This window comes from Phaseolus vulgaris, chromosome 10 (genome assembly GCF_051622355.1).
Source record: "Phaseolus vulgaris cultivar YP4 chromosome 10, ASM5162235v1, whole genome shotgun sequence".
Classification (NCBI taxonomy): Eukaryota; Viridiplantae; Streptophyta; class Magnoliopsida; order Fabales; family Fabaceae; genus Phaseolus; species Phaseolus vulgaris.
This window is the reverse complement of record NC_143507.1, coordinates 8,265,297-8,337,385: the sequence shown is the minus strand read 5'-3', so window position 1 is coordinate 8,337,385 and position 72,089 is coordinate 8,265,297. Positions and strand designations below refer to the sequence as shown.

General features: G+C 33.5%; 6 protein-coding genes and 1 long non-coding RNA gene across 7 annotated transcripts; 3 read left to right on the top strand and 4 right to left on the bottom strand.

Moving 5' to 3' along the window:
• The first annotated feature begins 1,361 nt into the window (after nucleotides 1-1,361).
• Nucleotides 1,362-3,019, top strand: LOC137818232 (hydroquinone glucosyltransferase). Its single transcript, XM_068621523.2, has one exon. It carries the CDS (start codon nucleotides 1,508-1,510, stop codon nucleotides 2,927-2,929), a length of 1,422 nt encoding a protein of 473 aa, XP_068477624.1. The 5' UTR covers nucleotides 1,362-1,507; the 3' UTR covers nucleotides 2,930-3,019.
• Nucleotides 3,020-10,480: 7,461 nt separating this feature from the next.
• Nucleotides 10,481-12,143, bottom strand: LOC137818235 (hydroquinone glucosyltransferase). The gene has a single exon (XM_068621525.2). It carries the CDS (start codon nucleotides 12,040-12,042, stop codon nucleotides 10,645-10,647), a length of 1,398 nt encoding a protein of 465 aa, XP_068477626.1. The 5' UTR covers nucleotides 12,043-12,143; the 3' UTR covers nucleotides 10,481-10,644.
• Nucleotides 12,144-20,760: 8,617 nt separating this feature from the next.
• On the bottom strand, nucleotides 20,761-27,462 carry VPS11 (vacuolar protein sorting 11). Its single transcript, XM_068621563.2, has 5 exons — nucleotides 27,054-27,462; nucleotides 25,920-26,093; nucleotides 25,465-25,791; nucleotides 23,616-25,367; nucleotides 20,761-21,631 (listed from the first exon to the last, which is right to left on the bottom strand). Exons 1-5 carry the CDS (start codon nucleotides 27,294-27,296, stop codon nucleotides 21,242-21,244), a joined length of 2,886 nt encoding a protein of 961 aa, XP_068477664.1. The 5' UTR covers nucleotides 27,297-27,462; the 3' UTR covers nucleotides 20,761-21,241.
• A 16,617-nt stretch (nucleotides 27,463-44,079) lies between these two features.
• LOC137818461 (1-aminocyclopropane-1-carboxylate oxidase homolog 12) lies at nucleotides 44,080-48,199 on the top strand. The gene is made up of 3 exons (XM_068621907.1): nucleotides 44,080-44,810; nucleotides 45,874-46,195; nucleotides 47,822-48,199. The coding sequence occupies exons 1-3, from the start codon at nucleotides 44,281-44,283 to the stop codon at nucleotides 48,071-48,073; spliced, it is 1,104 nt and encodes a 367-aa protein (XP_068478008.1). The 5' UTR covers nucleotides 44,080-44,280; the 3' UTR covers nucleotides 48,074-48,199.
• On the bottom strand, nucleotides 45,188-47,367 carry LOC150024195 (uncharacterized). The gene is made up of 2 exons (XR_016516403.1): nucleotides 47,213-47,367; nucleotides 45,188-47,026 (listed from the first exon to the last, which is right to left on the bottom strand). It is a non-coding gene; the product is annotated as an uncharacterized LOC150024195 (long non-coding RNA).
• Nucleotides 48,200-51,885: 3,686 nt separating the features above from the next.
• On the top strand, nucleotides 51,886-55,262 carry LOC137819467 (uncharacterized). Its single transcript, XM_068623322.2, has 2 exons — nucleotides 51,886-52,143; nucleotides 54,614-55,262. Exons 1-2 carry the CDS (start codon nucleotides 52,047-52,049, stop codon nucleotides 55,195-55,197), a joined length of 681 nt encoding a protein of 226 aa, XP_068479423.1. The 5' UTR covers nucleotides 51,886-52,046; the 3' UTR covers nucleotides 55,198-55,262.
• A 12,937-nt stretch (nucleotides 55,263-68,199) lies between these two features.
• LOC137813315 (uncharacterized) lies at nucleotides 68,200-69,855 on the bottom strand. Its single transcript, XM_068615456.1, has 4 exons — nucleotides 69,392-69,855; nucleotides 68,686-69,277; nucleotides 68,419-68,610; nucleotides 68,200-68,346 (listed from the first exon to the last, which is right to left on the bottom strand). Exons 1-4 carry the CDS (start codon nucleotides 69,853-69,855, stop codon nucleotides 68,200-68,202), a joined length of 1,395 nt encoding a protein of 464 aa, XP_068471557.1.
• Between the last annotated feature and the right edge of the window lie 2,234 nt (nucleotides 69,856-72,089).

The window sequence follows — 72,089 nt, the reverse complement described above, 5'->3', positions numbered from 1 at the left end:
TCATACCATTTAAGAACTTCATTGAAAATAGCAAGTTGGCCTGGGTATCAATTGAAGTATGGTCCACAATAGAAGGTTGCACAAGAGCAGTTTGAGCAATTGCAACAGATTTAGGAGGACGACCATGTAAGGCATAACATCTGTCAATTTTATGGCCAAGTTTGCCACAATGATCACACTTGTGACGCCCTTTGCCCGACTTGTGAGGGCGAGTACGATCATTATGCTGAGAGACTAAAGCAGAAGAGTCATCAACACGAGACGTTATATCAGTGGTGTGTTTACCTAGCACACGCAAAAGGGTAGAACAAGTGGAAGTAAAATTGGGCACGATAGGAGATCCTAAAATTTGATCACCATAATTTTCAGCAACATTAGGATGGGTATGATGATCAACATAACCTTAACTCTTAAGTCATAACTTAATATCTGAGGCCCAAGTGTCATAATTGGTTCCATCCAATTTGTCAATTGAGATATGAACATTGACATAATTAGTATAAATAGATGGATCCGGCATAATGGCAGCGGAAGTAGCAACAGCGGCAGCGGAAGAAGCCAAAGTGGCAGCGGAAGCGGAAGAATCCATAGAGAATAAGGAAAAATCCAGTCACCGGTCAATTAGCGACAGCAACAAAGATGAAGGCTCTGGCAGCGATTCCGGCGGCGGTTCCGGCGAGATTCCAACGATGATCCGGCGACGGCTCTGACGATGGTCTGGCGGCGGCTCCGGCGAAGCGGCAACGGTGGCGGCTCTGGCGAGACGATGGGGCGGTGGCTGGAAAATTCCAGTGAACAGTGGGTTCACCAAAAAAATTGAACCCTAACCATATGCTCTAGATACCATATTAAAAGGAAAAGAAAGAATATGGTAAATCCCTTGTGTATTGAACACATAGGGTTATGTTTATATAGGAAAAAAAACGTATGGGTTAAGCCCATTACATAATAGAGATATCTAGTAATATCTATAATATTTCATAATATCTAATTGTATCTAACAATTACTATTCATCCTGATTGAAAAGGAAGGAAACTTTTTGTCTTTTTGTTTGTATCTAAGTGTTTGCAATTATTAGAGAGAGAGGAAAGACGAAACAAAAAGTGGAGAATGGGTCTCTCCAAGCTTGTGAATATTATCATTCAGCTATTATCCTATCAATTTTTAAATGCAAAGACAAATTTGTATCGCATCAATCACAAACTTTTATAAATTTTTCCTACACTTTTCACTCTATTTATCTTAATCCAAACAATGTAACTTTCTTTATCTTAAACCAAACAAAGCAATAAATGCATTAATGTAATTTATTGAGGTCCAAATCCCCATGAACATTTATTGAGAAGGAAAACGATTCTTCAAAAACCACAACTGTGTAATGCTGCCAACTTATCACTGCGGCTACTTTAAGAACCACATACTGATGGAGCTTAGAGAGTGGCAGACTTCTATATAATAGTTGTTCTATTTCATCCTCAAAAGCTACAAAGTAGACCCAAGATTTCCATGGAGAAAACAACACACATTGCAGTTATTCCTGGTCTAGGCTTCTCCCATTTAGTTCCCATTCTTCAGTTCTCCAAACAACTTGTTCATCTCCATCCACATTTTCATGTCACCTGCATTGTTCCCTCACTTGGCTCTCTCCCACCTGCCTCCAAAGCCATCCTTCAAACTCTTCCTCCAAACATCAACCCCATTTTGCTTCCACCAGTCAACCTCAACGACCAACCACAAGGGACTTCTTTACTACTCCAAATTCATCTCGCAATGGCTCGATCCATGCAATCCATTCATCACACTCTAAAGTCCATCACTTCCAAGACACCCCTCGTGGCCATGGTCATTGATGGTTTTGCCCTTGAAGCACTAGATTTCGCTCGAGAGCTCAACATCTTCTGCTACATTTACTTCCCTTGCTCAGTCACAACACTCTCCACCTGCTTCTACATGCCCAAGTTGGATGAGGAAACATCATGTGAGTACAAAGATCTGCCGCATCCTATCCAACTACCAGGCTGTCTTCCATTTCATGGTCGGGATCTATTTTCCCAAGCACACGATCGAACTGGTCTCTTTTACAAACTGTTTCTACAACGTCTTAAAAGTTTGCCTCTTGTTGATGGAATCTTTGTGAATAGCTTCTTGGAAATGGAAACAGGTCCTATAAGAGCATTGGAAGAGGAGGGTAGGGGGTACCCTCCAGTGCATCCTGTTGGACCAATTGTCCAAACTGGAGCAGCTTGTACAACTGGGTTGGAGTGTCTGACTTGGTTGGACAAGCAGCAAGATGGTTCGGTTTTGTATGTTTCTTTTGGAAGTGGTGGAACGCTCTCACAAGAGCAAATGAATGAGCTGGCATATGGTTTGGAATTGAGTAACCACAAGTTCTTGTGGGTTGTGAGAGCACCGAATGATGTGGTCAATGCTGCTTATCTTGGTGAACAAAAGCATGAAGACCCCTTAGAGTTCTTGCCAAGAGGGTTCTTGAAGAGGACCAGAGAGAGAGGTATGGTTGTTCCTTTATGGGCACCCCAGATTGAAATCCTTGGACATGGTTCAGTTGGTGGGTTTTTGAGTCACTGTGGGTGGAATTCAACCCTAGAGAGTGTGGTGCATGGTGTGCCACTCATCACATGGCCACTGTTTGCGGAGCAAAGGATGAATGCTGTTGTGCTGAGTGAGGGTTTGAAAGTGGGAGTGAGGCCAAGAGAGAGTGAAAAAGGGTTGGTGGAAAGGGAAGAAGTTGTTGAGATGATAAAGTGTGTAATGGAAGGGAAAGAAGGAGGGGAAATGCGCAAGAGAATGAAGGCACTAAAAGAAGCTGCTGCTAACACTCTCAAAGAACATGGATCTTCTACAGAAACCCTTTCTCAGTTAGCATTCAAGTGGAAAAGTTTGGCATGCGAAAACAAGTTTTCTGAATGATTGTAGGATCTTTGCTTTGTCACTGTTTCTGTTTAATTTTGCTTTGTAATGACACCAATAATTATGCTGATTTAGTGTACCTTTGTCTGATATGGTTTGTGGGGTTCGCAGCTTTATTTTTCTAGGAAACCTAACTAAGAACTGCACGCCTTGAATCAATCAAGCTTTTATTGTTAAATGTTATCCATGAAACTGCGGTGATATTTTTGAAATTAAAAAGTGTAAAACGGCAGTTGTGAGTGAAACTCTTGTTTTAGACCAAAACTGCTTGGTTTAAAATGGCGATTGTGGATGGATTCGTCGTTTTATACCAAACGCTTTGGTCTAAAACGGCAGTTTCACTCACAATCGTTGTTTTGAAGCAAATAGTTTTGGCCTAAAACGACAAACTGTTGTTTTATAGTCATTTTATTACCTTAATTCGAAGTGTGTCACTTACACTTTTGTTTTTCCTTTGTCTTTGCATTTTGTCTTTGTGCTCTGTACTTCTTCTTCTTCTTCATCTTCGTGCTCTCTACTCATTGTAAGTTCTTTCATTCACTCATTTCATTCTCCTCCATTGCTTATTAGTTTCTCTTATTGGCTTCTTTCCTCCATTGGTGAAGGTTTTCTTGGTTGTCATTACTATTTCATTGCTCCACCGCTGTTTTCACTGGTTTCCTTCTGCCACCATTGGTTCTTTGTTGTTGCTAGTCATCGTCGTCGCTATCGTTCATCGACACTGCTCTTCACCATCGTTGCCTTTACGCACAAGGTTGGTGGTGTTTTTAATTTTTTTTCATATTTTTTTAGTATTATTAATTTGTATATTTTGTCTTTATTATAATTTGTATTTATTTTTAATTTATATTTATATTATGTTAGTTGTTAGGTTAGAGTATAATTATTAAATTGTTAGATTGTAAATAGATTTATAATATTTAGTATTAATTAATTTAATGATTTTTAATTGTATATTTAATATTTATTATATTTTGTATTTATTATTAATTTATATTATGTTAGTTGTTAAGTTAGAATAGAATTATCATTTTGGTATTGAGTTTACGGGTGTTCGACCCTCGGCAATTGATACGTCTTGGTGTTGAGTCTAAGGGTGTTCGACTCTCGACAATTGATACGTGTTGGTATTGAGTTCGTGGGTGTTCGACCCTCGACAAACGTGAGAATTCACACTCATTAGTGAACACCTGAATGACCATTACATAACATAATGGATCAAAATTGGATTAACTACGTGCGCATAAATGATAAGTATGAAGGAGAAGTAGAAGAATTGATACTATTTGCGCAACGAAACGCTAATAATAGTGGTCATGAGGGAGTAAATTTTAGGTTTTTTTGCGTTAATTGTTTGAACGGAATTAGATAGGATGTTAACAAAATCGGGGAGCACCTTCTATGTGATGGTTTTCTTCAATCTTATACAACTTGGACATGGCATGGTGAATTATTAAATTTACCAAGTGTTTTCGTATCCGAAGAATGTGGGGTCCACAATGGATGATGAAATACATGGTGAAGTAGATGATGATCGAATGGAGGACATGATTCATGATGTTGGAGCTGAGTCTTTTGCAAAAGTGCATAGATATGAAAGTATGTCAAGCGATGTAGAGACTCCATTGTATCCTGGATAAACTAACTTCACACGGTTGTCGGTGGTGTTAAGACTGATGAATTTGAAGGCAATAAATAAATGGATGGATTGATCACGAAATTGCTTCAATTGTTGAAGGATATGCTTCCAGATAGAAATACTCTACCTAATCGTAATTATGCTGCCAAAAGGATTCTTTGTCCAATGGGTATGGAGTATAAAAAGATACATGCATGTCCTAATGATTGTATATTATACAGGAAAGACTTTGATTTGTTGAAAAATTGTCCGAGGTGTGGGTTATCACGTTATAAGTTGAAACAAAAAGATGATGATACTATTGAACAAATAGAAAAGCATGGACCCCCAATGAAGGTTATCCGGTATCTTCCCATCATTCCAAGGATGAAGCGCTTGTTTGCAAACCCAATTGATGCTAAGAATCTTAGATGGCATGTAGATGAGAGGAAATGTGATGGCATGTACCGACATCCAACTGATTTTATTCAATGGAAGAAATTTGATGACGAGTTTCCAAAGTTTGGTAAAGAGTCAAGAAATATCTGACTTTGTTTAACTACAGATGAAATGAATATGTTTGGTAATATGAGTATGAATCACAGTTCATGGCTTGTTTTACTAGTTACTTACAACTTATCTCCTAGATTGTGCATGAAGCGAAAATACATGATGTTGTCCATGATGATATCCGATCCAAGACAGCTAGGAAATGACATATATGTTTATCTAAGTCCCCTAATTGAAGACTGATATGATTTTGGTATCTTGCAGGATTCCTTGGTTGAGCAAAGCTCTCAAGGTAATTTTGTACCTCAAGGTCGTCAAGATATCCTAGTTGAAGCAATTGGACGACCTGAACACCCTGGTTGTGTACGTGCAACTAGAAAAAGGGTTGCAATTAAAAATTATTTCAAAGCTGCACCACGACACTCATCCTCCTCCCCTGCCTTAGAGACCAAAGCAGAACTGACGAGTAAGATACGTCAAGAATTAATGGAGGAGATGAGAAAGGAGACTAAACACATGCGGCTAGAGTTACGACAAGAGTTTCTATCGTAACAACATTGTGTTGAGCCGCTTGAGCTGCATGTTAGTCCCGTTCCCAATAACACAAAGGGGAGTTGTGCAGCTCCTACAATGTCAGGGGGGATGTCATTGGCAGATAAGCCAATGTGAGCTACAAATAGAGGGCGACATCTTTCCTTAGGTGGTGGCCATTGGAAAAGTCTATCAAGAGGTCACCACCCTACATAACGTTCCTCTCTCTCCTAATGTGGTGTAACAATGGAAAAAGTACGAGTAGTTGATGCTCAGGTTCCACTACCTTTAGATGAGGTAACCATTGTGGTCGATGCATTTCAGACAGTAATAGCCTGGCCCAGACACCTTGTTCAAATTATACCAGAATCTCCGGTAATAATTTCATTTCATTATATTAATTTATATTTATATATTACATCTAATTTAATACAAATGTTCTTTATTTTGTAGAAACCTCGTCGAAAATCAAGTCCGAAAAAATAAGCATGAGGTTCACATTGACGACCTTATAGCTTCCTTAACAGCAGTTGCTAAAGAGATTGGCCAAGATCCTATGGACATTTTGTGGGATGATACGTTTTTTGAAAGAGACACTGACATGTCACTGTACATATACATGTCAGATTTGTTAGAATTTGCAGTTGGAGACCAAGAGCTTAGTATAAATATAATTCAATTTTTATGATGCAAGTATCTTTACCTATATTTCAATTTACTTTATGTTAAATTATTATTGATTATGTTTTAACTAATAACTTGTAGGTATTTGTAGGCATTACAAGGGATTGGGAGCAGGTAATAATATTTAAATTATTTTTTATAATTCTTTAACATATATGTATTTTAACACTAATTAATGTGAACCTTATTTTGTAATGCAGTTCTTTATGGATGAGAGCCCACTACCTTTGCCCGCCATAGAATATGTGAGACATGGTTGGGCCACATATTTCCTTAATTTTAATCAATAGTGTAGGAATTAGATAGATAGGTAGATAGGAATATGTTATTAGTGTTTGTAATACATTTGTATCAATATATATAATTTGATTCTCTCGATTTATGTATTTGACTGGCTGGGTTTTAATTGAATAGGCCAATTTAGATGGGAATTAACATTAAACAGAATGAACTAAAAATAAATTCCCATAAAAAAATGACGGTTATGGTAATAACTGTTGATTTAGTGCATCATCTGTGCTGAGGTTGGGGAATGTGTACAACAACAATTATGGTAAAAATTGTCGTTTTAGTGTGACATTAACATGGCGATCAAATAGTCGTTGTCTTTTCCATAAAAGAATAAACTACGTGTTTAAACACAACGGTCTGAGAGACGTCATTTTAATGCTAAAATAATCGTCGTTTTTCACTTTTTCTACACCAGTGTAGGAAGGAGAAAGAGGGAGTATGGGAAAAAACTGGGTAAATGTGAGAAGGGAGAAGAAGTTGTGAGAGAAAAAAATTTTGATTTTTGTTTTTATCCCCTGTTTTAGGTTTAAAGAAAAATGGGTTGTTTTCACTTTTTTTAATAACTTTCAAAAAAATAATACTAAAATATATTTTTAAACATTTGAAATTTTAATAAAAAGAAAATAATGCTACTTTTTAGATTTTTTAATATTTTTTTAAAACTAATTTTAAATATTCAAATTTATTATTATTATTATTATTATTTAATTTAAACTTTTTTGTTATTATTTTCATTTTTAAGCTTTATTATTTTTTTAAAATTTCTAAATTTTTCAATTTTTACTTTTTTATTATTATTAAAAATCCCATCTTTTAATTTTTTTTCTAAATCAATTGAACACATACTTTTAACAAAAATTTTAGAAACAAAAGTTTTATTTATCCGGACAAAATTGGATGTTGACACATAACATTTGTTTTGGAATGTATCCAATGTCACTCGTGCAAAACTAGAATCAATTATCCCATAGTGTAAATGGACCATGTTTCAATTGAAACATGACATTTGGGTTATTATATTCTTAAATGAAAAGAGTTGTGTTCTGGCTATCATCTATAAATTTTGACTCTAGTGGTAAACAATTATTCCAAAAATTGGTATCAAAGCCAAGGTCATGAGTTTGAATCCTAATAAAACAATTGTCGAGGGAGAGATTGTTCAAGTTTCATAAGTTGTTCTATGGTATAGGCCAAGTGAGCCAAATTCTTAACAAGATAATTATTAAGGGAAAGATCGATATAAGTGACATTCTATATTGACGTTATTGGAAGGCTCTTAACTTGTGGTCATGGGTCCAAGCCCCATGGTGGAGGTCAAGGGAAATTTAAATACATATTATTTCCCTAATCATTTTATGTGTCTTTTAAGGACAAAACCGTGAAGGAGTTTGCAGTTCCTAAGCGGACAATACCTCGAATGTGATGATTGACCATAATGATGTTGTCTCGACGAGTTTGAGGCCAAAACATTGGCGTCGTCTTTAGGAATGGAAAAGTGATTCCAAAGATGAACCATTGTTCCCGTTGTCCTCAACTAGGGAGAATGGAAAAGTGGTTTCAAAGACAAACCACCATTCCCCTTAGACCTCGACTGGAGGGTTTATTTCACTACGCTCAATAATCTTATATTACTCAAGAGTCGAAACTAAAGACAATTTAAATACACCTTCCTCTCTTAACTCTCTGATACAATTTTTAGGGACAAAACCATGATGGAGGTCTGAGCTAAACAAACAAACAATACATTAAATACGGTGATTGATCATAATAACTTTATCTCAACAAACTTGAAATTAGAACATTTGAAAACTTTTTTCATGAATTGTTAAAAATAAAGTATATGGTTAATACTTTACATTTTATTATAAAATTTACAAGAAAACAAAAAAAATATGAAGTATTCTAAATTTAAATTAAAGCATTGAAAAATGGGAATACTATTAAAAATATTAATTGTTGGCTCATTACAATCTAAAAGTAGACTAAAAATCATGTGATCATAGTAATTTAAGATAGAGAGTAGAGACAAAGACCATATGTAGTTTGAGTAAAAGAATTATAGATGGCTTAAATCAAGAGGATATCACAACTTCTTTACTTGTATGAAATTTCAATAGGGTATGCTGACAAAGACTTATGCAAAGTCTTCAAGAGATGAGGAAGGATGTAGGAAATATATTCATAAAAAAATAAGGTAGATATAAGGGGAAATAAATTTGAGATTGTCAAATTCTAAGAAGTAAAAAATGTTAGGAGTTTGGAAATAGAGTTAAATGGTATCAAAATTGAGAAGGTGGTAAGGTTATTGTTCCTATATTTGATAAGGTTGGTGTAAGTAATGAAATGAATGTCTAAAGGGTTAAATACAAGAATCATGCTCAAGCAAATGGAGGCACCAAACAACTTTGTTTTGCATGGTAATGAGTATTTTGGTTTGATCATGTCTACTAGACTCACAACTTGAGGTGTAGATGAAGGATTGATGGTGGAAGGAGAACAAGGTCAATGATTGAGAAATACAAGAGGGGATTGTGTGGTGACATGTGGAAGGGAAGAGCATAGTAGTTAGTGTTGAATAAAACTTATAAGTATCAAATTATTGGGTAAAACAGTTAAATGAACTTATCATGTTCAATAGCTTGTGTTTGAAGTTCAAACACAAGGAAAATGATATGATGCTAATAGATAGAGTGTATGAGGTTGAGGTAAAAAGACCTTTTTTTTTGTTTAGACAATGATGAAGTTCAAACACATTTGTTTTAGTCCATCAAATAATAAAACTCAAAATTGGTAAAAAAAAAAAAAAAAGAAGATTTGCATAGTTCACATATACCACATTACTTTTGATCCTGTGGATAAAGACTATTATGAAAAGTTTTTGAGTGTGTTTGCACTTTGCACTCTTACATAATGATACTAAAGACTTAAAGTGTATTATTGTGTTTAATGTATCTGTGAAAGTTGTTGTAAAAAAAAATTACTGTTTTATTTTAACAAAACTCTAAAAAATGTTAAATAAAATATTTTAATTTCTTTTATTTTAAATATATTTAAAAAGAAAAAAAATTATCTAAAATTTGAAATAAAAAATCTTTATTTTCAATAAATATAATTTATTAATAAAAAAATTATGTAACCACCTCAATCATTTCTCTCCTCCACATATAAAACCCACTCCTTCCTACATACACTTATATTACGTCTCTTTCTTCACACCCTAACATATATCACAAATTCTACAACCACCCACAATAAAGGAAAAATCTGTTTTCTTTTTTCTATAAAGTTTAACACATTCTCTTAAGAGAGAAACGTGGCCTAGTCACATAGCAGAAAAGGGGAGAATAATTGCACATAGCTAGAAAAAAAAAGGAGGGAAAAGAAAAATTGCACACACCAACTACAAAGGAAGGAACAAAGGGAAAATCAAAATAGGAGAATTGGGCATAGAAATAACGAAAACAACAAAGATAGGAAATAAGGAAAAAATAAGAAGCTAAGTGTGTTTTTTTATGTATATTTTTCATTTCAACCATTACTTTGTCAACGAGATTCTAAACATAAAATGTATGTTATTAGGAATTGTAGGCTAAAAATAGTGCAATACTATTTTAATTTGTTGACTCGTGGCCAATAACAAAATGTATTAGTGCAGCTTAGAACAATAGAGATTAAATGGAAGAGAATACAAAACTAAGAACAATAAACCTTATGACACCTTTTAGAACAACTACAAAAAACTTTCATTGTAGCTAACAATTTCTTCTATGCAAGAAGAAAAGGACAAAGCTCTAAAAATGTAAAAAAAGATAAATACATTAGTAAGCAAATCAAGTAAAGGGTTCATATATTGAAGACAAGACGAACTCAAATTAACAGTATAATAAAATTTCACAGGAGCATGCTACAATAGCAGATTATTAGAGCAAATGATCTCATTCCACATCATAATTTTACATGTAATATCAGTTGCTGCCATAGCACACAACGATTAGCAGTTATTGGAAAGCAGAATCAGGAAAAGAAAAAAGAGGTAAAAAAGCAAAGATCCCTACAAAAGCATTGCATAAAACTAATTTTCCTAAACCAAGTTTTCCCATTTTAGTACCAACTCTGAAAGGGTCTTTGTAGAAGATCCATCTTCTTTTAGTGCATTATTAGCAGCTTCTTTTAATTCCTCCATTCTTTTGTGCATTTTCCCACCTTCTTCCCCTTCCATCAAACACTTTATCACCTCCACAATTTCCACCCTTTCCACCAACCCATTTTCACCAACTCTTGGCCTCACTCCCACTTTGAGACCCTCACTCAGCACAACGGCATTCATTCTCTGCTCTGCAAACAGTGGCCATGTGATGAGTGGCACACCATGCACCACACTCTCAAGGATTGAATTCCAACCACAGTGAGTCAAAAACCCTCCAACTGAACTGTGACCAAGGACTTGAATCTGGGGTGCCCATGAAGGAATAACCAAACCTTGCTCTTTGGTTCTCTCCAAAAACCCACCTGGCAAGAAATGCAAAGGATCAACATCCTTTTTTGCACTCAGATATGCATCAAAGGCTAAACTACTCGGTTCTCTCACAACCCACAAGAACTTGTGATTACTCAATTCCAAACCATAAGCTAGCTCGTTCACTTGTTCTTGTGAGAGTGTTCCACCACTCCCAAAAGAAACATACAAAACTGAACCAACTTCTTGTTTGTCCAACCACGTTAAACACTCCAACCCTTTTGCATCATCACCAGTTTGAACAATTGGTCCAACAGGATACACTAGAGGGTACCCTCTTCCCTCCTCTTTCAATGCTCTTATAGGACTTGCTTCCATTTCAAAGAAGCTGTTAACGAAAATCCCATCAACAAAAAAGAACCGCTGAACGCGTTGGAGGAAGAGTTTGTAAACTTGACTTGATCGGTCCTGAGCTTGGTTATTGAGATCCCTGCCATGAATTGGAACACAGCCTGGTATTTTAACAGGCTCAGGCAAGTCTCGGTACTCGCATGATGTTTCCTTGTCCAACTTGAGCACATAAAAGTACCAAGAAAGTGTTGTTGCAGATGAAGGGAAGTAAATATAGGACAACAAGTTGAACTCCTTAGCAAAATCCAATGCTTCAAAGGCAAAAGAATCAGCCACCAAGGCCACAAAGGGGGTCTTTGAAGTTAAGGTCTTCAAGGTCTGGTGTATAGATGGGAGAGAGAGAGTGACTGTGAACTGAATCTGAGTTTCTAAGGCAACCCTTTGTGGTAGGTCCTCAGATTTGACAGGTTGAAGAAAAATGGATTTGATGTTTGGTGGAAGAGTTTCAAGGATGGATTTTGAGGCACTTGGGGGAGAACCAAGTGTGGGAATTAAGCATGTGACATGAAAGTTTGGATGAAGCTCAACAAGCCTCTTGGAGAATTGAAGAATTGGGACCAAGTGGCTAAAACCAGGACCAGGAACTACTGCTATGTGAACCTTTTTCTCCATGGATGATATCTGTGACCAAGTTCACAACTCTTCACATAGAACTTGGTGGAACTGAACTCTTGCTTTTGGCTTTATATTGGATCCTTTGCACAAGAAAAATTCCTATAAATATTAACAAGTTTGACTCAATTATCACTACAAGAACTAAAAAATAAGTTAAACAAAAAGAAGAAAAAACGAGTCACGTTTCATGGCATAAAAGAACAATTTTTTCTTATTCCTCGTAAACTAACTAGGAAGAGAGATGTTGTTTAACATTCACTAGTTCATTGTAAATTACAAATTAATTAGATGGAATGACAACTTCATATTTTAATTATTTTAAAAAAATATAATGGTATTTATGAAAGATTTCTATTTATTTTATTATAAAAAATTAAATAGAAATCAAGAGCAAAAAATAATTAGTTATTTTAACTAAATTAGATACTATTTTATATAATAAAAAATTATTGATATATAAATTAGTTTTTAGGATTAAAATTTATAAACTAATTTTTAATTGATATTTAATTAATATTGATTAATTTAAATTTTAAAGATGATAGTTGAATTTTGATAAGTAATTAGATCAGATTAAAAATTAGTTTATAAAATTTATTAATAATAGAAATTATTTTATACTAATAATTTTTTTATTTTTTAAAATAATATCTAATTTAATTAATATATTAATTATATTTTTTATTTTTAAAATTGATTTTTATTTAATAATTTTATAGTAATATTTATTTTATATATATATATATAATTTTAAATTACGTAGAAAAATAAATAGATATACAATAACTGATATTAAAGGTTCCACAAAGTTACCAAGCACATGCTTGTAGGTTGAAAAGAATTATATATTCACTTTACTTTGTGAGTATAGTCTAACAACTTTTATTAGAATATTTCTTTTATGGAAAGTGATGTAGATATTCAATATATTTAGATTATTATATTATTAAATTAAAATTTATACTTAGAATATTATATTACTATAATTATTAGTAAGTGGACTTTAAGCCTAACTCAACCCCATAAAACCGGCTCATGGGATGAGGTTTGCACACACTTATATACAATGAAAGGTTCTAATTCCTAGTCGATGTGGGATCTCCAACACACCCCTCACGCCGAGACTGCCAACTCGTGCGTGGGACTATATATTTTGGGTGGTCCGATAGCGGTCCGATAGCGGGTAACACAAGTATACGCTTAATCTCTTTCAAGAAACTGGCATGCTTGACTCTGCACCTGTGGCCACTCCTATGACTCACACCTCCCGTCTCTCTCCCGACCAAGGCTTGCCACCTCCCAATACAGAAGACTCCTTGGACGTCTCATTTACTTAACCAACACGCGACCAGACATCGCCTTCGCTGTCCACAATTTAAGCCAATTCATATTTGCACCCACTTATATACTATGAAAGGCTCTCATCCGGTTTTATGGGGTTAAGTTAGGCTTAAAGTCCACTTCGTAATATAGTATCAGAGCCATTTTGAGCCTATCCTAACGAGTATTTGTTGGGCCTATCGTGCCACCCGCTATTGGGCCGCTATCGGACCACCCAAAATATATAGTCCCACGCACGAGCTTCTATCTATCACTCTCGGCGTGAGGGGGTGTGTTGGAGATCCCACATCGACTAGAGATAAGGACATTTCATAATATATAAATGGGTGCAAACCTCACCTCATTGAGCCGGTTTTATGAGGTTGAGTTAGACTTAAAGTCTACTCTTTCTTAATAATAATAATAATAATATTTAAAATTAAATTTGATCCACCACGTGCTTTGAAGTTTCAAGAGTCTTTTATTACGAGTTAAAAGTAACTTTGATATGTACTTTCAATTTTTTAGATAAATGTGTGACACATTTTTAATTTAGTCTTCCCACATAAAAACTTCTTAAATTAGTTTTTATATGGTGTTATATATACTTTAATAATCGAATTAAAAATATGTCACATAAAAAAATTAAGAATCTGGTATAAAAAAAATCAAATTAAGAATGTTCAAGAAACTAACGTGATATATATCAAATTGTTTTCGTATGACGAGGGAGTGAGACACCGGAGGATTATTGATGGAATAATTGATTTTTTATTTTTAATCATGTTTTTTTTTCTTTCTTTGGTCATGTCTTTTAATTTTTAACTTTCACTTGAGAGTGTGTTTGCAAAAGTTATTTTAATATTTAAAAAAGTGTTTGGTATTTATGTTTAATAATTTATATCTAGAAGATTTTCTATTATAGTTATTTAGATAAAATATTTAATTTCTTGACAGTAAAAAAACATGTTATAAACTTTAATAAAAGTGTGAGGAAAAGAGATTGAAATAGAAAAAGGAAAAAAAACATAAAAAAAATTAATGTAAATTATAAAAATTTAGTTTTTTTTTTCATTCTGTTCAATGTAAAAATATTTTTTATTTCTTTTACCTGCTTTTCCATTTTTTAGAACGTGAAGATGAAAGAGAAAAAAAAATAGAAAAACATAATATCTCTCTTTTTGAAAGTTAAATTTAAATGGATGACGTACTTGATTTAATTATGTTTATTATATTATAAATTTAAATTTATTTAATATATTTTATATTTTAATTTAATTATTAAAACTGTATGTTTAAATTTACAATTGACGGAAAAAAATATTTTCACCATATTTTTTCTTAATAATATTTAATATTTAAAAAATACGAATATATATATATATATATAATGATTCGGTTGGTATCGCTATCAACACGTCCTGGCGATGGCGACCCATAGTCGTACAGAAACTAATAATATTCTAATTTTTAGTAATATGATAAGTTTTGGTATAAAAGTAGTTTCTAATTTTGGCAATCATATGAAAAAATTGTTTATATTTAATTCTTAACGATACAAAATAAAATGATATCATTCTTATTAAATATAAAGAGTTGAATGAATAAACAAATTTATGAAAATTGAAACAAAAAGTCATATTATTAAAAGACAAAAAGAATATTTAAGATATTTATATAACACGCCAACGTGAGAGACAAAGGTACGCTGGTTTTGAGAATATATTTATATCTAACCATTTTCTTTTATTTTTAGTCAATGTCTTGTTTGGTTAAGACACAGAAGAACAGCCAAGAAAAAAGTTTTCAATTATTCAAAATTAGGAAAATAATTGGTTCACGTAGATTAAGTATTCATCATATTTTATTTTTAGTATAATAAAAAAAATTATAATCTTAATATAATAATATTAAATTTATTAGTTGATTTTATTTAAATTTTATTAATGATTAAATATATGTTTCTTTTTATATGTTTTTAACAAGAAAATTAATTTTATTATGCAAACAAGGTTAATTATATATTAATTTTAATTTTTTCTTTCAACAAATATAAATAGAAAATTATTAAATACCCGTGTTCAATTATCTTAATTATTAATCGAGTTTAAATAAAATTAATTTTTTATTCTGTTATAATTATTTTCTTATAATAATAATAAAATATGACTTGTACTGAAAGTATTTACTTCATAATTTATAAAGTATTTACTTTTTTATTTTTTAATACTTTTATTCTACTACGCAATTTCATTTAACATTTTTTTTCTCAACGTTTTCCTATTTTCGTTTCTTTAAATTTTATCTTTTAAAACCAAATACACCACCTAAAGGTTATGTTTCTACACATTAATGCAATATGGATATAAATAGAAAGATACTTATAAGACATATAATACAAATTTATATATTATATAATTATGATTATATAAATTGTTTTGTGAGATATTTTAATTTTATTTTAGAATATATTTTACAGTTGATATTTTTATAATTATATTGAAAATTTATATAATAAATTTAAATTTTTAAAATTAATATACATTTTTTTTTAAATTATATTAAAATTGTAATTATTTAATTAAACACTTCAACTATATTTTGAATTATGTGTTCAATCAAAATACATCTTGTCTGATGTATTAAAAAACTAATTTCTTATTAAAATACATGAAAGTATGTTTTTTTTAATTACATTCATATCGTTTTCAAAACAAAATATATTTTATTCAGTTCCCAATATTAAAACCGAATGACTGAGTTTAAACGCCTTTTAAGTCCCTCCTCCAAAATTACTTATTAGACACGGCTCTATGCACAAAAAGTTAAAGTTTTTGCTTTTCTATTCACTGCTGCTATGCTGCAGTCTTGTCTTCTATTTATAAAAATAAGGAGAATTTTTAAATTTAAGTAAATAGGTATATCATATTTTAGTGGATCGATCTCATAAAGTAAAATTCATCATCTTGAAATTGTGACCACATCAGAACTTTTTATGTTGAATTTTATACACAATTTTAAATAGCAGTGATATTCTCCTATAAAGAACCACTTAGTGAAATATCTGCAAGCTGAAATTGTGTATGCTCAACATAATTTCAGTGTAAAATTTTACATTAAAGTCACTTCAGTTATACAAGTCTTCCACATTCTTCAGGGCATTTTTCAATGTTATGCATGATACATTTCAACACCTAAATCGTGGTATGACCACACAATTTGAATTTAAAAAAAATAATCAGAAATTGAGTAGCTGAATCACGACTTACTTATCCAATTATATAAATTTAAAAAAAAAAATGCAAGTAAATACAAGATAAAATTGCATAATTTTGGTTCCGCTATTATACCATTCTTGTTTTTTATGATACAAAAGAAATCCAAAACTTTTACATTATAATTATATTTATATTTATATTTATATAATACTAGCAAATACAGATACATTACTAATACACCTTTACATTTACTAACATTCTATTTTTATTATATTAAAATTTAATTGTGATCATATTTTTTATACGTATTCTTTTATATTGTTTTTGTATATGGTTAATATATTATTTAAGGTATTTAAATTTAAGGTGAAAGAAATATAAAGTTCTCGGGACAAGAGAAAATAACTGTGGAAAGTGAGAGTTAAAAACTTAAAACTTATAAAAAAAAATGTAATAAGAATTCGAAGTACAATTTTGACTGCTGGAAGGAGATAACCAGGGATGGGGATGGTTAAGGATGGACCATTTCTTATTTTGACTATTCTCATCCCCAAACAAAAACTAACAACTCATACACATATTCACTAAATAACTAAAAAATATGAATTGAACAAAAAAAAGTGAATTCAATCTTAAAAAGAACATATATTTTATTCTCAAATAGTAATAAAAATTATAATTACATTAATTTTTAAAATAGAGTTACAAATTATTAAGAATATTTTAATAATTTATAATAAAGTCAGAAAAGAAGAATAGTTATCCCAATAGATAAACCACAAACAAAAAATAAATAGAGTGACTTTTACATATACAAGAGAAGTGACATATGTACATATATATCGAAGTTTTTACTATTAGTTTTGTCAAGTTTTGGTTTTCACCTCTCGTTTGTCAGTTGGATTAGTATTATTCTCCATTTAGCTATGTTTTCTATTAGAATAAATGGCAGTTTGGTGAGTTTTTTTTCTTGTAATAGAGGTGTTAGACAAGGTGATCATTTGTTTCCTCTACTTTTCTGTCTTGCAGAGGAAGTTCTTAGTAGAGATCTCTCAAAGCTTGTAAATGATAAGAAGACATTACATATGGCTAGTCTGCAAGGTTTTCTCACCCCCTCTCATATTTTATATGCGGATAACATTTTTGTTTTCTGTGGGGCACATAATAAGTCTCTTAGAAATTTGAGTATTTTTCTTAAAACATATGGTGATTTCTCAGGTCAATATGTTAATAATTCTAAGAGTAGTTTTTTCACCATAGATAATTCGACAAGATTTGTCACCAAAATTCAGCGTATTCTTTCTTGTAGTCATGGTTGTTTATCTTTCACTTAAGCAGGTTTATTCTATTATACTTTATTATACTTCTTGGACTGTTGGTACAGGTTCTTTTATTAATTTTTTGAATGATAAATGACGTGGCACTACTTCTTTAACGAATATTGTAGGATTATCTTATGGTGTTAGCATTCCGGATACAGTCTCTCAATTTTGGACAGGTGATGATTGGAATATTCCATTGTCTTTACAGCAGATGCCTCATCTTTTTAGTCATATCATGGTTAGGGTGGTACAGGATATTCCTAATTGGATTCTAGATGAGTCTGGTCGTTTCACTCTTAAATCGGCTAAGACTTTTTTCTTGGATCCAGGAGTTCCCTGTGGTTGGGATAAATTTATTTGGTCTTCATATCTTCTGCCTTCCAAAACTCTTGTCATTTGGAAAGTTTTTCATGGACGACTTCCTACAATTCAGTATATTCAAAATAAAGATCTACTTATTTGTTCTATGTGTACGCTTTGTGAAAAGCACGAGGAATCTATTCAACATTTATTTTTTGAATGTTTTAATGTTTTGTGTATTTGGAGTTGGGTTCGGTGAATTTTTCCTACTTTTCATTTCTCTAAGAAGGATGATTTTCTCTCTTTTATTAAGAGTGATGGTAGTCCTTTGGTTAAATTGATTAAGCCTTCTATGATAATTTTTTCTATTTGGATGATATGGCGTATGAGGAATTATACTCGTTTTCAGGATAAGATATAGGTTTCTAGGACTATTTCAGTTATTAAAGATTTAACTCGTCTAGTGGAAAATTCGTCTAAAGCTTCAATGAAGAATGATATGTTGAATTTCAACGTGATCAAGTTTTTTAGTATTAATACTTGTACTGGTAAAGTTCTTCGTCCTCTGTTAGATGGGAGTTTCCTTCACCAAGCTAGGTTAAAATTAACATTGATGGGGCAATTAGGAGATATCCTTGTCTTACTACTTGTGGAGGTATTTTCCGTGGGAGTATGAGGGAATTTATTGGAGCTTTCTCTGTGTTTCTTGAAGTTCAGACTACTCTGGTTGCTGAGTTTTATGGGCTTATCCATGCTATGGAGGAAGCTCATAAAATGAGGCTTACTAATGTTTGGTTGGAATGTGATTCTGTTTTGGTTTGTGTTGCGTTTACTGCCAATGTTCATTGGATGCTTCGTAATCGATGAAATACTTGTCTTAATTACTGTGAAAAAATCAGGTTTAGAGTTACTCATATTTTTCGTGAAGGAAATGTGTGTGGTGATAAGTTGGTTAATTTAGGATTTATTCATAGAGAACTTTTTCATTGGTATAATAGACTACACCATCTAGTATGTTCTTAGAATTCTTTATGAATAGATAGTCTACCTATATATCATTTTTGTTAACATATGAGTTTTGATCTAATCCCTCCATATTTTGGTATTTTTTTCATATATTGACAAATGATTGTCATGAAGTATCATCATAGCTGAGATGTCAAATTGCATAATGATGCTTAACATGAAAACTTTTATTTAAAAAAAAAAGTAAAATATGTACATAAAAAAAATACCCTTTATACATAGTATTTATATAATATAATACTACATATTAATATTATATAATATTTATGATATAAATTACACAACATTTTGTTATCTTACAATAATGAAAAATATATTAATAAAATTAATATTCAAAGAAATATTATAGTAAGTTTCAAGATAATTTTCATGTTAACCAGGGTTGATTTATGTATGAATAAAAATCATCTTGTATTTAGACTAATTTAAAATAATTTCTATAAATTAAATTACACATAATTAATTTTAAAAAAAAAATATATTTATGAGTCTTAAGATTAACATCTTTATACATGAGACTCACACCCATCTAATTCTAAAATTAACATCCATACCCCTCTAATCAGTAATAGTATAAATCACACTAACTATTATACTTTTAATGCAATGACTGTATTTTAATAAATAAATATTACTCGGTTTCCTTATTTAATAAGAATATTTAATTTACTCAACCTAATCAATATACTAGAAATAAAGGCTATGTAATGTAATCATTTATCCTGTGTTCTTATCCTCTCCTTTAATATCTATATCATCAAGTAACAAAGAAGATTCTTTTTAGTAATATTCCTTTTACACATTTTCATCCGATTTCATCTTTCATGTTTTGATCATTTTTTTATTATAAATGTTATAATAATATAATTTTTTAATTACATTGACTGTTCTTCTAATCATAAAAAAATGTGATACAAATGCAACACATCTATTTCCATTAGTGTATCATGATGACGATATTTTCTCTAATTTTTTATGAAGGTATATATCATAGAAGACTTTTGTTTATTTGGTTGGAAAAAATGAGAAAATAAAAAAATAATATGCTAAAATTAGATTATTTTAATGTAACAATAATAAGTGAATAGATGAAAAATTCTAATGTGTTCGATTCGAAATGCTAAGACTTATAATTCTCAAAGATTAAGATAAGATTTCTCCTGTGCCCAAGGCCAGATTTGACACAAAATTCAAAATTTACTCTGAAAACTAAAATTTAATGGTCTGAACCCAGTCACACAGCATCAATTGGAGGTGCAAGCACTCAAAGCAAGAGGGAGAAAAAAAAACTAATAATGGATTGAACTTTAAACATCCAAGATCAGATAGAGCAAGAACTTCATCATTTTCTACATGTCTAACCCAATTATATACTCTGAGGTGAACCAAATCAGAATTTAGAAGTAACATGTATGTTGTCACGTGGAACAGAGTAAAAACCAATGTATGTTTAAAGAAATACAAAATAAATGGAATTTTTAATAGAACAGATAATAACAAATACAATATCAAATCTAAAGGAAAATCAGTGACAGTATGCTAAAGCAGACAATTCATATTATTACTATTATACCCTTCACAAAAATTAAAACAATCAAAATAAAAATCTCATTTCCATGACTACATTCCGGCATAATTTTACACTGAAAAACAAGAAAAAGAAAAGCATCACCTGAATTCATACCTAGTAAATCTCACATTGCCTTAAATATGCGGGTTGTATTTCCATCAAGTAAAAGCTGAAACGAAACAGTGCTTCAAATCCTCCCAAAAAGTTCAATACTATGGCGAAAGCGCAAGACCATTCAGGGATGAACCACTCCTGGTTAAAATTTACAACATTCAGCACATTATGGAAAATATGAACCCTGGACTCCAGACAACACGCAGCAATTAAGAGATCTATCTGAAACCCAAAAAATAACCAAATTTCATCCAAAATCCAGAGCCCAACATGCTTGATGTTAAATGAAGAAGTGCTGAAAAGCCAGTGGCAGAAATCTCAAGCCTTTAGAAACCACTAGTGGATGATGCAGTTCCGGATCTGGGTCCAGAAGTGGATCCATTACTTGTTTTGCTGATGATCCCTTTACCAAAATATTCGGCAATGACAGAAAACCCATCTTTAGAGCTCTTCACCTGGTGGAAAAATCTATCCTGATCCTTAGAATTTTGCTCTAAATTTCTTTTCATTTCCAAGACAGACCTATACTCAGGAGCACACTCAGGGCATTCTTTTTCATTATCGCCAAGGCAGCGCAGGTGGAATGAGTGCATGCACATGAAATGCACAGCAGGGAGATCAAGGGTGAAGGTGCATGCAGTGCACTTGCTAAGCTGAAAAATTCTAGCATTTGTCCTAAGATCTTGAATCTCTTTTCTCATTGACAGTGTGTCTTCCTGCACAAAAATACTTCTACGTAAATCCTTCCTTACTACTTAAAGAATAACAATCAACAAAGAACATCACCAGACTCATGAGGCAAAGGAAATTTTATCTACGTAAAAAGGAGCATTTGAGAACTATTCCTTAATAAATTAAATTTCATTATATTCAAAGATTTTTTTTATCAAAATCATCATTTGTGTTTCCCATTTATCATCACAATACACTACATCTTTAAACGGAACCAAAGCGTTCTAGGTGATGAAAATTCAACTCAACTGAAGAAAAAACAAGCCTCATGTTCTGTTATGACATGAAGATGCTGACTAAAACATATATTATAACAGAAAATGGGTGTCTGCTTCAACATTGAATAATCATAATCACCCAACTGTTAATGTTTAAATTTCAACAAGAGTCTTTCATTCATAACAGTTCAATAGTTACTTGGGTCTTCAGCCATGACAGATTTCGATGTCTTCAATTTCTACTAAAGTTTTCATGCATTTCATATTTAATTATGAAGGAATGATTCAAGAGTAATAGAAACTAAAAAATATATTGTTCAATTTCCTGCACAGACTCTTCATAGAATACTTCCATATAGTTTACAGAAAGAATAATAATTAAAAAAGAATAGTATTACATTCTCATGACATAGAAGGCTTTTATCTCAGTATTTTTTTCTTCTTCTTTTTTCCCATACTCCACCCCATCAGATAGGTGAGACTAACCTCTAGAGTACAGAAATTTATCTTCATACATGATTATTTGTTAGGCAAGAAAATAAGGACAGTATATGGAGGGTGTATCATACGAGGAAATTTAAGAATAAAGGATAAAGGGGGTTAGTTAGTTAGTTACGGATGGTCTTTAAATAAAGACCAACCGGGTAAGGGAGAGGGGATCAGACTGTATGTGTAACGTGGTGACAGGTAGTACCTGTGTGAAAGGAATAGTTTTCCTTTGTAATTGTTCTGTGTGTTTTGTGACAGTGCTGGAATAAAAAACAGAGTTATTCATTTTATTAACAGTGTTCTTGGAGTGAATCTTTATCTTTCTTTTTGGGAACCTATCACTATTTGAGAAATATTTTTCCATAAACTAAATTATATTACATCAAAAGAAATTATTTCTTATCCATAAAAAAGAACTCATTTTTTTTCATAAAAATCAATTCTATTTTGAAAAATGTAAATTGAGTTTGTTGAAGCTTTTGAAAAATAACTAGAATCTAAAGGAGATCAGATATTTTATTATTTTACATGAATAACAAGCATAAGGCATGTTTTATAACATGAAGATGCTGACCATAACAGATATAGTAACAGAGAACAGATATCTGCCACACATTGAATAATCAAAATCACCCAGTTGCTAATGCTCTAAATTTCAAGTACAAGTTTTTCATGCATGACAAATATTTTATATCTCCATCTCCTGTTAATATTTATTTAGGAAGGGGTTGAATAGAAATTTAAGAATAGAATAGACAAGGAAGAAAAAGTGAAGACACAATTTTGAAAAAGATGCACTGATCATTTTTGTGGTATTATGATACTATCCATATAATTTTGGACTTCATGCCATTTCTAAAAAGCCTCTCTGTACATTATTTTTACTGATATTAATATTAGTGCATTTTTATGGAGCACAAAGTATTGCTCCCACTAAACTTCAATCAGGATAAGGAATGAAATCATAGATATGTTACATATATGTTTCTGACTAAATTTTTTTAGTGAAAAAGAGAAAAAAAACACTTAGCTTCCTGTGTTTTCTATTTTTTAAAATTTTAAACTGCTTAGATTTAAAAACCATTATCTGCAAGTATCTATTTTCCAGAATGCATCTTTTGTTTAAATTGTTTATACCATTAAAAAACAAAAGGAATGGCAATTTACCAGAGTATGTACAATGGACACAACTTATAAACCATCAAATAATTAAGACACAACCTTATATCCTAAAAACAAATAAATAAAACTAATACCCAACCTGATATTTATCAATAGCTTGTCGGTCCTCCTCTATCATCTTTGATTCCCGCTCAAGCTTTCGAGCAATGTAATCTTTGATCACAGAAAGTGTGAGGCACGGATTTCGGGAGAGAGTTTGAAGCACAATTATAGGGGGCAAAATGTCGTCCCTCTCAATATAAGTCAGAACTTCTTTTACTTCTTTAGAACAATCTTCTCCAAGCTCACCAAAATATTTAAGTACATCGGCCCAAAGAGATGGGTCCCCTCCTTTAACTGAATCCCCCAGCCGTTGGCAGCATGCAATTAACCCCTCATGATCATGTGCCTGCATATAGCATGCAATTACTTCTTTATAGAGTTTCATCTTTTCATATATATACAAAAGTCCATCTTTGAATGCATTCATTTCACATAGTATAATTGCTAAATCAACATCATACTGTGGATGTTCTGTCTCTGGAGGCCATGCACTCTTAAGCAAGTGTAAACCCTTTTTATGCCTTTCAAGACAGTCCTTTCCATGTGCAGAACTTTTGTGATCAGCAGTGCTTCCATTAGACTGAACACTCATAGTTTTTGTTGATACTCCATTAAGGTAATTTCCACCATCATTAACTTGCGACATTGAAGGAAAGTTCAATTCATTGGATATATACAACTCTAAGAGGGTATTATGAATCTCAACTTGAGCAGGTGAGTCATTAACCTTATTCGTGTATTTTTCTAGAAAATCCATAAGGGACTGAGGATGATGAATGAAAATGCTAAGAAAATCAACAGGAGACGGCAACATAGACATATACACTCCATTTGAGCGTCCTCTGTCACCATCTTCTGTGCAAAGCCTAATGAGAATCTGAATAGTCTCCACTGGCTTGTGCTCGATCAGAATCTTCCCATACTCCTTTATTGTCATGCCTGCCTGACTTGATTCAAGGCTTGAAATATATTCCAAGGCTTCTTCATAGCTACCCAGATCTTCAAGCAAGATCTTCAAGTACCATTCATGCCTCCCTGCCTTCTTTGCAACATACATTGCATGCTCATGGTAATTGGCAGCACGGCAAACCCTGATTGCTGTTTCCACGTCAAATTTAAGTTCCCCAATGCTGTCATCACTTTTAATAAATAAACTTAACTTTTCAACATCTTTCAATTTGGTGTAACAGTTTAATAGAAGTGTGGTGTGATCTTTAGAAGCAAGACCCTTCTCATGTAGCTTCTCTAAGTAATTTGTGAGGTTGTAGATTCTTTGAGCATCCAAAAACTTCTGTATAACATAAGAAGGTTCAAGGTGACCAATAGTAAGTATGTACTGGGCCATTGCTTCATCATAGTCTTGCTTGCTATATAGATGATCCCCATATTTCCTTAGAACTTCAGCAGTAGCCGCAGCATCTGCTTGTTGAGTCTGTACAAGATTTATTGCTACAGTATATAGGTTTTTCTTGAATAACATGTCCAACTTGCTTTCCATATCCTTTTCTCCGATACATAAAGCTGATTTGTCATTCATTATGAGTATGATGTTACCCCATTCATAAAGCATATGAGAAACTTCTTTAACCAATGCACTGTGGGCTATTAATCGATTCTTCAGGTCATAGATGTTGAAAGTATGCTTTCCTGTTCTTTGATCTGCAATAACACACAAAAGGTATCCACGAAACCATCCAAGCAATTTCTTCTCTCCCTCAAAAGCCCAACAAGGACCACGCCCATCAATTTCATAAAAATATACTGCCTCTGGTCGACCAATTATCAACTCCTATTCATATTAACAAATAGAGACATGCATCATTTAGTAAGAATATAAATATGCACATTATAAATATATTTGAGAACAATGAACAAAGACATCATACAGAGCGTTCACTCATAGCAACACTGTTTACACCACATCCAATCTGATCAAGGGTTTGCCTTCTTGGCGGTTGATTATGCAATGAAAACAAGCTCACTGAACTTGGAGTCACTGCAAATAACTGTAGAGATTGACCATCCACCTTAAACCCAAGTCCAGTGATAGCAGAAAGAGTTTTGTCCGATTGGTTGTTTTCAACTTGAAGCCTGAAACGCGTGATACGCTCCCTTGCAATGTCTCCTTTGATGCAGTAAATAGAACCATTGTCTAAACCAATAGCTATGAGCAATATAGGTGGCACTTCTTCTAAAACCAAAAAAGATGTAATCTGCAGTACACCGTGATTCCAAGCCATCAAAATATGGGACTCACAATAAAACCACATTACTATACTAACCAGTTTTACAATCATCAATCATAAAATGAATAGTAACAAGCATGCCATTCATTCATTACCTTTGCCTCAGGAAATTGATTAGTGAATATCCGCAATATCCCAACACAATCAGGACTCGTTGTGCTCGAACTCTCCGGCTGCATCTTGTCAAGGTCAAAAACCTTGAGGCACAAAGCTGATTGCTGGGGAGTAAGCTGCTCATCCCCCCCAATCGTTACCAGAAAATTGCGTTGCTGGTTAATCCACACACAAAACACACCTCTTTTAACTTCAGTTTAAGAATCAAAGCACAACCCTAGACAACCCAATAAAGCATGCGTTTGGTTATCTTATCAGTTGAAATTAAACTAACCAAACCTAAGTTCAACACAAATGACAGAAAGTTTTGCTTCTACATTTCATGATTTGGAATGTGTGAATGTCAGTTCGCATTATTACAAACGAACATCCAAACATGCTCTTAAACCACAAAAGCCCTTCAGCAAAGTACAATCCTCAATCACATAAAAAAACACTGTACTACTAAGCATTCTTGTAAAAAATGGTAACAACCGCAGCATCAGAATTTTTTTGGAATCACCACACAACTAAAATTTTGCTGCGTAAAGGTTTTCGGAGTCATCGGCAACCGCAATTGAATGCGGCCACATATATTCACAATCTCCTACATCAACAGGGATCGCGACAAAACCACAATCACAACCGCAATTTAAAACATTGCTGCTAAGCCCGGTATCTCTTATCACCAATCTTCACAACTAAAAATAGGATTCTAGAAAATTCCTCCGCCGAACAGCCAGCAATCTGACACAACTGAAAGCAGGATTCTAGAAAATTACATCGATGATCCCACCTTACAAGGTGCTTCTGAGGAAAGACAACGGAAGAAGAGTGAGGTTGAACTACTTAATTCCAGCCATTAAAACCATAACTGAACTCCAATTCAAGAATCAAAAGCGAAATTGAACTGCTACTTCCCCGAACAAAACATTTAAACCACAAAATACCTTCCTCAATCCTTCACAAATAAAATGCAAAAAAAAAAAAAAAACAGAAAAATCCACTTCACTAAACTCGCGGATTCTCTCACCGATCCTCACAATTAAAATTCTAAAAAATTCCAATAACATCATCAGACGCAATTAAAAAAACGGAACAATTGTAGAAAATCGCAACAATAATTTATCTCTCACCTTGAGTTGCTGAAGAAAGAGAACGCTGGAGGAGTGAGGTTGGAAAGCGTAATTGAACTTTAAGCCGCGATCGAAGAAGCAAACGACGCCGTCGTCGAAGCCGGTAACGACTTTGCCCCTACCGCTGGAGCAGCACTCGATCTTCTTCTCCCGGACGACGTCGTCTCCGTCGTCGCCCTCGGGAACGGAGCACTTGGCGCCGTACTTTTCCTCGAAGAATTCGAACTTCCGCCACTGATACATCTCGCGAATCAAAGCCTCGCGTTCTCAGATTCTCGCCAAAATCGCGTTTCGCCTTTTCCTTTCTCACAAATCTCTCAGGCCAATTAGCACGTTGCAATGCACAGCGTCGTGTAGTTCAAAATATTTTCTTTTTATTTTATTCATACATTACTTAATTTCAATTTATACATATGAAAGAAATTCTATAAATTAATTTATACATATATTAATTCTTCTAAATATGCTCTTGACAATTAAATTATAAGAGTATGTTAAACTGATAATTGAAATTAATAAAATGACAAAATAGTTCTTGTAAATGTACGATAAAGGAATATAGTTAGACCCTAATTATAAAACGTCTATTTATTTACATTTTTTACTTTAAATGTGTGATTATATTTGGTTAGCGAATTAAAAAGTTTAAACTTTTTATAATTAAGGATCAGTTTGTTTTTATTATTACAAATTTAAGGATTAAATTAATTACTAATTTATAGTTTAAGGATTACTTTATCTGTTAGTTAATTTAAACTTAATTCAACTTTTTATTATAAATTCAATGAATACATTGATGGATTATATATAATTTCATAAATTACTTTCAGCGCTTTATTTTTTTTTTCAAAATATAATTGACAGTTTATTTGTTTTTTTCTTTCTTTTGGAAATCTTTTAGGATTTATTTAGTTTTTCCATTTTTAATTTATTATTTTTAATTTGAATTTAAACTTTTAAAATGAAATTTCTATAACTAAATAATATTATATCATAACTAACTATTTATATTAAATATACATTTTTCATGTATTCAAAAATATTTATTTATTTAAAATAATTTTTGGTTATACAAATAAACAGTAATAGATTAGAAAATTTATATAATAAAAAATATGTATGGTTTAATTAGGTTTGATGTGCAAAGTAATAATAGATGCCCAAGTTTCTGTAATAGAGAAATATTTGTCTATTATACAGGTCAAGAAATTAGGATTCTATACCAAACATAAAATGCATATCAATGAATATAAATAGATATAATTTTTAAGCATCTCTATAAATATTTTTATTTTTAGATTAGAAAAATTGAAACTAACTTTTTATTTATAAATTGAAGTTAATTCATATAAAAAAAATTAAAATTGTAATTTATAGATAAAATAATTTTAGTTTGTAACCTTAATTGGATTAGGTATCGACCTAAGCTTAATTGGGTTCATGATCAATACATGATTTCAACTCAAACTCGATTAATGTGGGGACGAATTATTTTATAAAACCCACATATACTCCCTTGTATCTCATTGGAATTTATTTTTCAGTTTTTACGAAGATATAGAACGATTAAAGATATATTAATTGATAATATATTTTTTGTTGTTATTTAATTCTATTATAATGTTATTATGTTGATAAAAGATAAATCAGAGGAGATTAGCCAAAAAAAATTATAAAAATAGAGGATGGTCCAAAAATGTAAGGAAGTATGATTCAAATAATACATACTACACTAATAAATTTTATACTCTTACTAACTTGATCGTCGGAGTATTGTAATGAGGTAGAGTCTCCTTCATCTCATTATGACTCTTTCAATATTTAAGAGCTGCAATTACAAGAAGATAATCTCGAAGACCACGCATCTGACCTCAACTCGACGACATCGGTATAGAAGTTTAATTTCATTTATTTATTTATTTATCTAATAAATGCTTCCAAAGAAATTCATTTAAATATATTTCAAATAAATTAAAATAGAAAAATAGGTATTTGGATGGAAATTTTTTAGAGCATAATTAAAATAAATTAAAATCTCAAAAATTTATAATTAATTTAATTACTTTAAGTCATATAGTTTCAGTCATCCAATTTATAATAGCACTTCTCCGACCACAAACTAGTAATTTATAATTACTTTGTCATATAGTAATTTTTATGGTCACAACTCGAATTTTTATGGTCACAATCTCCAACCAAGTCATGTTAACATTTCACGTGATTCCCATAATCGGCTTTTTGTTTCTTTTGGCACTGGTCTTGGTAACATATATGTTTTAAAAAAAATTATTCACATGTTTTGTCGCGCATTGCTACTTGAATAATAGATTCCAAAGCAACTAATTATATTATATCATCCCTAAATTATTTTCAAATTTATTTAAAAATAAAGCTCTTCCATATCAAATTGCCCAATAGTACAACTCTTATAGCATTATTTTGGCACAATCTAATCTTTGTTAACTTTTGTTGTTTATGATGTAATTTATTTTCTTAACAAAGATACAAGATGACTCGGGATTAAATAGAACCTAAAACTCTTTTTCACATATTGATAGATCATTTTGAAAAATAAACAAAATTAATACAATAATTTATATTGGTTCATTCATAATTATTGGACTACATATATATAATTCTCCTTTAAGAAACTTTTCAAAAAGGTTCCACTAGTCAAAGCTTAACTACAAACAAGTAAAATTCATTTGTAGTTATCCCTTCTCAATCTCCCAATTAGACTCAAAACTCAAGTATTCTTTAGTTTTCACTCTTGGCTATTAACACATATGGTAAAGAAGGAAACTCTCAAATAAATTATGTAGCAAAAACTCTCACAAGTGGATAACTTCACATAATGAAGAGTACAAAGGTTTCACACTTTCCATAAAGAACTGTTGGGTATGAAATCAAGACCAACTGGGTTGGGCTGACAAGACATCATGTACACAGTTGAAGCGCATGTGAACATTGTTTTGTGGCTTCAAGTGAGAGATTGTTGGGTATGAAGTCAGGACTAATTGGGTTGGGCTGACTAGGCACCATGTTTAGTGGGTGGGCTTAATCATTGTGTCCCTTTTATAATCTTTATTTAAAGAGATCATTGTACTTGTAATTGGTGTGCAACAGGACAAAATGAAAACCTAATAGTTGCCCATGTGGATGTAGGTTGCAGTTGGTGACCAAACCACGTTAAATCTTGTGTTGTTTATTTTCTGCAGTTGATTCGTGATTATGTGTGTTGCTTCCGCGTGCATTTTTCCCATCAAGTGGTATCAAGAGCTTTGGTTCGTTTACACACTAGAGATCCGATCAGCAGAAATTAATCGACGAGACGTGAAAATTGCGATTGTAGTAGCGTCCCAAAGTTAGGGTTTCGCAGAGGCGGCAACAACATCTCAAAGTTAGGGTTTCGCAGAGGCGACAACAACGTCCCAAAGCTAGGGTTTCGTAGGGGCTGAAGTAGCGTCCCAAGGCTTAGGGTTTCACGACGGTGCAAGGAGGAGGCTCCCAGATCTGCTTCACGACGATGGTGACCAGTGACGGTGGTGGTGTGGAGCGTCAGTGCAGTGGGGATTGCGACCAGGTCTGTTGGTGAGTGATTTTGGGTGGTGCAAAAAAAAAAAGATTGTCAAGATCTGAAATTAGTTGTACCGAGTGTCTCGTTTAGTCATTTGAGATGGCAGAAGACGGGAGGTTCCGAATTGAAAATTCGATGGTACAAATTTCAGTTGGTGGAAAATGCAAATTGAGGATTTGCTAGTTCAGTTACTGAGCACATCCATAAAACGAATTCGATCTTAGCCAGACTTATGTCAGTGGGCATTAAGTTCGATGATGAAGTTCAAGTTTTACTACTGCTATTATCTTTGCCTGACAGTTGGTCCAGAACGGTTAGAGTAGTTACCAGTTCAGCGGGATCTGATGGATTTACTTTTGAGAAGATTCGTGATCTCGTTCTTGGCGAAGACGTCAGAAGAAGGAGTTCTGGGGAATTATCTAGTGAATCGCTATATGTCATCAGAGGTAAGAAAAATATCAGAGATAGTGGGACCAAGAACAAAAGAAGAAGTCAGTCAAAGACTCGGGATTGCTCAAGTGTAACATGTTGGAACTGCAAAGAGGTGGGACATTTCAGGAATCAATGCCCAAATGATAAATAAGTCAACATTGCATAAGACTTCGCGGACGAGGACCTTTTAGTCTGTTGCGCGGATAGCAATGTGGATTCCTGGGTCATGGATTCTGAAGCATTGCAGAATCTAGTTATTGGGGACTTTTCAAAGGTAAGACTAGCAGACAACACTCTTGATGTTACGGGCATGGGTGACATAGTGTTGAAGGCACCAGTTGGTTTATGGACTTTGAAGGATGTCAGAGTTGTTCCAAGCTTGACGAAAAGTTTGATTTCTGTTAGGCAGTTGGACGAATAGGAACATGAAGTGAAGTTCGGAAATCAGTAGTGGAAGGTTGTCAAGGAAAGTCTTGTTATGGTCGGTGGAAGAAAGAGAGGTTTGTTGTATATGGTCGGTGTTTGAGGGAGTGACCATCCCAGTTCAGAAGATAAACAAAGTCCGGTTCACAGAATCTCGTGGGCAGAAGAGGCTTGTCTTTACAAGAGAGGAACCCAGAGTCACAGGTCAGATTTAGGATGAACGAGCAAGGAAAGGTTCAGGTAGACCAGTCAGAGGTACTTATGGCAGTGGGAGCACGGGTCGTGCTTCAGTTGAGATTCCTAGACAACAGTGGGTTAGAAGAACCAGTATTCCAGCGGTTGAAACTTCTCCAGAAAATTTCTTGTTGAATATGGAGAGTGTTTCTTCTCAGGTTGTTCCAGGATTCGACAGTTCCTATAAGTGGGAGTCGGTAGGAACAGAGAACGGATCAGTGACTGACGTGTCGAAACTCAGGAGAGTTTTAACGAAGTCTTCAAAATGATTAAGAAGGTTGATGGCAATTAGAGGTGGAACATTGAGTTCCGTCGACAGATTACAAAAGTACATGTACACAGTTGAAGCACATGTGAACATTGTTCCGTGACTTCAAGTGGGAGATTGTTGGGTATGAAGTCAAGACCAATTGAGTTGGGTTTGTTGGGTTTAATAGTGTCAATGTTCAAGAGGGGGGGTGAATTGACCTTTTAAAATCTTTTCGCAGAAACAGAGTTTAACACAGGTTACAGAAAATAAATCTATTTATGTGACAATGAACAAATTTATTTTGGCACTATTTGTGTGTTTGAAAAGCGTTTATACAACAAGGTTAATCACAAGATAATGCAGATGGATTTTTTAGATGCACACACACTGATATCAGATTAAGAAACAATGAATCACAAAAACAGTAAGCTTTAATTTCAAGCACAAAGATTTAAGTTCAATTAATGGCTATACAGTGAATTGAATTAATTCTTACAATCAACCTGTTCCAGTGGCTTTTAACAGATTATAAGTATTCTTATTGAAATCAAACAGTTTTCCAGAAATTAATAACAGTATGAACTGAGCCCAGAAAGAACAGATTTATTTCTTTGCTGTTTTAACAATTATGCAGAAACTTAAGTGCAGAGATTGAGAGAGAATGAACACAAGGCAGTTATACTGGTTCACTCAACTGAGCTACATCCAGTCTTCACCTAAACCAAGGTGAAATTCACTAAACACAGTACAACCAAGTACAGTTTCCACTGTTCTTGAAACCTACAAGAACTTAGGTACTCTTGCTGAAAAAACCTATTTCAGCACACACCCACTCTTCAAGAACCCCTATCAAGAAGAGTGTACAATCAAACTTTTACAAGAAATGAAAAGTGAAACGACTACACCTGATTGAGGATACACAGATATGCCTTAAACCAGTAGGCAAGATTGCTAGAACAGTAACAGCACCTCACACCAAGCTTTTTGAACCAAACCAAGAACAAGCACTTTGTGATTTTCGAAATCTTTGAAGAACAGATGCTAATTCTCTGCAACCTCTTAATTCTCTGCTGTAAAACTTGTTTTCACAAATGTGTGAACAGTTTTTAAACTCAGAAACAAGTTTTCATTTTATAGAAAACCAACTTATAACAGTATTTTGAAAAACAGTTAAAGCTGTTATAAAATGAACAAATTGAAAATAAAATGAACTGATTTATTTTCAAAAAACAGTTAGAGAATTTGTTATGTGAGGACTTAGTCAGTTATTCTGGTGCAGGGATAAAACTGAAAAACGTTTAAGCAAGACAAGACACCAGAGACAAAAAGAATCTATTCATTTACAGATGAACAGATTTATTTTTCAAAACGAAAATAGAGAAGCTTAACTATTTGAAACACAGTCGTTTTTAAAGGTTTGACTTAGTCAAAATTCTTGATGCACAAAATCTAATTTTCACAAGACTTAGCCAAGGCATCAGTTTAAAAATGAATCTGTTTATTTAGAAAAGAACAGATTTATTTTTATGCAGTAAACTTGTTTTTTGTAAAACATGTGAAAAACAGTTTAAGAAAACTTATGCTTATTCTTATCATATGGCCAGTGGTTATGAAGTGAGTTACTCAGCAAAAAGCCCACTCTTAAACAACCTCTAAGCATTACCTAAGACACACTTAAAGCAAACCAAAATACATATGAAATGTACATATAAGTCTTCATCAAACACATATCTTGAAGGGGCAACAACCATCTTCAACAATCTCCCCCTGTTTGATGGAGACAAATCCCCATAGCTAACCTCATAGCTTTGTTGCTTTAAGTACCTGCACTGCACCAGATTTTAAACCAGAAAAAAAAATCAACATTGCATAACATGTAAAATTGGTTTAAAGGTGCAGAGTTAACTCCCTGTTTCAGCTAGCTTCACCAAGCATGGTGAGCTATATTTCTCCCCCTTTGGATTCATCAAACAGCATATAAGCATAGGGAATAAAGGGATATAAAGCAGAAACTAGAAGCATAATAGTCCAGAAAATAAACCAAATTGTTCAGAATTACAAACATTTGAAAACTGATAAAGAAAGCATTAAAAACAGAAAACTACTGATCCTTGTAGTAAAGCTCTGCAAGTTGTGCTTGGACTCCTTCAATCTGATTATCAAGGTGTTGAAACCTTGCATGAGTAGCCTCAAAGTGTGCCCTTTGTTCTGCAGATATAACACCAAGACGATACAGCACTTGTCTTTCAAACATAGACTTTGGCTCTCCTCGGTATTCTGGAACTTGATAGGCAACTATGGCATTTGCAGCAACTTCCTCATGCACAGACTGGGCAGGAGGTGAGTCATCATCCATAGGAACAGCTTCATCCTCATCCTCATGTTCTGCTTGAGGGTCCTTCCCTTTGAGAACCACCCACTTATTCTCAATTTTGTGAAAGCCCATTTTGGTGAGAGTTGAAGTATCAATCTCACTTACAACCTTGATTGGATCGTTTCTCTCATTTGTAACATCAATACCAAAGTAATTAATCAATTTGGAAACAATTATAGCATAGGGAAAACAGTAATCAGCCAACCTTTTTTATTTGAGCATGTGTTCATTGATTATGAAAACCCAATTTACCTTTACCTTGTTCATGATGCAATACAGAAGAATTAGATCCTCTTCATGTAAAACAGCATGGTTGGTACCTCTTGGGATAAGTTGTCATGCTATGATGTATGCAACAAGTCGTGGAGTGAGGTTCAAATGTCCTGCATGGAACCGGTTTATACTCTCTGTAGGGTTCCTCAAGCAACTCTTATAATATTACAGCTTGTTGAATTCTGAAATTCCACTGGTATTTCCCTTTCCTACTTTCAATCCAGCATATTTTATTCCAGCCACAGAGTTCCACACCTCACTTGTGATCTTCATCTTGATCCCTTTCACATAAGAGACAACATTTTTTCCATCCAATGTGAGGTTACTATAGAACACCTTAACCAAGTCAGGATATACATTACCCGTGAGTTCTAGCAGCATTTTCAGCTTTTGGTGCTTCAACACAGCCCTTGTTTCTGTCAAGTTTTCTGATTTCAGTCAGTTGAAATCCAGCACCTTGGGTATGTTGATCTGCTTCCTGCTTGTCTCGTGAATGTAGGCATTGATGTCTTCTTCATTTCCAGCAAACCAACCTTCTAGTACACCTTGAGAGGTGGTTTGCTTTCCCTTGCCTTTCTGTTTTTGTCTTGAAGACGAAGCCATGGTTGAACCAGAAAATATCTCTTGTTTCTAATGGTGAGAATCAAAGAAAGGCAGCCAATGTGGGTAGCAAATATTCACAAGATTTATAGCAGAATAAATGGATTGGTATGGTAGTTATGAGTGGATATGCATAAAGATTTTATGCTCTGAAATTGTGCAGAGTATCTTTGAAAATATGCACCAAATATTTAGGGTCACGATGCATACACACAAAACTTTATTGAGCACACAAACCATCAAATCGGTTACCAACCTTGACCAAAACCGTCAAAGGTACAGAGGTTAATGCCCACTAGGTCAATCAAGCAGTCAAAGATCAGAATTTCTCTTTCCTAGTCATTAATGCATATCAGTACAGAAAATAAACACATTCAATTGCGAATAAACAGATTTAATTTTTCACTACTAAGAACAATTGACATTTATAATTCCCAATTTATTAAGCAGAAAATTAAACCTATTTTTAGCTAATGGTTTTGTGAACAGATCAGCAAGTTGTAAATCAGTACCAATGAACTTAATCTCACATGTTCCATTAGATATGTGTTCCCTTAGAAAATGATGCCTAATTTCAATGTGTTTGGTTCTTGAATGCATGACAGGATTTTTGGTTAAGTTGATTGCACTTGTATTATCACACAGCAGAGGTATATGGTTAAGTAAGATACCAAAATCATTCAATTGCTGTCTTAGCCATATAGTTTGAGCACAGCAACTCCGTGCTGCAATGTATATTGCTTCAGCAGTGGAGAGAGCTACACAAGCCGGCTTTTTGCATTGCCATGAGATCAAGCTTGATCCAAGCAAGTGGCATGTTCCACTTGTGCTCTTCCTATCTATTTTGCAACCTGCAAAATCTGAATCAGAATATCCAGTTAAGCTTAATGAGATGTTACCTGGATACCACAAGCCAACTTCCTTAGTTCCTTGCAAATACTTCAAAATCCTTTTGACAGCATTGTAGTGTGACTCTTTAGGAGCAGATTGAAACCTTGCACACATGCACACTGCAAACATTATGTCTGGTCTGCTGGCAGTGAGATACAGTAGTGATCCTATGAGTCCTCTGTATTTGGTTTCATCAACAGAAATTCCAGCTTCATCATGATCCAAATGACAGCTTGTTGAGAAGGGTGTGCGGATTGGTTTATACTTGTCCATTTCAAATTTCTTCAGCAGATCCTTGCAATACTTAGCTTGACTTAAGAAAATTCCATCCTTGAGTTGTTTGACCTGCAACCTAGAAAATAGTTCAACTCACCCATCATTGACATTTCAAATTCACTCTTCATGACTTTCACAAAAGCTTCACACAATCCTCCATTGTTTGATCCAAAAATGATGTCATCTACATACACTTGTACTAGGATTGTGTCATCTCCTTTCTTCTTAATGAACAAGGTCTTATCTGATGTGCCTCTTTCATAGCCTTGAGAGATGAGAAAATCACTTAGCCTCTCATACCATTGCCTAGGAGCTTGCTTGAGTCCATAAAGAGCCTTTTTGAGTTTGAACACGTATTCTGGATGTTGATGGTCCTCAAAACCTGGTGGTTGTGAAACAAATACCTCTTCATTTATATAACCGTTTAGAAAGGCACTCTTCACATCCATTTGAAACAGCTTGAACCCTTTGATGCAGGAAAAGGCAAGTAGCAATCTAACAGCTTCTAACCGAGCCACTAGTGCATAGGTCTCATCATAGTCTATCCCTTCTTCTTGATTGTACCCTTTGGCTACTAGCCTAGCTTTATTTCTGGTAATTACCCCGTGCTCATCCATCTTGTTCCTAAATACCCATTTTGTTCCAATTACATTCATCTCAGGTATTCTAGGAACAAGAGTCCAGACCTCATTAAGAGCAAATTGATTCAGTTCCTCTTGCATGGCTAAAATCCAGTTGTTGTCCTTGAGGGCTTCATTCAAATTCTTGGGTTCAACTTAAGATACAAAGGTCATTGCTTCATCGAAATTGTTCAAGGATTTTCTAGTTGACACTCCTTTCTCAATGTTCCCAATGACATTGTCAAGGGTTAAGTCTCTTGGAGTTTTCCACTCTTTTGGCAAACTTGCAGCTGCAATAGATTCTTGTATAGCATGTGTATCAGCAGTATCAAAATGAATCGATTCATTTTGATTTAAAACAGATTTAAATTCATTACTATCAAGGTCATCAGCAGCAGTTTTAGATAAGCTATGATCAGTTTCATCAAATACAACATGCATTGACTCTTCTACTATGAGCAACCTTTTATTGAAGACTCTATATGCATGACCATTCAAAGCATAACCAATGTGCACAGCTTCATCAGATTTAGCATCAAACTTACCAAGATTTTCTTTGCCATTATTCAATACAAAGCATTTACACCCAAATACCCTAAGGTGGCTCACACTAGGTTTTCTGCCCTTATACAATTCATATGGGGTTTTCTTAAGAATAAGTCTTATTAAGGTTCTATTCAACACATAAGCTGCAGTATAGACTGCATCTGCCCAAAAATACTTAGGGAGCTTAGATTCATTTAGCATGGTCCTAGCTAGTTCCTCTAAAGACCTATTTTTCCTTTCAACAACACCATTTTGTTGGGGTGTCCTAGGGGCTGAAAAGGTATGTGCTATCCCATGCTTCTCACAGAACCTCTCAAACTTAGCATTTTGAAACTCTCCCCCATGATCACTTCGAATTGATTTAATGCAGCAACCATTTTCATTTTGCAGAATCTTTGCTAATTTCTTAAAGGCAGTGTAAGCATCATGTTTATGTGCAAGAAATAAAGTCCATGTAAATCTAGAGTAGTCATCCACAACAACTAAAGCATACAAATTTCCAGCCAAGCTAGCAACTCTAGATGGACCAAATAAGTCCATATGTAACACATCCAATGAATTTTTTGTAGAGACAATATCCTTTAACTTGAAAGAGGATTTGATTTGTTTACCTTTCACACAAGCATCACAAAGCCTGTTGTCCTGAAATTTAATGTTAGGTAAACCAGAAACTAAATCTTTAGATTTCAGCTTATTTAAGTGATTAGTGTGTATGCGGGCTAACCTCCTGTGCCACAGCCAAGACTCATCACTTCTAGACAGCAAATACTCATTTGAAGAGTTAGTTTCCATGATATTCAACAGATATATGTTATTCACTCTCTTACCAGTAAACAGTACCTTACTAGTTGAATTGCTTGAGATTGTGCAGCCATTTGACTCAAAGTTCACTTTGTATCCTTTGTCACAAAGCTGACTTATGCTGAGAAGGCTATGCTTGAGTCCTTCTACATAAAGCACATTCTCAATGGTTGTTGAGTTTCCTGTTCCAACAGTACCTCTGCCCAAAATCCTCCCTCGATTATTATCACCATAGGTTACATGTCCTTCTGCTTTGAGTTTCAAGCTAGTGAATTTTGTAAGATCTCCAGTCATATGCTTGGAACAGCCACTGTCCAAGTACCACTGATTTTTCTTGCTGCCAATCTGCAAAACAGAATAAAATGATACAAATGGTACCCTTTTCAGTATAGGGTCCAGCACAGATTAAAACCTTCTCTTTGGTAGCCATTTTGCTAAATTCTTAGGCACAAGATGCTTTCTAGCAATGCAAGACCTAGAGGTATGACCAGATTTCATGCAGTAAAAACAGGTTACATGAGATGCCTTTTTGCCACTATTAAAAGTTGAAAAAACTGATTTTGCTGGAACAAAATAACTTGAAAGCTTTTTGACATTGGTTACATTTCCAGGGGTATAACCAAGACCATTCTTATTGAAAACAGCATTCTGTGAGCCAAGGAGAGACTCAAGGTTCTCTCTTCCCTTGGTGAAATTGGAAAGGGTTTTCAGCAAATACTCCACTTGTTTTTCCAATTTTTTGCAGTTTTCACAGGTTTTAATAGAGGCATGCAATCATGTTAGTTCAAGGCTTACCAAATCTGTTTTGGCTTTATGCAATTCTTCCTCAAGTGTTTTTACTTTAGGTGCAAACACATTGTTTACCTTTTGCAGCTTATTGCATATTACAGCTAGCCTATTTGCTTCATCATGAGTTTCCTTGAAAGCAGCAAGCAAATCATCATAGTTATCAGAATCAGCAGAAAAATTACTTACTGAATCAGAGCTTGACTCCTCATTCTTCATCATGAAGCACAAATTATTTTCCTCATTCTCAGTTGAAGAGCTGTTGGTTGAAGATACTTCATTTTCCTCCCATGAGATGTAAGCTCTTCTTCCCTGGTTCCTTTCACTTTTCTTGCTGGCAGATTTGTCATTTGCTTGATTGTCTGGACAATCTGTTTTGATATGCCCTGTTTTGCCCCAGCCAAAGCAAGTATACTTAGAGGAATTTGAATAATTGGGTTTAGGATACCTTTTTTTCTACTGGTTCCTATTTATGCTTTTCTTCAGGAATTTGCTGAATCTTTTTGTAAGAAGACTGATTGTTTCATCATCTTCAGCATCTTCTTTTTCCTCCTTGATCTCATTCAGTTCAGTTGCTTTCAGTGCAAGACCTTTGGATTTTTTCTCTGTTGTTTCCTGCTCTTTGAGTCTCTTGAGCTCTAGCTCATGCTCCATTAGCTTTCCAAAGAGTGCACCAGTTCCCAGCTTTGACAGATCACGGCTTTCGGATATGGAAGTCACCTTTGGTTGCCAGCTTCTGTCGAGGCACTTCAATATCTTTATGTTGAGTTCCTCTCTGTCAAATTCTTTTCCCAAACCAGTGAGGTGATTCACAATATGAGTGAACCTTTTCTGCACATCAGCAATGCTCTCCTCGAGTTGCATTCTGAACAATTCATATTCTTGGATGAGACAATGTTTTCTTGACCTCTTCACATCTTCAGTACCTTCATGAGTGACTTCTAAGACCTCCCACATCTCCTTAGTTGAATTACATTGGGATATCCTGAAGAACTCATCCATTGTTAATGCAGAGGTTATGATGTTCTTGGCCACAAGATCATATTGAGCTTTCTTCCTTTCGATCTCATTCCATTCAGATCTTGGCTTTACCACTTGTTCATCCTTGACAACCTGCATTGGCACATAAGGTCCATGGACCACAGCTTCCCAAATTAATGCATCCATAGATTCCATGAAAATTCTCATTCTAACTTTCCAAAATGCATAATTCATTCCATTGAACATAGGTGGTCTATTAACAGCAAAACCTTCAGCAAAAAAGCACATTAAACTCAGACATTATTACAAACAAACTTGATTAAAATACAAGTCCTAGCTCTTGATACCAATTGTTGGGTTTTAATAGTGTCAAAGTTCAAGAGGGGGGGTGAATTGACCTTTTAAAATCTTTTCGCAGAAACAGAGTTTAACACAGGTTACAGAAAATAAATCTATTTATGTGACAATGAACAAATTTATTTTGGCACTGTTTGTGTGTTTGAAAAGCGTTTATACAGCAAGGTTAATCACAAGACAATGCAGATGGATTTTTCAGATGCACACACACTGATATCAGATTAAGAAACAGTGAATCACAAAAACAGCAAGCTTTAATTTCAAGCACAAAGATTTAAGTTCAATTAATGGCTATACAGTGAATTGAATTAATTCTTACAATCAACCTGTTCCAGTGGCTTTTAACAGATTATAAGTATTCTTATTGAAATCAAACAGTTTTCCAGAAATTAAGAACAGTATGAACCGAGCCCAGAAAGAACAGATTTATTTATGATTGAACAGGTTTATTTCTTTGCTGTTTTAACAATTATGCAGAAACTTAAGTGCAGAGATTGAGAGAGAATGAACACAAGGCAGTTATACTGGTTCACTCAACTGAGCTACATCCAGTCTTCACCTAAACCAAGGTGAAATTCACTAAACACAGTACAACCAAGTACAATTCCCATTGTTCTTGAAACCTACAAGAACTTAGGTACTCTTGCTGAAAAAACCTATTTCAGCACACACCCACTCTTCAAGAACCCCTATCAAGAAGAGTGTACAATCAAACTTTTACAAGAAATGAAAAGTGAAACGACTACACCTGATTGAGGATACACAGATCTGCCTTAAACCAGTAGGCAAGATTGCTAGAACAGTAGCAGCACCTCACACCAAGCTTTTTGAACCAAACCAAGAACAAGCACTTTGTGATTTTCGAAATCTTTGAAGAACAGATGCTAATTCTTTGCAACCTCTTAATTCTCTGCTGTAAAACTTGTTTTCACAAATGTGTGAACAGTTTTTAAACTCAGAAACAAGTTTTCATTTTATAGAAAACCAACTTATAACAGTATTTTGAAAAACAGTTAAAGCTGTTATAAAATGAACAAATTGAAAATAAAATGAACTGATTTATTTTCAAAAAACAGTTAGAGAATTTGTTATGTGAGGACTTAGTCAATTATTCTGGTGCAGGGATAAAACTAAAAAACGTTTAAGCAAGACAAGACACCAGAGACAAAAAGAATCTATTCATTTACAGATGAACAGATTTATTTTTCAAAACGAAAACAGAGAAGCTTAACTATTTGAAACACAGTCGTTTTGAAAGGTTTTACTTAGTCAAAATTCTTGATGCACAAAATCTAATTTTAGCAAGACTTAGCCAAGGCATCAGTTTAAAAATGAATCTGTTTATTTAGAAAAGAACAGATTTATTTTTATGCAGTATACTTGTTTTTTGTAAAACATGTGAAAAACAGTTTAAGAAAACTTATGCTTGTTCTTATCACATGGTCAGTGGTTATGAGGTGAGTTACTCAGCAAAAAGTCCACTCTTAAACAACCTCTAAGCACTACCTAAGACACACTTAAAGCAAACCAAAATACATATGAAATGTACATATAAGTCTTCATCAAACACATATCTTGAAGGGGCAGCAACCATCTTCAACAGGGGTGACAAGACACCATGTACACAGTTGAAGCGCAAGTGAACATTGTTTTGTGACTTCAAGTGAGAGATTGTTGGGTATGAAGTTAGGACCAATTGGGTTGGGCTGACTAGGCATCATCTTTAGTGGGTGGGCTTAACCATTGTGTCCCTTTTATAATCTCTATTTAAAAAGATCATTGTACTTGTAATTGGTGTGCAACAGGACAAAATGAAAACCTAATAGTTGCCCCGTGTGGATGTAGGTTGCAGTTGGCGACCGAACCACATTAAATCTTGTATTGTTTATTTTCTGCAGTTGATTCGTGATTATGTGTGTTGCTTCCGCGTGTGTTTTTCCCATCAAGAACAATTCACAAGCCATTTTAGAATACTATATTTATCTTACATATCTTGGTGATGAGCTCTTAGTACTTTAGTCAATATATAGGCTTCAAGAATATGGTTGTTGCTTAGTGTAATCTTCAAAGAAGATATATCTTTATACTTCAAAGAAGATATATCTTTAGATAACATGATCGCAAATATTTTGTATTGATATGACTTAATATTGTCTCATATTTTTGTCTAGCACTAATAATGGAAGATTGCATTTGATTTTGAATATTACATATTATAAACAAGAAAACACTACATGAATATACACAATATAATGTGCAATCAAATTATATGAGATAAAAAAGTTTGATGTTCATTTCAAACCACTTAGTTCCAAATATAAATAATAAGAATATTGTTAAAACCATAAAGAATATGAATAGATATAAACTTATTTATTATATTTTTTTATGTAAAAGAAATATTTGTGATCATGGCTTAAGTGCAACCATTATGTTTTATAATTCTAAAAGAATGGTCTTATAATTATAAAAGAATGTTAGATTGTCTTACTCTAGTTTGATTACCATAGAAGGTTTGATGACACTTCAACTTCATAAAACACACATGTTACAAGGTTCACAAATGTAATAAGATAACCTGTTCTATTTTATCAACAAAACTTTATCCACTAAGACATGATCTAGTAGTTTTAGACAAGTATAAATTGCCTGGACTTAACACCTAAGTTTAATTTCATTGTTATCTTTATTTCTAATTTAATTTCTACTCCAACATACATATTAACTTTTTTCACATAATTTTTGTAAAATTTAGGAAATGAACTCATTGAAGATGATTGGTTTGGCTAAATTAAAATAAAGTCTTTGTCACCTCATTGTCAATAATGATAGAAAAATATCACTGCCTAGATTCCTATGTTGAACAATTCAACCCCACCTCTATTACCAATTTCAATATTTAGCCTTTTAGATTAGGACATCTATATCGAAACCATTTGAAAGTTTATACTAAGAATTTCATTTCATTTCTAACTTTATCAACAAAATGTTTGATATTTGTCATTTGGCTAAAAAAAAGAAAATTGTTACATAGCATCTAAAATGATTGAGAATTGAAAATATGATGATATTTACAACAAACTAATATAAAAACATCTAAAATAAATATTCTTTCTCTGATACTTTTACATTGCATTTGCAACTAATTAACTAATTTTAAAATGGGAGATTTGCAAACTAAGTTTTGGAAAAACTTTTAACAAATCATCTATCACATTAAACTATTATCTAATCAGACGACACTTCACGAAATTTCTAAAAAATAAATACAATTCAACCTTTTACTATTGTATATTTAATCTATTTTCAAAGTTTCTATTAACAAAAATTAACATTAATATATGATATTTCTCAAAAAAAAAATGATAAGTTAATGATAAATTATTAGGCAGCACCAGAAAATAAATATAAAAGATATTAATTGGAAAAAATTGAGAAAAATACAAGAAGTAAACATAAAAAAGTAGAATCTTTTAATTTTAATTGGCACATCCTAATGTGAGAAAGGTATAAAGCAAAAAAAATTAGAAAATATAAAATAAGAGTTTGATGTTATTGAAAGACAAATAAACAAAAATATAAAGAAAAATTACAAACTAAATGCTATTGACATAATAACAAGAAATACATCACAAGTTTACATATTCATTTTGTCAGTGTGCAAGTGTGAGATGATATTGAGTTTGGATCCATTATCCTTGACTCCCTTTCAAGCATATCTTTAAGCCTTAGCTGTTTCATAGCATTACTTAATTCTTCCCTGGCTCATCCACTTCCTAGTTCCAAGGCCACACTACAAAAGGAAAATGGGAACAACAACAACTGAATCTGACTTTGATTATGTTCTCAGTGAACGAAAAGCATTTGATGAAACAAAAGCTGGTGTAAAAGGGCTTGTTGATGCAGGTACTAAGAAGATTCCTAGCATATTCCATCATCCACCTGAGAAATCTGAGAAGAAGGTCTCAAATTTAACCGACACATGTCATGTTATTCCAGTCATAGACCTTGCAGATATTGACAAGGATGCAAGTAAACGCCAAGGGCTGGTTGACATGGTGAAGAAAGCATCTCAAACATGGGGGTTCTTTCAGGTGATCAATCATGACATCCCAGTGAGTGTTCTTGAGGAGATGAAAAATGGGGTGAAAAGGTTTCATGAGCTTGATACTGAACACAAAAAGGAGTTCTATTCACGAGATAGAACAAAAACCTTTTTCTATAACAGCAATTTTGATCTATATAGCTCGGGGCCTTCAGTCAATTGGAGGGATACTTTCAAGTGTTTGTTGTATCCTGATGCCCCCAAACCAGAAGAAATTCCTGTAGTATGCAGGTATGTATGTGTATCTATCAATTACATGTTCATTGAAGAAAAAGGGGGTTTCATTGTAGTTAAAGTACACAAATTTGGAGGCTTATATTTTTGTATATCTGTTGATCATAAATTGGAAGGTAAAACTTGATAAATTACCTGAAAAAGAAATCTACGAAGAAGAGGAATTGTGTTTCAAGGTGTTAAACTATGGTGGTCTTTATGAATGTGAATTGGAAACAACTGATCCCCTTTTTTTACTTGGTATGTCTCTAATCAAATTTGGCAATGTTGTTATGTTTGGTTGGTTGGGAAAAGTACAGTTCTGATCTGATATGCTATGCAAAGAAGCATTTCTGGTCAACTCTTGAATCTGCAGTAAGAAAGGAAGAAAATAGTAGCTGGAAACTATCTGGCTTTGCATATTATTATAATCTATATGGACACACAAGAACCAAATATCTTTCAATGCTTATCAAGTGAATCAAACAGAGGTGGTGGAATTGATCAAAGTTAGATGTGGATAATGGGAAAACTTGAAGTAACATTATGTCTTAATATGAGTGGTGGCCAAATCCTGTAATGTCTCTTATCTTTCTATTGTAAAACTAGGCCTGCATCTTGATGTAGAGGGCAGAATATCCCTTGTTGATGAAACTCATAAAAAGGGTTTGAAGGGTTTTTGATCTTCAAAGGGTTACAAAATAGGTTTCATCCCATATGAAATGCAAGCAAGAACACATGTTATATGATGAACAAAAGGAAAGAACAGTGTAATTCTTCATGACTAGCTGATCCTATGCTTCTCTTTAGCTCTAACCATAGTTCTTGTAGTCACTCTTTGTTGTATGTTATCCTTCCAATCCATCCCTTCATCACTTGCATTCCAATATTCTAGTATATGTTGCTTTATCTGAAAAGAAAAAAAAAATGAAATCAAAGGTAGTGTTAATTTGTGACTTGCTTTCATTTCTGCACAATACAACATGAAAGTTAAAAGATGAAGTCTGAAAAATTAAACTATTGTAAGGTCCAAAACTGAAATTCCACCCTTCTGATTGATTGCATTGCATGTTCTTTGCAGAGACATACTGCTGGATTACCGTAAATACATAATGAAGCTAGGGATTTTACTGCTTGAGTTCTTTTCAGAAGCTTTGGGTCTGAGTTCAAACCATCTCAAAGATATGGGATGTGCTGAGAGAGTATTTGGCCTTTGCCATTATTATCCTGCATGTCCTGAACCAGATTTGACTATGGGAAGCACCATGCATTCTGACAATGATTTCTTCACAATCCTTCTCCAGGACCATATTGGTGGCCTCCAAGTAAGATGCAATGAGAAGTGGATTGATGTAAACCCTGTACCTGGTGCTTTGGTGATTAATATTGGAGATTTTTTGCAGGCAAGTTTTCTGTTATTCTCCTTTTTTTCCTTTATTTCCTGCAACTTTTACCTATCATGGATACTACTTACATGTAAGGCTTCATTTTCTAAGGGAAGTTAGGAAAAGATAAAGGTTAACTTAAAACAAATCATCAAGGCACAACACTTATGAAGTAATAAAAATGTCCTGCACAATGTATTATTATAATCCGATGTTACCACATAGAAGAAACAATTCTACCAAACAACTGACACTTATATGAACTTCAACTAATGTTAAAGAATATATTCATAAATCAGAGAATATGCTGTTTAGAGTTTCTTCTCAGAACAAACCATACCACTAGAAATGGTATTGCTACCCATCTTCCATGTTGCTTAATTGTCTGTGTTCTTAAAAAGGTCTAAATGATCTTCACAAGATCGTGTCTTTCTTTTCTTCAATGACCAAGTAGTAGTCCTCTTTTCAATTAATTTGAACCACCAACACATGTGTGTTTCTGAAGATATTTCAATGCTCAAGTTAGTTGAAGAATAAATGAAAAATAGTAAATGCTTAAAATTGTATTATCTTTAGTATGCTTTTGCTTATCTAGACTTTGAGGATGAACTTTAGTCATTTTATAGTATCATTATCAGTCTAAACATGGATTAACATGTAATCAGGATAGTAATGTTTTACAGTTTGTAACAAGATAGTTTTTAGCAGACCAAGATGTACACAAGCTTTTGTCCCTACACATGATCGTGATAGGTGGTTAACAAGTCAGGACTTTTGTAAGTTCGGTGTCTTCTGTAGTTTGAGATGTTCGTTTGTTAATTTCTGTACAGTTTGTCTTTCATAATGTCCCTTATTGTATGGGTAAATTGACTACTTCTTCATAACTTACATCCCTCGTTTTGGAGATCATATATAGAATAGAGATAAAAACATTTAATAATATATAAGTGAGTACAAACTTCACCTTATAAACCAGTTTTGTAAGCTTGAGTTAAGTTTAAAGTCTACTTCCTAATATTTCTCAATGATCTAAACCTCTAAACAATGATAGCAAGATTCCACCTTTTGGTGGGAGGAAAGCCAGATATGAAACAGTTTGAGTTTAGTCATTTTCTTGTTATAATAGAATGATGGAGTCAGAAAAACAACTCATTTGATCCATGTTCTTGTTTCCTCCTAGTTGAGACAGACTTGATTGTTTCTATTATAAACACATCGACTAGAGATTAGAGTCTTTCATTGTATATAAGTGGGAGCAAACTTCAACCCTATAAGCCAGTTTTATGAGGTTGAGTTAGGCTTAAAGCCCACTTCTTAACATGGTATCAGAGTCATTTCGATCCTATCCTAGGGAGTATTTGTTGGGTTTATCAAGCCACCACCCATAATATGTTATCCCACATACGAGCTGCTGTTACTCTCGGCGTGAGGGAGGTGTGTTGGAGATCTCACATCGACTAGAGATTAGGACATTTCATTGTATATAAGTGGGTGCAAACCTCAATCCTATGAGCTGGTTTTATGGGGTTGAGTTAGGCTTAAAGTCCACTCTTTAATAGTTTCTATGTTGTTATTTGAATGAGCCTTATTGTTGGATGTAAGTTGTAACCATGTTGCTAATTGTTTTTGAGTGTTTGATTGTAGCTTATATCAAATGATAGATTGAAGAGTGCTGAACACAGAGTGCTTGCAAATCATGTTGGTCCAAGAATATCTGTTGCATCCTTTTTCAGTCCAAGTGCTGAGGCATCCTTAAAGCCTCTTGGACCTATAAAGGAACTATTATCCGAAGAGAATCCTCCCAAATATAGGGAAACTACCTTTGCTGAGTATGAAGCCTACTTTCTTAAAAAAGGACTAGGTGGCACCAGTGCCCTTACCCCTTACAAGATTTGAACTAGGAAATGTATGAGAAACAAAAGGTTAGCATAAATAAACATGTTCTTTTCATTATGTAATGTTTTTTAATAGAATCATTAAGATTTTTAAAATTATCATAAATTATTGTTGTTTTCTGTTTAACTTTTCTCTAACTCACTGATATCTGAAACTATGTTGACTTGACAAATTTTTCTGCACTATTATTTAGTGGCTAAAGTACTCAACCTACTAAAATTTTCAACTAATGTATGGACCTATTTAGTAATTTATTTTAATTTTTTTTACTAGTTATAAGATATTTCTAGCCACTATTTGAAATAGTATTTGAGATAATATTTTACATTCCATGACTTATTATCTTTCTATTACTAACTTTCACACACAAAAAACCACTTTATTTTATTATTAAAAGATCATTATATATTTCTTTGGTTAAATTTAAAATAAGTATTTCTTAGATAAGATGTTTACAAAAAGAATCAATTGTTTATAAAAGCAATAGGATTTTCTTAAAAAAAAATAAGGAATTACTTATTTAATTTTTTTTAATTTACTAAAAAATATTTTTATAAAAAATTAAATACAAACAAACTCACCCCATATTTCTCAAGTAGGCTTTCCCTAAACCTCTAAAGTACTTTCACGATCAAAATCAAAAGAGGTTGGTAACAAAATAAAATAAAATAAGAGTTCAAAGGTAGTACAAATATTTATTTAAATTATGAAAAAAATTAAATAACCCGGAGCATTAGTGAAATCAAATTTATGGTAATAGAGAAAATTAAATTACTTCAATAATCGATTATATATAATCGAATATTGTTATAATTGATTATATCTAATCTATTGTTATAATTAATTATAATTAGATTCGGTTTTTGATTGAAAATAATTAAGGTTTAAATAATGTTTTAGTTTTCCACCAATTTATGATTTTTGCATATGACGTTTAATAAAAAAAAGACTCTTTTTAATTTTTAATAAAAACTTTAATTTTGCTTTTGGTTCCTATTTTTTTACACATGTTAAGTGATGATTTATCTCTTAGTTGACATGCAAATAGACGAACACGTGTATTTTTGTATCCTTAATAACTTTTTACATTTTGTTTTTATTCTAAATAAAGTTTTTTCTATTTTGGTCTCATAATTTTATTTATTTATTTTTTTTGGTTTTTATATCTTTAGGTAATTAGTTTTCTTAAGAAACTATGTCTTGTTTATTTTTTAAAATTATTTTATATATAAAAATAATAATTAATGTGATGAAAAAAAAAAAATTCCTTTAGTTAGTGTTTTGAAACTCTTATTTCTTTAAATATTCTTTATTAAATGATAAAAAAATGGAGATTAACATATATCAGATTGTTTTGGGATTCTCTTCTTTCTTTTACTTCATTGTCAAATAAAAAATTGTTGAAAGAAAGAGGAAAGGTAAATCCTAATTAAAGATGATGACACGGTATACACCATATATCGGTCAAAATTGGATGAGTTTCAAATGTATTGGTATCTAATTCTAATCGATCGATATGTTTAAAATACATTAGGCACAATAGATACATGTTTAAAATACATTGGACACAATAGATGATTAATGAGGTTAAGTCATACGGAGAATTAAGTAATACACTCTTAATCATGATTCATACGTTAATTTCGATTCAACGACAAATAACTAACATATAAATAAGTCTTCCAAAAAAAAAAGGTACGTCATTATTGCACTGAGTACCAAACACTTACTCGAGCATTTGAGCATTTTTACAGGTGTCCTCCTAATCAAAAGCGAACGAAGAAAAATAAGTTTGACCAAAAGTGGTGAACGATAATGAAAGAAGGAAGAATAGTCCGATCAAACCTAAAGAGTTAGAGAAGAAGCGAACAAAGGTGTGACAACTAAGTGAAGCGGAGAAGTCAATTGTTCATTCGGTAAGCGTTCTCTATATTCCTTTTATACCAAAACATATATTCATATTTTTTTTCAAAGAAAATAATTTTTTTTAAAATAGTGTTGTATCATCTTATCACGTAATTACTTAAGTGACAACTGATTACTTAAAAATATTAATAAATAGAAGAAGTAAAAAAATAAAAAATATATGAGAGGCCAAAATAGGAAAAAAATATTATTTAAAATAAAAAATAAAATGTAAAAAACTGTTCAAACCAGAAGAAAAAAATTACATGTTTTAGTTTAATGCAACAGTTAACGTGTCATTTAATAAGTGAATATTTAACTAATATCAATAAACATTATATAATAAAAGAGAAACTTTTTTTTTATGGAGGGCCAAACATGATTTTCTTATTAGGACTATATTAGCGAATTAATAAGAGATATACAGATTATTTTAATTAATAGTTAATTTCATTTAAAAAAAATCATCTTTACGTAATAATACAAACCAGATTTTGTTTTCTTTACGTAATAATACAAACCAAGTATACAACGTATCTAAAACTTCATTTTAATTTAAAATTCCATTATTAATTTATCTATAAAAATACAAGTAAAAGTTCTATGTTTACAAGTGATGCATTATTAATACTAAACATTACATCAGACTGCATCATAATAAATACAAAAAAGATTAAGGTATCTCAAGGTAATATTTGACTAAAAAGATAATTAAAATACTAATTTTGATATATTTTGTGTAGAATAAGCCATTTTTTTTTATTTTTTTTTATAAAGTTTTTGTGTTAGGCATCACTATGCAACTTGACATCTCAGCTAAGTTGACACTTCAAGTAACAATAATCATCTGCCATCACATGAAAAAAAAATATTATTAAAAAAAAATACAAAAATATGGGGGGACTAGACCAAAACCCATGTGTTAACACAAACGATACATAGGTAGATTATACCTATTCATAAATAATTCTAAGAACAGACTAGCTGGGAGTCTATTATACCAATGAAATGATTCTCTATAAATAAATCCTAAATTAGCCAACTTATCAGCCTTTTTTTTATTATGTTATCTAGTATTTGGATTAGTTAAATTTAAACATAACATAATTGCTTGATGTTAATGCGTTATTTTAGTTGTAAAAAGGTTTTGATACCCTTGTGCCATATTTTGTAATATTTTATTATTATTATTGATAAAAAAAAATGTTAATTTTGACGTTTAATAAAATGGTATTGTTGATCGTTGTGTATTATGATAAATGATTCACTTATTATATTTCACACACACAAAATATTTTTTTTCTATTAATTTGTGAAATTTAAGAGAGAAATAAGTATTTTGATAATATATGAAAGATATATTAAGTCAATATGAACTTAAATGAAAAGGGGTAAATTTAGAATAAAAAAATATATTAAAGGTACCTATTTCTATTGGAAAGAGTAAAATTTCAAATTGATATTTAAGGTTATATGAAAACATAAAACTTAAAATGATCTAAAAAGAATAAATATAATGAAATTTCTAACATTTTTAGACTACTAATGTTTTAAGACATTATGTGTTATATTAGGATAATGTCTTGAAGAAGAAATAACAAGAAATTTGTTACTATAATTCTCACTAAATTCAGCTTATAATGAAGAATGTATCAAAAGAAACCATTAAAAAGTTTATTAATGTTTTGGAGAGATAGTAATGTGATTCTTGTAAATAAGATGAAACAAAATTAAAATTCACTAAACCATCTTCGTCTCCATAATCAAAGTTATCTATGAATCATGGGTCCCATTTTGAAAATGGGTAGCAATTTTAGGAAAAAACATTCAATGACAGAGGAGATAACGGCTACATGGGACCCACTTTGAGTCCTTTTGGGTCCTTTTGGTGTTGCAAAGTGCAAACCCATCACTACCCTTTACTTCCCTATCTTCTCCATTTAGGCCAATTCATCAACTTTTTTCTCTTTCCCTCAACTTCATCTTGATTACCCTTTTCTCCACTCACTTTGTTTCACACTACTGCCAAAGTAAAATCCATTTTTTTTGGTTCATCTCGGCATTGCATATGATGAACAACCCCAGTTGTTGTGTGTTGCATTTCTTTTGTTGTTTTTCTTGCTGTCTTCTTTTGCCAGCTCTTGTTCTCTCGCACCACATCTATGGTGAGTAAAGTTGTATTCTTTTTCTTTGTTTCTGTGTATATTTTGTTTGTTTTGGCATTTTGGTGTGTTTATGAGCACTGTGTCTGTTATTTAGTTATAAGGACAATGTGGGCATGACCAGTAGTAAGTAACATATTTTTGGTCATTCTACAAGGTTGTTCTTTTATTGTGTCTGGGGTGTTCATTACTTGTACTGTTGAGATGGTTGGTGTAATGGGTATTCCAGAAGCTCTCCTTAATACAAGTCTTGTTTTTGTCTTTGGGCTTTGAAAGTTTCCATCTTGTTCTGGATCTCTGATTGCTGGCACATTCCCTCGATCAGAGGTTTCATTAGTCTGAAGTTTTCTTAAGGATTTGTATTACAATTTTGAAATTAGTGGGAAAAATGGGGATTTAGAGTGGTAGCTGATAGCAGTGTGTAGAAGGTTTAGAATTTATGGTATTGAACTTCAGTATTCAGCATTGGCATATTCATGAATGTTTTCACTGTTTGCATCTCTAAATGCTCATTCTTCACTACCTTCTTCTTTTTTGTTTGTAATTTAAAAGCATGACACTAGATAGCTTGCATTGGGAAAGTTATGGAGCCATATGGTTTTTTTGGAAAGTTGAAGTTGCCCCATATTTGATCTTTGAATGGCTTGTATTTTGAATTTGGACCTCAATCCCAAAACTAGTTTGTGAGCTGAGGAATGCTTGAATCTCTATAAGCTCTAGTTTGGTCATATTTTATAGTCTTAACAAGGTAAGTAGATTAGGCTCAAACTTTATAAAACCTAGTTTAGCCTAACTCATTTCCCACCCTAATATATGTCTAACCCTACCTATGTTTAGAAGCTAGATGCCTTTGAAATAGTTATTGAATTTGAAGAAACTAAACTAAGTCAGTCATCCCAAAAAAAATTTCAATTAATTGATTTAATATTTGGCTTCTCCTAGGTTGGGGAACAATCATGTTGTTGCTAGGGCTATTAAAAAAGATTAACTGAATTGAATTACATTAAAAAAAATTGTTTTTGAAGGAAAACTGTATTTAGTTGTTGTTTTAATTTAGTTTTTATAAACCAAATTGCTTCTGTATAAATTTCCATAAACTAAACTGAACTAAAACTTATAAAATTAGAAATGTGTTTTAAGATAAGATGTTTATTGATTATATAACAAACAATTTGAAATAGTTCAATTAGTGTAGTTCAATTTATTTAATCAATTTTACTGTTCAGTTTTGCTGAATCATTTTCAAAGATCAGTTTTGTTTTATAGTAGTTCAGTTTATGTATTTAGTCCAGCCCTAACTACTGATTCATTCAATACTAGATTGCTGAACTTATAGAATACTCAAATATGTTGGTTAAATGTAACATTGGTTTCCTTGATATGGTACATTCACTATGATTGATGATATTATGGATTGCAGAACGACAAAGTCTCATCCCACTAAGTGATATCTGCTACATAGATCATAAAAAGTTCTATTATAAAAGGTTACTTTTTACATTTAAACTGATTGCCAGAATAAGTTTGTCATTGGTGAACTTGAAACCCTTGAGTGCAAATCAATCTTCTTTCCCAATAAGCCACTAAAAATAGTATTCTTTTACATTTGATGGCAATTTGGTTTCCAAAAGTTATTTTCCCTTGAATTTAAATTATATTCTAATTAGATATGGTAGATGATCTGCCACAAAGTGCTGCCTATTTCCGTGCCTTTCACCTCTGTTTCAGATGTTCTTTCTGAGAATACTTCAATAATTTTAGAAAAAGTTTGTTTCATGGTATTTATGGCTTGTCTTCACAGGAATCACAGTCAAACATTAAAATATGTTGGAGTTCTGTTTGGATTTATCAACTTCATAATCAGAGCATTTACACATTGGTTGGAAAAATCTGCATTAATTTGAGCATTATAAATTGAAATTTAGTCAAATATATTGGTTTTTGGAAAAGCATAGTGTTTGTGAACTTCTAATGCAGCCTGAATATAATATGAACCTTTTGATTTTTGTTCTAGTATGTTGGTGTTTGTGAACTTGTTTCATAGAAAAGCTAGTATTCTCAAAAGATCTCACCCACAAGATGACTCCCAAGTTTGTATTGTTAGCAGTTTTCTGTTACTCCATTTTCTTAGTTCTATATATAGAGGACTCTATGTGTATTCTACATGAGCTGAATTTTGTGAACGAACTTTGTGTATAGAACCTTCCAGTACAATACAGTTGCTTCCTTTCCTTTTCGTTTTTGTTCTTGTGTTTTTCTTGTTATTGTTGTTTGAACCCAACACTAGCAAAATCAGGTTTTTCAATATGTTCTTTATTTGATGCAAATCTGAACCATACTGTCATCATATATGAAGAATCAATCTGATGATTGAGTCAATTGAACAGAAACATGATAAACATAACCTTTCATGAGCATGCAGATCCAATATATATCATCTCTAAAAACAGCTTGATGTTTTTTTTTCTCTCAGGAAACCCTGCTAGTGACATAGTTGACATAATAAACAAGAATCGAACAGATCAAAAGCTTCCTCACTTGAATGACAGCCCTGGTTTAGGGTGCATGGCCTTACAATATGTTGAATTATGCAAAGGGAACTGCACTGGTAACAATGCTGTAAACTGCAAACCTCCTGAAGATGATTTCACAGAAGTGTTTGCTCCCAACTGTGGCGTAGAACTACCTACTTTTGGCACCATAACTGGACACATTGTTGGTTGTCGAAGAGAGTATCTTGAGCCATCATTAGCATTCTCTGAAGTTCTCATTAAAGATAAGAACTCTGTGTCTCTTTTGAAGAACAAATCACACACTGAGGTGGGAGTTGGCCTTGTTGGACTCCATAAAGGGCCTTTCTTTTGGTGTGTTTTGTTTAGCAATGGACAGAAAAACTCCACGTTTGTGCTTGAAAATCGTGGTGCAGGAATCCAGCAAAAAAAGGGGTGTTATAGTGGGAGCAGTACTCCATGCAGTGGAGGACAGAGAAGTAGTGTTGCACTTTTTAACATCTTTTTCATGTGTTGTGTGTCCATTTTGCTGTTTACACTTTTGTGATCAGTTTGCAGTAATACTAGATCTTCAAATGACTATTCCTGAATTGGTTTTCTTTGTTTTGTTCAGTTTCCTATACTTTGTTTACTGTGTCTCATGTTTCACTTGGGGTTTTATGCTTCATGATTTCAGGGGAGTTTTTCACACAAATTTTTAAGATTGCTGTATGCATTAGTTTACACAACTTCTTAATACACTCTAGAGATCTTCAAAGATCACATCTTTCTTAAACATGCAACCGTTGGAGATTTTAGATCGACTAGTAATAAAAACATTTTACAATATATAAATAGGTGTAAATCTCATCAAATTAAATTTAAAATTCACTTCTTAATACCAACTTCAATAGTTTTGTCATAATATTAGCATAATAAAAAATAATTATTTGTTAATACAACACAAATGAATAATTATAAAAGATATTTATATTTAAAAATAATTCATGTAACTTATTTTATAATTACCTAGCGGAAACACAGGCACGAGAGTGCCTGTGTGTCTGCTTTTTTTTTTATTATTTATTTCTATCATTACAACACATGTGACACCATTAAGCAATAAATAAAAAATTCATCCTTAATCGTTCAATTAACATTAATCATGAAAAATATTATATACAAAAGAAAAAAATATTATAAAATATGCTTATCTTTTCTTTGTCTTGGACTTGCAAATAGACTTAGTTAAATCGTTCTTATCCTTTACCACCATTGTTAACCACTTCCCCTCCATATCCATCACCCGCATTCCCCTTATTCTTAACCCTCCTAATCAAATTCCAAAATGTAAGTGTTTCGCTTGTTTGTTCTTTCCTCTCCTGATCCTTTTTCTCACTACTTTCGCTCATAGTCTAACGCGTCTTCCCTTTTCTCCCTAAGCCCTCTCTTTCTCATAAACTAACCCCTCTCACTCTCACTGACACACTTTTATCTGATACGTTTTATTCCCTTTCAATTTTTCATTTAAATTGTTGTCTTAGTGTATTTTATGGCGTTATTTGTGTCAGCACAATAATAACAATATTGTCATCATACAATGCTAAAAGCATGCAGAAATGAATAAAAAAGAAAAGTAAATTCAGACATTGCATTTCTATCTTCTACTTTATAATTGAAAAACAATCGTTACTGGTTGTTTCGTGGTTTTTGAAGAAAATTACGACTTCTCATATTTTGAATTTTGAATATGAAAATAGAAAACGAAAAAAGTGTTTGATGGGATAAAAGTGAAGATGAATTGGAGAAAAAGATGCAATTATTACAGTAAATGAAAATGAATATTCCTTGTCTGATGTGATGCTTTAATGTAGCGTACGTAATCGCACGTAATCGTAATGAAGAAAGAGAGGTTTTGATGAACCCTAATTGTAGAGAAAAATAAATATAAAAGAAACTTTTATTCACTTGTATATTAGAGAGTAAAATACATGGTGTATATATAAGAAAAAGATTAAGACCTAGCTGAAACAGAAAAGGAAAGTTGGGTCAAACAAATAAAGCCCAATAATTTAAAATAGAAAATTAAATATATTAACACCCCCCTCAAGCTGGGGAGTAGATATTTGTCAGGCCCAGCTTGGATTTGAGAGTAGAGAATTGTGCGGAAGCAAGGGGCTTGGTGAATATGTCAGCAACTTGCATTGCAGAAGTAATGGGTAGTAGTTTGAGGAGACCAAGGTTAAGTTTTTCACGAACTAGGTGGCAATCAATTTCAATATGCTTGGTTCGTTCATGAAAAACTTGATTGGAAGCTATTTGAAGGGCAGATTTGTTGTCACAGTACAGGGTTGCAGGCTGGGAGAGAGGAAGATGTAAATCCTGAAGGAGGTAAGACAACCATTGTAACTCACATGTGGTGGTGGCAAGGGCTCTATACTCGGCTTCAGAGGAGCTGTGGGAGATAGTTGACTGCTTCTTTGATTTCCATGATATTAGGGAGTCTCCTAAGTAGATGGAATATCCAGTGACAGATTTGTGTGTGGTAGGACATGTTGCCCAGTCAGAATCACTAAAACCACAAAGGTGAAGTGAACTAGTGTGAGAAAAATATAGTCCTTCACTAGGGGTGCCCTTGAGGTAACGCAAAAGACGTGAGACAGCTTGCTGATGATGAGTTGTGGGTGCAGATATGAATTGGCTTAAATTGTGGACAGCGAAGGCGATGTCTGGTCGCGTGTTGGTTAAGTAAATTAGACGTCCAAGGAGTCTTCTGTATTGAGAAGTGGCATCAGCATCGAGAGGTGAGCCTTGGTCGGGAGAGAGACGGGAGGTGTGAGTCATAGGAGTGGCCACAGGTGCAGAGTCAAGCATGCCAGTTTCTTGAAGGAGATCAAGAGTATACTTGCGTTGACTTAAATGAAGACCAGTACTGTTGCGAGCAATTTCCAGTCCCAAAAAGTAAGTGAGATTACCTAAATTTTTTTTATCTTGAAGTGATGGTGAAGGGATGCAGTAATTGTATTGATTTCCTCCGTGTCATCACCAGTTAAGAGCAAGTCATCAACATAAACAAGAATAACAGTGAGTTTATAATTATTATATTTAAGAAAAAGAGAGTGATCAGCAACAGAAATAGAGTAATTATTTGATAAAAGAAAAGTAGAAAGTTTGGCGTACCATTGGCGACCAGCTTGACGAAGGCCATACAAAGACCGTTAAAGCTTGCAAACATGTTGGGGAGAAGGAAGAGAGAGGCCAGGTGGGGGGTCATGTATATCTCTTCATGGAGATCACCATGAAGAAATACATTATTGACATCAAGTTGTTTTAAAATCCAATTTTTGGTAGTGGCAATAGCAAGCAGAAGGCGGAGGGTAGTGAGTTTAGCAACAGGTGCAAAAGTGTCTAAGAAATCAAGTCCTTCAAGTTGGGTAAACCCTTTGGCAACAACTCTAGCTTTGTGGCGCTCAACAGTGCCATCAGAATGGTATTTGATTTTATATACCCATTTACAACCAATAGTTTTCTTTCCTGGAGGGAGAGGGGTAAGTTGCCAAATATTGTTAGCAGCAAGAGCTTGAAGCTCATCTTGCATGGCAGATTTCCAAGAAGCATGTTTGGAGGCTTCGTTATATGTCAGAGGTTCAGGATGAGAATTGATAGAGGAAATAACATTTCTAAAATTGGAAGATAAGGAATTGTAAGACAAGTAATTATGAATAGGATATCTATTACTTACAGTGTTGGTTGCAGTGTGGAAATCTGCAAGATAGGCAGGTTGTCGGTGAGGACGAGCTGATCTTCTTGGAAATTGGGGTGAGATGCTTCCTGGAGATGCAGGCAGTGATAATTCTGATGGAGGTGCAATGTTGGATGCAGGAGCAGAGGCACTATTTGTTGGAAGATCATAGGATAATGAGGCTGGTGGAGGAACAGTATTGGGTGCAGGAGTAGAGGCATATGGCTCGATAGGAGGTGCAGTATCAGAAAAAAAAATCAAAAGCAGAATTATATGCATTAGAAATAGGGAGAGATAAAGTGTTAGGGTCCTTAGGCAAGCCACTGTCCAATTTATATGGAAAGTGGTTTTCATGAAAGATTACATGTCTTGATATCTCTATGCTATGAAACTTTAAATTTAAGATAATATAACCTTTTGTATTTTGCGGGAAGCCAAGAAAAATACCTTTGATAGATCTATCATCTAATTTTTTTTCCTATGTGCAGTAATGGTACTAGCATAACAGAGACAACCAAACACTTTTAGAAAGGAAATGTCATATGGTTTTCCAAACAACTTTTCATGAGGAGTGATGTTATCAAGTAATGGAGTAGGAATAACATTTATTAAGAAAACAGCATGATTTACAGCAAATTCCCAAAAAATAGGAGGAAGATTTGCTTGAAAAAGTAAAGCCCGGGTTACATTTAGTATGTGTTGATGTTTACGTTCTACAATGCCATTTTGTTGTGGTGTTTCAACACAAGATTTTTGATGTATAATTCCCTTTGAACCATAAAAATTTGACATAGCAAACTCAACACCATTGTCAGTACGAATCGTTTTGATATTAGTTTTGAAATGATTTTGAACGAAAACAGTGAAGTTAATGATGTGTTAACGCACTTCAGATTTGTTATGCAGCAGAATAACCCAAGTATAACGCGAGTAATCATCAACAATAGTCAAGAAATAACGAAAATCTTGCATAGAAATTATGGAACATGGTCCCCAAATATCAAAGTGTACAAGATCAAAAATAGCAGAGGTAACAGTATTACTTAAAGTGAAAGGAAGTTTTCTCTGTTTTGCACAACTACAAGTGTCACATACATGATGAGTATCAACAGTAATAAAAGAGTATTGTTTGCTTAAGACATGTAATCTTTCATGTGAAGGGTGTCCTAGTCTATAATGCCATAGTGTTTTGTCTGTGATATTACAATTAATAAAAGGAGCAAAACAATGTGGTTTAGAATGACTAGAAGCAGGCAAGGTAGTGACAAGGTACAAGCCAGCGGTGGCTTTAACTGTACCAATCCTCTCTTGAGTGAGATTGTCTTGTATAATGCAGTGGGTTGAAGTGAAAGTTAAAGTGCATTTAAGTTGGTGTGTGAGTTTAGAAACAGATATTAAGTTTAATTGAAAATGAGGCACGTATAACACATCAGACAAATAAAACTGATCAGAAAATCGTACTAAACCAGAATATGTGGCATAAACAGTTTGGCCATTTGGAAGACTAATTAAGACAGGTTTAATTTTAGTATAAGTAGTAAAAACGTTCAAATTGTGACAAACATGATCAGTGGCATCAGAATCAATAATCCAAGATTCTTTTATAGAAGATAGTGAAGAGAGAAACTTACCTGTTGAAGAATGCTCAGTATTGAGGATTTCATCCATAGAGATGGTGCCGACTTGATTAATTTGAGTGTGAGGGGCAGGATCCTCAAGGTTTTGCTGACGCAAAATGTTGGTAAGGAATTGACACTGTTGTGATGTAAGTTGAATCCCTTTTACATCCTGTTCTTTAGGAAAAAGCTCAGAAAAAGTGTCAGTAGTAATCATATTATTGGTTTGGAATGTCCAATTGGTGAATTTGTAGCCAGGAGGGAACCCATGCTTTTTATAACAGGTGTCAACAGTGTGGCCAAGACGATTACAAAAAGTGCAGACTTTTCTAGTAAAAGAAAACTTTGAGGTTTTAACATTACCAGAAGGAAAACCCACTTTGCGAAAACAAACAGCCTCAGTATGACCATATTTACCACAAAAATTGCATGTAATAGTGTGACTACTATTAAGACTATGAAGACTAGGGTTTTCATTAAACATTGCCTAAAAGATTTTTAAAACCAATCAAGATTTTGAAAGAGAATAGAAAAAAAAAAAAACCAAGAACAGCAAAGAGGGAAATAAAAACTAGAGAGAAGCGCAGCAGAACTCTTCATTCGAAGAGCTCTGATACCATATTAAGAAGTGGACTTTAAGCCTAACTCAACCCCATAAAACCGGCTCATAGGGTTGAGGTTTGCACCCACTTATATACAATGAAAGGCTCTTATCTCTAGTCGATGTGGGATCTCCAACACACCCCCCTCACGCCGAGACTACCAACTCGTGCGTGGGACTATATATTGTGGGTGGTCCGATAGCGGCCCGATAGCAGGTGGCCCAACACAAACACTCGCTAGGATAGGCTCGAAATGGCTCTGATACCATATTACAGTAAATGAAGATGAATATTTCTTGTCTGATGTGATGCTTTAATGTAGCGTACGTAATCGCACATAATCGTAATGAAGAAAGAGAGGTTTTGATGAACCCTAATTGTAGAGAAAAATAAATATAAAAGAAACTTTTATTCACTTGTATATTAGAGAGTAAAATACATGGTGTATATATAAGAAAAAGATTAAGACCTAGCTGAAACAGAAAAGGAAAGTTGGTTCAAACAAACAAAATCCAATAATTTAAAATAGAAAATTAAATATATTAACAGCAATTGTATGATGCTCTTCGGCAAGTCTCACTTTACAATGTTTAGTTTTGAATTTTTTTTTTAATTTAAATAAAATGGTAGTTAAAGAGGGGAATTCCCTTTTATATATATATATATATATATATATAGGTATAGATTAAGTAATTTTAAATTGTGAAGACAAATCCTAACTCAATGGCAAAAAAAACTATAAAACCAAGTTCGACCTTGAAGGCTTAACTACTCCAATTAAAAGTTATACAGGTATTTTCCAAAGTTTTGGGTTCCTATGAAAATACCCTTAATAACATGAAAATTAGGGTTTAGGTCAAATGTGCACACAACCCACACCCAACCCATCAGTGCACCCTTCATTTTTCTGTGGTCAGTGAGGCAGCACCGCAGAAGCTTGGAAAATTAAACAAAGAGCAACCCAAGCACCTCCATTCTTATTCTTCTCGTGACTATGGTAGCATCAGAACTCGAAAGCAGCATTGAGGCACCGCGACAACAGCAAACGAAGCCACCGGAGAAGGATTGGAGCCATCAGAGAAGGAGACGAAACCACCGAAGAAGGAGATGAAGCCATCAGAGAAGGACTGCTGCGAAACCTTGATTTGTTCCAAAAACATTAGAGTTTTTTGCAACAACAACAAAGTAATAAATAAATAAAGAAATAGCTCGTCTCATATAAGATGTCTCCTTCTCTCTCGCAAGCCAAATGTCTTTGTGTCCTTTTAGCTGAATCTATCTCACTAATTCCTGTTCATTGGTTAGTTCCATTTTTTTAAGAATACTTTCACCTTCACCATAATAAATATTCATCATAGGATCTTCACTATGTTATTATCATTATTTTTCGTACTTCAAGCCAACGGAGGGCTCCACATTTTTTTTATCTTGAAAGTGTAAAAAGAGAAGAATGTCACGTTGATAAGCTTTGTCTACTCAGTAAAATTTTCCTTCAAATTGGATACTCAATAAATTAACCCTTCAAAGTTCTGGTATTCCTCTCTATCTACATTTGAGTCTCCCAAAACCCAAAAAATGCAGTGAAAAGAGAAATGACAAGTAAAAATATTATCACAACTTTTTCTAACACAAACTTAAGTCCTTTTTTTCTCAATGCATTTCATCTTTTTCATGTTGCAGGAGATTATAGCTTCCATGTCTCGACTACCAACTTTTAGAAGAAGATTCAGGAATTTAATCAAGGTTTTGTACATAAAAGCATTGTAGCCTAGTGATTCAATTATCCATATTGGAGGCACTGTAGTTCCCAAACATAGTGAGAAAAGCAAAGAACACAATGTGGATGAAGGCACCAGTAGATGTTGAACACATCACATCATATATGAAGATGGATGTCTATTTAAGTATGCATATCACAATCACATTTTGAAGATCAAAGCTTCTTGTAAATTGACAAGGGTTATGCAATCTTTATTCTTTATTGTTAATTTTATTTCTTTTATGTGGTCGTTTTCTATATTTTTCTTCCAAAAGAAAGAAATGCACATGATCATGAAAGGCAAAGGGTGCAAAGCTACATGCTTTTCTGGGTTTCTCGGTGTGTTTGGTTTGAATGTGCGATATTAGATCAAGGAGACTTTATATAATCAATCATAGTTCAAATTGATTTTAAATTTATGTGATTTAATATTTGGATAACAAATATTAGAAATTTTATTTTTTAAGAAAAAAAATTGTTTTGAATTTCTTTTTGTAATTAAAAGAGTGAATTTTAATGTCTATGAATAATTTTTATTACAGTGAATTACTATATTCAGATGCATGATAGTGCCTTCCGCATGTGCAAATTCGTAAGCATGCATTTCAACTTCGGTGAACACTCATTACATTATAAACTTGCTTTATCGTTGTGACATTCCTTTCATTTCTCTCTTTTATGGTTAGTAAAATATTTATTGACTTCACTGATGTTTTAGTCATATCCTCAACCATAGCCTTTTCCTCAACACTTAACCTTCCAGCATACGGATGACCCACCAATGTCTCTACCAAATCATGATTGTCATAACCACAAATTAATTCAACCATGCACCCTTGACCACCTTTGACTAGTTTTCCTCAAAATCTGAAAGGACAGTCACACTTCCTACTTCCCGTTCGACTGATATTTACTTCTTTTTTATACTTTCTGTATTTACCTCCTCTCTCACAACCTAATAATACATATTTCATTCTTCCTCGTTGTCTCGTCCATGTATTCACCCTTAATATAACAATAACAAACCCATAACAATAGCCAACACTTCTCGCTCACTCTAACAGCTCATCTCGATTACGAAATACCTACAATAATATATGCCAAAATTTAAAATCATTAATAAACAATAAGGTTCACACGCCTAACATTTACCTTACCTTATTTGTAATAAACGTCTCATTACACTCATGTGCTCTATGTTCATTATTTAACGCATTATACCTTATTGACTGCTCCATATCAACATCATCTAATCCATCCCACACATCAATCTCCCCTGAAATTCCCATGTATGAGTCTATTGTATCCATTGGCAATTTTGAAAAAAACAACATATAAGTTAGCTTCCGGATATACAAATTTGTAAGTTTCACAATATCCTTTTGCATTTTGAAATCTGGAACACATAAAACCATTCCAGATATTTATATCTAGAGTTCAAAATATACTTCCGGATAAGTTTATCCAGAACTCAAATTTGACTTACGGACATCTGGTTATATATATATATATATATATATATATATATATATATATATATATATATATATATATATATATATATATAATTAACTGTAATAAAAATTATTCAAAGACATTAAAATTCACTCTTTTAATTTAAAAAAGAAATTAAAAACAAATTTTTTTCCTAAAAAAAAATTCTAATATTTGTTATCCAAATATTAAATCATATAAATTTAAAATCAATTTGAACTATGATTGATTGTATAAAGTCTCCTTGATCTAATATCGTACATCCAAACCAAACACACAGAGAAACCGGAAAAAGCATGTAGCTTTGCACCTTTTGGCTTTCATGATCATGTGCATTTCTTTCTTTTGGAAGAAAAATATAGAAAAACGGCCACAAAAAAGAAATAAAATTAACAATAAAGAATACAGATTGCATAACCCTTGTCAATTTATAAGAAGCTTTGATCTTCAAATGTGATTGTGATATGCATACTTAAATAGACATCCATCTTCATATATGATTCTATTGGTGCCTTCATCAACATTGTGTTCTTTGCTTTTCTCTCTATGCTTGAGAACTACAGTGCCTCCAATATGGATAGCTGAAGCACTAGGCTGCAATGCTTCTATGTACAAAACCTTGATTAAATTCTTGAATCTTCTTCTAAAAGTTGGTAGTCGAGACATGGAAGCAACAATCTCCTGCAACCTGAAAAAGATGAAATGCATTGAGAAATAAAGAACTTAATTTTGTGTTAGAAAAAGTTGTGATAATATTTTTATCTGTCATTTCTCTTTTCACTGCATTTTTGGGTTTTGGGAGACTCAAATGTAGATAGAGAGGTATACCAGAACTTTGAAGGGTTAATTTATTGAGTACCCAATTTGAAGAAAAAAGTTTGTTGGGTGGACAAAACTTATCGCCATGACATTCCTCTTTTTTTACACTTTCAAGATAAAAAAAATGCAGAACCTACAGGCAACGTCAAAACTCACCTTTTGCGATTCATCTCCTTCGGTGGCTTCATTTGCTGTCGTTGCAGTGCCTTAACGCTGTTTTCGAGTTCTGATGTTGCCACAATCACGAGAGGAATAAGAATGGAGGTGTTTGGGTTGCTCTTTGTTTAAGTTTCCAAGTTTTCACGCGTTGCCTACAATGACCACAGAAAAATGAAGAGTGCATGCATTGCTAGGTTGGGTGTGGATTGGGTGCAATCCAAAATATGTATTGTAGAAAACGAAAAAAATATTCACAAAATTCATAATTTTTTTAAAACTTTTAATTTCAAATTGTATAATACATAATATAAATATGTATTCAAGAATGTAAAATCTAAAATAAAAATATGTATTTTAGAATATATAATATGGAATATATTTATATTATGAACATTTTGAAATACAAATTTACCTTCCGAAATACAAAATATATATTACATAATACATATATTTTGTATTGGAAATTCAAAACATAATTTTAACTTTTTCTTAAATGAATACTTGAAATTGAAAATGTCATTGGATTGCACATTCCGAAAATGAAACACACCAACCACTGCCACACAATCTTCACTATCCAAATACTCTAACAAAAACACATTAGAAACAAAATACAGTAAATGCGAAGGCAGATTCTCCCTGCACCCGATGCATTTTGACTGGCACCCAATCAGATTTATGAAAAGACCATATTACCCTTAATGAAATGAAGAAACACATAAATTGTGATCTGCACCCAATGTAAGCACCCAACAAATAGGGTTTTTCTTCTTCCTTTGTGCCTTTGAGCGTGAAGCACCAGCCATCTTCAGCCACCGTGAAGTTGCAGGGAGACACCGTCGCAGTGTTCGTTTGCTTCGTTGTGAGTGAGCTTCATCTTCGAAGAATTCAAGGTATCCTTCATCGTTGTATCTGTTTCGTAAAATAGTGGCTTCCGGATAATTTTATCCGCAGATGAATATTCAATTCTGGATATTTATATCCGAACTTCAGCAGGTGCTTCCGGATAATTTTATCCGCAAAACAATATATAATTCCGGATATTTATATCTGAACCTATGCATGTGCTTCCGGATTTTTTTTTCCACAGAAGAATATTGGCTTCCGGATATTTTTGTCCGTAGTTCAAAAATATTTTCTGGATATTTTTGTTCGTATATGGATAATGGCTTACGGATATTTTTATCCATAAGATACATTTTACTCATGCGGATATTTTTATCTGGAATGTTGATATTGTTCTGCGGATAATAATATCCGTATTAGTGTGAAATTTTCCACAACTGTTTTAGACTATATGTGTTATAATTTTTTTATATATGTTGGATTGAATGTTACTTTTATGAAATGTAAGATGGTGCGGACTAGAGGTGGAGGAAGTTCTAAATGAAGAGTTTGAAGATTATATTGAACAAGAAGAAGTTGAAGTTGATGATGAAGGCTATCCAGGAGGGTCATTGGATAAGTCCTTACTTGTTAATTATGAACATCATGTAGCCAAACAGTTGTGGGATGGCTTGGTAAGTAATGAAAAATTAATTTTTGTATTTGTTATGTATTTCGGATTATTGATGATATATCTTGATTATTGTAGGATCGTGGTGAGCTGAAGGTCGTTTCACATGGGAGGAAGATAAATAAGTTAGGAGCACCTCATGAGCGCATAGAAGCTGTTGTAGAATTGTCTGGCTTAGGTGGTCTGCTTCATGCTAGTTATGAGAGTCTAGACCGAGGACTGATGTGTGCTTTTGTAGAGAGGTGGCATGCAGAGACAAACAGTTTTCATTTACCGGTTGGGGAGATGACCATCACTCTTGATGATGTGTCAAATTTGTTACATTTACCCATTGTCGGTCAGTTTTACACGCAGGAAACCTTAGATTCTGATTCGGCGACTGATTTATTGGTAGAATCCCTCCGTGTTGACCGTGCACTTGCATCGGAAGAAACAAGACACTACCGGGGAGCTCATATGCGCCTGAGCTGGTTAAGAGATGTGTATCAAGATGCATGCTCAAGGAGGAAGTGGAATGTGGCTGCCAGAGCATACTTACTTCACCTTGTCGGTTGCACTATTTTTGCGGACAAGAGTGCTACATTAGTAAGTGTGTTTTATCTTGGATTTTTTGTTGATTTGAGGCTTACCGGGGGATATTCTTGGGCAGCAGCTGCCCTAACTCACATGTATGAGCAGCTAGGAGATTGTAGTTATGCAAACACAAAGCAACTAGCTGGTTATGCAACATTGTTGCAGGGGTGGATTTATGAGCATTTCCCGTCTATAGGGATGAGACGTATGCAAGCATTGTATTCTGAAGATCAACCTCGGTGCAGGCTGTATGATGCTGGAAAAGGTACTTCAATTGTTGTTGTTCGATCACAGTTGGATACATTGACACCAGCTTCCATTCGGTTTTGTCCATACAACGAGCACAGGGAAGAACGTCCATTCGAGTGGATTTCCTTATTCTGTGGTTATTTTAGGCTAGGAAATTGGACACAGTTGCACATGCCAGAACGTGTTCTGCGTCAGTATGGCTATACATAGATCATCCCTTGCAACCCATCTGTAATTGGACATGGTCATCCAGATACAAATGAAATGGACCGTCGATGGTTACATTTCAATGATTATGTCATACATGACTATGCCATAGCACGTCATCCTGACGCTTGTGTTCAAGAGTACATGGCTTGGTTTAGATCTGTATCACATCCATATGTGATTAATACAGATGAGGATGACCGTCCTGTACCGGTACCCTCAGATGCACGTCATCACGAAGCAGTGCCAAGTCATCATGAGGAGTCACATCCTGCTCTGGTATGCTTCTAACCTTGTTAACGTATTAATTTGTATTATCTTTTTCTAATAGTATGTCATTCATGCTTGTAGGGTATTTGTCGTAGAATTACTGAGACATTGCAACCATTACTTGATCATGACGATGTCGTGGAGGGCAGCCCTGTTTGGGAAGGCATACAAGCAGCCATTATGTTAGCACGAGGAGCGACTGATGAAAGAGCTGTTTATGTCAGGAGACATGCACGTAGGAATGATTGATTAGGATTTCTTTTGATGTCAGATGTATTAGGATTTCAATATGGATTTCTTTTGATGTTAGATGTAATTGAACCTTATCGGATTTTGTAATTGAACCTTATCTTTTGATGTATTAGTAAACTCCTCTTTGCCTTACGAATTTTTTCATCCGCAGACAAAAATGTAGCTTCCGGATATTTTTATCCGTAGTGTAATGTTTGAGTTCCGGATTTTAATATCCGCAGGCACTTCACTGAATTACAAATGTACTGGAAATGTACATTCAATTACGCTAAACATCCCTAAACCTAAATTACGCTATTACAAATGTTATGATTACAAATATCGTCTAATGGACATTAGTTGGGTATAAACTTGTATCCGGCTAGTGTAGTATGTTGACCAAGTTTGGGCCGCCGGATAACGATGTGATGCCCACAATATATTCGTAGGTGGAATTGGACAACCATCTTTGAGCTTGACCTATAAAGGTAATAAATATAAGGTACATAAATCTTAATTTACCACATAAATCTTGATTGGTTTAGTTTGTACCTGCACAAAATGATTTCCGTAGACATGCCCAATTGCAATGATTCGGTGATTACGGAAGTTACTTGGTGCTTGGGTTCTTAAAGGAAAAATACTCAGTGATTGTAACATGGACAAAGAAACAAGAATGACATTATACCGATTTGCAATAACATATCGCATGTCTGGAATTGTCATCCACTTATCTGTTCCTGCCTGCAAGTACAATTGAGAAACAAAGTTAAATTAAGAAATGCAATGTAAAAATGAAAAGGTCTTAGTGATTGGTACCATAGCCATGTGCTCCACTAGAAGTGAGTTCTTCAAGTATTCATATCTATGATCACCACCAAAGAGTTGAACATATTCTTGTCTCCATTCACTTGGTTCTTTTAACAAATTCATTCGAACAACAGCCCATGACTCCTCTCCCATTCCCAAGTGGGCAGCAACAGCACGGTAGCCACAATGGCCATCAGCCTTAACGTCAACAATACATGGATGATACCCTATAGGGAACTGATCAAGGAAAGGAATACATTTTCTTGTTACAATTTCTGGTAAGCTTTCTTCATTAGATTTTTTGCTTGCACAACTATCATGTTGTGAGTGTAAGAAATCCACATGTTCAAAATAAGAAAGGATTCGCTTAGTTGATCTCATGAATTTGGTAGGACGAGACATCTTTACAGCACCTTTTGTTTTCACCTTATGATCTGGTGCGTAAATAGATGTCTTCTCTGGAAAGGCAATCTCCTGCAATTTACTTTTGATGTTAACCTTACCTGCAACATCCAACTCTTTAAACCGCTTTGCGATGACCTCAAACTCTTTATTAATTGACAACTCAGATGAAGATTGTTCAGTTGCAATGTCTTCAAAGCTTAAACAAGTCCACATCACATGTACTAATTTAAGTGGTATGCTACCAACACCAAATGAAGCCAATTAACATGCACAAGGAAGACCATGAGTACTTCTAAGACTACATCCACACCTACTTTTATCAAACCCCACTGATTTAACCCTATCAAGCTCTTCCGAAATAAGGTTCAAAGCATATTTAGACATAAAACCTAACAATTTTTTGTAAGCTGTAACCTTAAACCGATGTCCAACCACATGCAAACTCTTTTGGAATGAAGCTTTGATTGCATTATGTTGTAAAATAATCATCTTATTGATGGAATCCCAGCAGAAACATAAATCCCCCATCAAATTCTGAAGAACTCTCTTTAGGCTCCAGTGTGCTGCCTCAACTCTGTTACTTGTTGTATTTCCTAAGTGCATCACCTTATCTATCCATGCCTTGACAAATTTTTCTTTATGTGGACGTAACCATGTATCCATCACATAATCAACAAATATAGGCCATGGAGAACAGACAACTTGAAGAGCATTCACACGATCTTCAAAGGCCTCAACAATATCACAATCCACAACAGATCCCCACACTTCCATTACTTGATCTCATGCCTCTCTTGGATGCACCAACATTTTACATTTTGCTTTCACATTTTTATCAATGTGAAACCGACAAAGCAAATTATAAGCTTCAGGAAACACCATTCTAATTGCATTCATTAAGGCAACATCTCTATCACATACCACCACCCTAGGGCATGAATCAACTCTAAAAAACAACCCTTTAAGTCTGTCAAGGGCCCAAAAAAAATTATTTTCCTTTTTTGCTGCTAGTAAACAAAATGCAACGGAGAAAGTCAAACCTGTAGACGTAATCCCAACAACCTCAAGTAACGGCATCCTATACTTGTTCGTCTTGTACGTACTATCCATTAATATGACAATATTAAATGAGTTCACCAATTTTACTGAATCTGAGTGTGTCCAAAATATATCTTGCACAACATTAGCGACCTCATCACACCTACACCAATGTACGTACCTGTCTCGCTCTAGTAACAACATCAGTTGTTGCATTTTTGTTCTATGACCTCGTTGGGATCTTCGGTGAACAATGATTGCATTATAAACCTGCTTAATCGTTGTCACATTCTTCTCATTTCTCTCTTTCATGGTTAGTAAAATATTTCTTGGCTTCACCGAAGTTTTAGTCATATCCTCAACCATAACCTTTTCCTCTATACTTAACCTTCCAGCATACGGATAACCCACCATTGTCTCTGCCAAGTCATGATTGTGAGAACCACAAATTAATTCAACCATCCACCCTTCACCACCTTTGACTGGTTTGCCTCGCAATCTGAAAGGACACTCACACTTCCTACTTCCAGTTCGACTGACATCTACTTCTTTTTTATACCGTCTGTATTTACCTCCTCCCTCACAACCTAACAATACATAGGTCATCCTTCCTCGTTGGCCCGTCCATGTATCTGACCTTAATATAACAATAACAAACTCATAACTATAGCCAGCACTTCTCGCCCACTCTAACAGCTCATCTCGATCACGAAATACCTACAATAACATATGCAAAATTTAAAAATAATTCATAAAAAAAACATTCACAACCCAACATTGACCATACCTTATTTGTAGAAAATGCCTCACTACATTCATGTGCCCTGTGTTCATTATCTAATGCATTATAACTTATTGACTGCTCCAGATCAACATCATCTAATCCATCCCACACATCAATCTCCCCTAAAATTCCCATGTATGACTCTGTTATATCCATTCGGCTGTTGAAAAAAATGAACACTTAGCTACCGGAAAAATAAATCCATAACCAAAAAAATAGCAACAATTAGCTTCCGGATATAAATATCCGGATTGCATAAACTACTTCCGGATATTTAAATCCGTAAGGCAATGATGATCTGCGGATATCAGTGTCCGGAAGCAACGATCCACTGTTCCGGATATTAATATCCGTATTGAAATTTTTGACTTTCGGATATTAATATCCGTAAGGCAATGATGATCTGTGGATATCAGTGTCCGGAAGCAACGATCCACTGTTCTGGATATTAATATCCGTATTGAAAATTTTGACTTCCGGATATTAATATCCGTAAGCAAAAAAGCATAATTCTGGATTCCGATATTCAAGACCAGCTGAGTCGAACAGAAACAAAAAATGAACGAAAATGATTACTTACTAACTTGGCAAACGAAGTTTACACTGAACGAAGCAAAACAATGAATGTAACCTCCTCTTTTGCAGCTCAAAGCAAAGCTTCACAAACCATGAACTTCCTCTTCCTCACCATTCAATGTTTTCAAAAATGAAGAAGACAAGGGCATAGTAGGATTTTTAAAAATATGTCGGGTGCCAGTCACAATTGATCGGGTGCAGGAAACAATTGCCAAATGCGAATGGTTAGGTCACCAACATATGTCTACCTAGACCCAAGCCCACTACTTGAGGCCCAAATTGCTAAACTATTACAAGTACTACTACTTTCATAGTTTCTTCATATAACATATAGTTATAATGTATTAACTCGAATACTTTTGCGAAAAAAAAAATCCTTTGGAAACATGTAAAAGACCTTCCAGATTAGTGTTTCATAGGTTCTGAAATTTTTATAAAAAAATCCATTTTAAATTTATTGTTTCTAGAAACCTATAGTTGTAATTTTTAAGTAGTAGTATTTTACGAATTAAATAATTTAGAATTATTTTTCTAAAATTATTAAAATCTAAAATATTTTTAGATTATACAATCTAAAATTATATTCTGAATTAAGTAATAATATAGTTTT

Excerpts from the sequence above, each read along its gene's own strand:
- VPS11 (XM_068621563.2), bottom strand. The coding sequence starts at position 27,296 with ATGTATCAGTGGCGGAAGTTCGAATTCTTCGAGGAAAAGTACGGCGCC. Across the intron at positions 25,792-25,919 it reads ATCAATTTCCTGAGGCAAAG|ATTACATCTTTTTTGGTTTT; the intron begins GTAATGAATGAA and ends GGTGTACTGCAG. Across the intron at positions 21,632-23,615 it reads AAGCTATTGATAAATATCAG|GAAGACACACTGTCAATGAG; the intron begins GTTGGGTATTAG and ends ATTTTTGTGCAG.
- LOC137813315 (XM_068615456.1), bottom strand. The coding sequence starts at position 69,855 with ATGGAAGTGTGGGGATCTGTTGTGGATTGTGATATTGTTGAGGCCTTT. Across the intron at positions 69,278-69,391 it reads GTGGGGTTTGATAAAAGTAG|CTTTGAAGACATTGCAACTG; the intron begins GTGTGGATGTAG and ends GACTTGTTTAAG. Across the intron at positions 68,347-68,418 it reads ACGGAAATCATTTTGTGCAG|GTCAAGCTCAAAGATGGTTG; the intron begins GTACAAACTAAA and ends TTACCTTTATAG.
- LOC137818235 (XM_068621525.2), bottom strand. The coding sequence starts at position 12,042 with ATGGAGAAAAAGGTTCACATAGCAGTAGTTCCTGGTCCTGGTTTTAGC.
- LOC137818461 (XM_068621907.1), top strand. The coding sequence starts at position 44,281 with ATGGGAACAACAACAACTGAATCTGACTTTGATTATGTTCTCAGTGAA. Across the intron at positions 44,811-45,873 it reads GAAATTCCTGTAGTATGCAG|AGACATACTGCTGGATTACC; the intron begins GTATGTATGTGT and ends TGTTCTTTGCAG. Across the intron at positions 46,196-47,821 it reads ATATTGGAGATTTTTTGCAG|CTTATATCAAATGATAGATT; the intron begins GCAAGTTTTCTG and ends GTTTGATTGTAG.
- LOC137818232 (XM_068621523.2), top strand. The coding sequence starts at position 1,508 with ATGGAGAAAACAACACACATTGCAGTTATTCCTGGTCTAGGCTTCTCC.
- LOC137819467 (XM_068623322.2), top strand. The coding sequence starts at position 52,047 with ATGATGAACAACCCCAGTTGTTGTGTGTTGCATTTCTTTTGTTGTTTT. Across the intron at positions 52,144-54,613 it reads TCTCTCGCACCACATCTATG|GAAACCCTGCTAGTGACATA; the intron begins GTGAGTAAAGTT and ends TTTTTCTCTCAG.